Source organism: Rattus norvegicus, chromosome 17 (genome assembly GCF_036323735.1).
Source record: "Rattus norvegicus strain BN/NHsdMcwi chromosome 17, GRCr8, whole genome shotgun sequence".
NCBI lineage: Eukaryota > Metazoa > Chordata > Mammalia > Rodentia > Muridae > Rattus > Rattus norvegicus.
Genome location: NC_086035.1, coordinates 16,135,485 through 16,206,024, shown reverse-complemented (window position 1 = coordinate 16,206,024; position 70,540 = coordinate 16,135,485). Strand labels below are relative to the sequence as shown.

General features: G+C 51.1%; 1 protein-coding gene and 1 long non-coding RNA gene across 3 annotated transcripts; one reads left to right on the top strand and one right to left on the bottom strand.

The window, feature by feature from the left end:
• The first annotated feature begins 5,785 nt into the window (after nucleotides 1–5,785).
• On the top strand, nucleotides 5,786–9,261 carry Barx1 (BARX homeobox 1). The gene is made up of 4 exons (NM_001108880.1): nucleotides 5,786–6,091; nucleotides 7,741–8,032; nucleotides 8,136–8,220; nucleotides 8,573–9,261. The coding sequence occupies exons 1-4, from the start codon at nucleotides 5,869–5,871 to the stop codon at nucleotides 8,735–8,737; spliced, it is 765 nt and encodes a 254-aa protein (NP_001102350.1). The 5' UTR covers nucleotides 5,786–5,868; the 3' UTR covers nucleotides 8,738–9,261.
• A 22,260-nt stretch (nucleotides 9,262–31,521) lies between these two features.
• Nucleotides 31,522–53,095, bottom strand: LOC102552096 (uncharacterized). 2 transcript variants are annotated; one of them, XR_005495715.2, is made up of 5 exons: nucleotides 53,007–53,095; nucleotides 52,463–52,671; nucleotides 44,258–44,413; nucleotides 32,478–32,623; nucleotides 31,522–31,977 (listed from the first exon to the last, which is right to left on the bottom strand). It is a non-coding gene; the product is annotated as an uncharacterized LOC102552096 (long non-coding RNA). The 2 variants fall into 2 exon arrangements; XR_005495716.2 differs by lacking the exons at nucleotides 31,522–31,977; nucleotides 32,478–32,623 and adding exons at nucleotides 41,655–42,060; nucleotides 42,582–42,670.
• Nucleotides 53,096–70,540: the final 17,445 nt, after the last annotated feature.

Here is a 70,540-nt window from a genome sequence, read left to right as displayed (position 1 = left end):
GACCTGAAACAGGCAACACACAACCTAAACAGCATGAGGTTTTCACTTGTCTGACTGGCTTCCTACAGTAAAAGTAAAAAGGTGTTGGGTCTCTGGTGGAGGCTATAAGAGTGGGCGGGAATGTCCTCAAGGGAGAGACACACCCCACCCCATTCCTCATGCCCCATAACCCAGTCCTGGTTGGAGTCAGAGGCCTGGAAGTCAGGAGCCTAGAACCCATCTCAGTAAGTTCGAATTTGAGGCTATCATGGGCAACGTAAGACTATCTCAAGAAACAAAAGTAAACACATGCCTCGTTGTTTTTGTTTGTTCGCTTGCTTGCTTGTGTGGGGTTCGTTTGTTGGTTGTTTTCATTTGGGGAGGACATTGGGGGGTCCTGGGTGCCCACTGAGGTCACCTGTGGGCATCTGTGATCAGTTAAGCCTGGTGTGTAAGACCATTCCTGGCACCACAGTGAATTTGAGAGCTACACAAGACTCAGATATAGAAAAGGGCGATGTGAGGAGAGAGCCTGGGAAAGCACAGGACCTGTGGAGGCAGCAGTAGCCTCTGCTCTCACTACATGCCAGTCCAGAAGAGCATCTTCTCCACATCGCTGCAAGGACCCAAATCCCATCTGAGGCAAAAGCATCGCCAGGGCTGACAATGTCCTCCCAAGGGAGAGCCGCAATGATGCCCCAACCCACCCCTCTCACTGACAAGCCTCATATTGGGAGCAGTGTCCCGGAGGACCAGGGGTCTCCCAGGAATGCAGTGCAGCTAAAAGGCACCTGGGATAGGGTCTGGATTCCAACCTCTCACACCAGGGCTGATTCCTCATGGTGCGGATGCTAGAAAGAGACCCTGCCCCATAAACAAGCCAGGAAACTCCAAGGGCTTTGAGGGTTTAATCCCGTATTAGAAGCATTAAAGACGTGGGTGTTTGCACTGGGTGCCACAGGCTTTTGTGACTGCCTCTACCCTGGCTAATAGTGAGTGTGGGAGGTCTATGACTTAGCGATGATCGGAAAGAAACAGGAGCAAAGGATCGAGTGCCAGAACTGAGGAGTTAAGAGAGGGGGAATTGGGTGGGTGGGAAAGAAAAAAAAACCGAAAGGGACAGAGTAAAAAGCGGGGTGTTTTCCACCTCGCTATTTCCTCCTGTCTTCCACCACTCTGGGTCTCTTTTTTTGCAGCAAAAATTTTTCTGCAAGGTCAGTCTGCGGTTTTTTTTAATCTAACAGCGGCAACCAGAGAGCCTTTAAGGCTTTGGCAGAATTCCGGGTGCGAGCCAGGTGGCACCTGCCCACAGGGGACTTGGAAATTGCCACCAGACTGTCACCACCACGTTATCTCTTTACCCTGAAGGGACAGGAACCTTGCAGTCCCCAGCCTGCACTCCGCGCGAGGGCTCAGACCTCTCCTGGCCTCCCAGGTTCTTCGCTGCCCAATGGAGACAGTGTGAGTTGCTCCGCTCTGACAGGAGCTGCAGTCCGTACCGTGCGAGCCACGGAGCCGCAGTCAGAGACCAGTGACTCCGTCCTGGGAGTGACCTGGTTCTCACCTCTATACTGGGGTCTTACCGGAAGCTGCTAAGCGCAGGGATGGGTGTGAAACAGGACCAGCGAAGGGTCGCCAGGGACTATGGCCATCAACAACCGTTTCCTTGGAGAGCGTTATGGATATATCTTCATACGAATTTCCAAAGGAAATCACACATTCTTAAACCACAAATCCTACAAAAACCACAAAAGAACCAATCTTCAAGATCATATCTGCAAAGGCACTATCACGCAAAATGCATTCGGACTTCCGAGCTCCAGGAAGAGTTAGGAAAGACTCAGAACAAAAGTCCACACGGACATTGAACTACCCATAACGAAACAGTTACAGAGACTGGCTTTCCTACGAAAGGCAACGTAGATGTGATGTGTGAGTGTAGGGGCCGCGCAATTTTATATTCTCGACAGTTTTGTGTATTGAAACCAAACTGATGACCTCTTTCTAGCAAAGTGCAGGGCGCAGACGGCAGCTTGCCCAGATCACAGGTTGCCCTCTGCTCAGCGATGGCTGTCTGAGTTGAAGCAGTACTCCCCGCCAAGGCCACCGCCGTGCACACCACCTCAACCCGGCCTGGAGTCGAGAGGCAGGCTTAAAGAAATAAACCGCCATGAGAATGAAGCCCACTTGGGGCTCTCCAGGGTGTTCCTGGAAAGAAAACTTACCCAGAGAGCTCTGGGAGGGCGGCGAACTTGACGGGGGCTTAGAGCTTACTGTGAACTGGGGATGGGAATCCTCTCAGGTAGTTTTTGGCCCAGAGAAGTTAAGTTTTAAGAAATCTTCCTCCCAGACACCCGCGCTACCAAATTTAATTTGCTGAATAAGATATAGATCGGTTGCAAGTGGAAAAGTAGACAAGAAAAATCTTCAAGGTCCAGGGAGGGAGGGGAACCCAACTTAGAAGCCCCCTGAGGCTGGTCGCTGATCTGGCTTCGGGCTGCTCCTTCTGCTTGGTGGCACAAGGGACTACCGCTTCCCGAGTAGATCGCCTGCGGAATCCCTTCCCTCCTGGAGGCGCTTGGGAAAGAAACTGCAGATGGAGGTGGTGCGGGTCGAAACCTCACAGTCCTGCTCTGGGGTTCGGCTGTGACCCATCCTCCCTCTTACCCGCCACAGCCAACTGAAGCCCTGGGGTCTTCCGGGCTCGCAAGTGGGAAAAGGGACGGACGGGTTCCACGTTCAAGGGTCCCCTCTTGGCGAGGAGACTGCGCTAAGGATCTCCTGCGGCCTGGAGTCCCCCGTTGCTGGGCCACCCGGGAGGGTGGCTAGCCTGGGACGCTGAGGTCACCTTTTCCACCGTGCCTGCCTCTCCCTGAGCGGCCAGTTTCCGGGATTTTAGTTTAGGCGACGGCGGGAGGCCCTGGCGGGTCGAAGGCGGAAGACTCAGCGGCTGCGCCTCTAGTGGGGACTTCCCTTCTTCCCGTGTCCTCCAAGTGGAAAGGGGAACCCCTTTCCATGTGAACCCCTTTCCAGCCAGCCAATGCAGAATTCCTAAACAAAGGATCCCTGACGCCATTTCTTTGCAAATATTTTTTTTCGCCTAAAAGGGGTTTATTCTCAGGTTTGCTTTAGGGTCCCTCGGACTTTGAGAAGAACGTAGCTCGAAAAGGATGAGCCAGGGGCCCAAGCTTGAAGGGAGCATCAGGGAATAGTCTGTCTCTGAGGCCTTTGGGGCTACGTTAAGCTTTTAGCCCTTGGGGGCTTCATTCCCAGCAGGCAGGAATCATTGTAGGCATTCGGCCTGGGCGGCTTGAAACAGCCCTGGCGAGCGTCCAAGGAGCCGGAGGGTGTGTGTGGGAGGGGGAGAGGCACACCTGTGGAATGGAGTGGGGGTGGGTCTCTTTTGCCTTTCTACGTCTAGAATTAAGGCCTTCGTGCCGAAAATGAGCCTCCTCTGTTCAGCTTGACCTTAGGCGACTTCCTGGCAATAAAAGTAGATTTGGTGACTGGATATCGACAATACCAAGTGAGTGGTCTTGGTGTCCCAATCTTGCGTTTGGGAAACCTGGCTGAAATTTGAAAGGGAGGCACATAGTGTTCAGATACGGGTGGCTTCTGTCAGGATCAAAATAAGAGAAGCTAGGATGGGACCTGGCTGGGACTCCTCCCCGATAGAAACCATTCCAGGTATTACGCCCTTCTGAGGCACAAGAGGAAGTGGAGGGGCCTAATGTTGAGCCCTCCAGGGATGGACAGAGTGTAAGCAGAAAGGTCTTGGTTCTGGTATGGACAGGGTGACCTAGAAAACTGTTTCTACTCACGGGAGTGCCTGGACCAGTCCTTGGATTGAGTTGTACTGAGAAAAAAGGTCTTTGGACTCCTAGCCCAGGCAGCAGAGCCATCCAAGATTCCTATGTCCTGAGTAGACACTGATTTTCCTCTCTGTCCAGTGGGCAAAACCATTGCCACTCTGTCTCTGGTATGTGTGTGGCCTCTGGTATGTGTGTGGCCTGTGTACGTGGGTACAATGAGTCTTAGTGGGTCCCATATCACCCTTCTAAAAGTTATTTTGGCTATGCAATCATCCTCTGGGAGTCTGAAACAACTGAGAGCACTAAGACTATTTCCCTTCAGGCCCCGTGGTGGTCTCCTGGCTGAGAAAGTCACTAACACTTAGCTGAGCTGACCAATGGGCTTTCAGCATTTGCATCTCAGCAGAGAATCTGGAAAGATGTCCTTTGTCCCCTTCCTAGGCCTAACGGACAAGGGCTATTGGCCATCTCTTAGTGTCATGGATGCTACAGTCCAGGGCCTGGCTTCTGAGGCCCCCTGTCAGCAGGCAGAAGAAATTATTTCAGCTTGGAGAATTGGGACACGGGTGTGATGAACTCAGTTTCCCAGAGGCGAGGACTTAGGCTCTGTGGAGAGCATTCGTGGGAAGTAGGAAATAGGAGTGGCTTAAAACATGGGGTCCAGTCCAAGAGGCACTGACTGGCAAGGCTGGACAGGGTGGAGACAGAACCCAAGATTCCAGAGAGAGAGGCAGGTAGGAAGGGTAGGAAGTCCTCCCCTTACTTCCCGGGGACACTCCACCCTTTCTTGTTACCCTGAGCAGCCAAGTCTCACCTTCCCTCCCCACAAAGTCCCTGGAGCCAAGAGTCAGTTTCTCTTCCAGGTTTGAGACAGCTCAGAAACTGTCAGTGCCCAGACTCAAAGAGGCATACTCAACTGAGTTTAGCTTGGAGAGAGAAAAAGAGGGAGCTCTAACAGCCTCGTCCTTAGTCTTATGAGAGACTGGGGACTCAGAGGTAGAGCCACCCCCCCCTCCACTCTCGGAGTACTCCATGACCCCTACCCCCAAGTTTACTATCCTTTGCTCTAAGTAAACACAACTCAGTCCACGGAGTCTGGTGGTTACCAGAGAATATGTGACCAGGTATACTTAGATTCGCAATGTAAGTAAATCCTAATTAGAGAATCTTTTCTCTCCCAGCGCAGCTTCGAGAGAATTGAGATCAGAATGGTAAACTGAGGTTGAGGTGGACAGGGAAAGGGGTTGGTACACAGGCGTGGTCACCGCCCGATGAATTACACCCCGGTATATTGCGGCGGCACCACATCCCTACAGAATATTGCGGACTTGGAAAAGCTACTTATGGCTACCCCTTTCCCTGCGTGACTTTTGCCCCTCCTCCTCTTCCTCCTGACCACTCCAGCCCCTCCCCATCCCATCCAATCCACTGGCCTTGCTGCTGTGCCCTCCCTGTGCCCTCCTGCACCCTCGGGGCTCTTTCCTCTCTACGTCGGCACACTCACGTCTAGGAGGCGTCTTGGACACCTTCACATCACTGCCTAGGATCCTGCGCGGTCCTTGCTGTCTGCCTTCAGACTTTTTCTCACCTCTCATTCAAGATCTTCGGTTTGCCCATCTCCACAGTGTTCTATCCTCAGGGCTGTCCTCTTGGGCGAGCTCTCCTCTTTCTCCCTTGGTCCGGGCCTGCGAGCCCCTATCCTGGGCTCTTTCCCTCCTTCCCTCCTCCCAACCTCCTTTCCACCCTCGTGGGTCCCTCCCTCCGGCACGGCCTAGGGGGTGGGGGGCGGCGGCGCGGGGCGGGGCAGGGCGGGCGGGGCAAGGCAGTGACGCGGGACTGGCCGGGCTAGAGGCGCGGTGGCGCGGGGCGGGGGCGCAGTCCCGGGTCCGACTGGCCGAGCCCCGCGCGCCCCGCCCGCGCCCTGCGCCTCCGCCCGGCCAGCCGGCGGGGGAGGGGGCATGAGCCGGCGCCCGCGCGCCGCCGCGAGCTGCGGGCCGGCCTAGAGCCCCGCGCGGGCCCCGCGCCAAAGCTTAGCCGCCGTCGCTGCCTAGCCGTGGTCGCATCCCCGGGAGCCGCGATGCAGCGGCCGGGGGAGCCGGGCTCCGCGCGCTTCGGTCCGCCCGAGGGCTGTGCGGATCATCGACCGCATCGCTACCGCAGCTTCATGATCGAAGAGATCCTCACCGAGCCTCCCGGGCCCAAGGGCGCAGCGCCCGCGGCCGCCGCTGCTGCCGCGGGCGAGCTGCTCAAGTTCGGCGTGCAGGCGCTGCTGGCCGCCCGGCCCTTCCACAGCCACCTGGGTACGTGCAGCGGCCGCCGTGCAGCGGATTGGGTTTGGCAGGAGGGTGGGAGTTGAGCCGTGGGGTTGTCCGCAATTCATCCTCTTTCTCCCTTCGGTTTCTGGAGCGACCTGGGATGTAACTCAGCGCAGGCCCCAGGCATCTCTCTTCGCGCACTCCAAGTGAGAAAAGTAGAGGGTGCGAGCAATGGCTACCAGGCCTTGTGTACTCAAGCCAGGCCAGAAAAGAGTTTGTCCTCTGCTTCAGGATGACTTTTCCAATCGGGTGATAGGCCAGACCCAGGGACCAGAGCTCGCATCCCCAAGGTAGATGCAAAAATCAATCTACCGTGCGCTCTGGACCAAAATGACTTCAAACCAGGGGAAGCCTGAGTTTCTCGGTAGGGTGGACTAGGCATAACAGTAGCTTCCCGCTCTGGGAAAGCTCAGACCTCTGGAAAAGAGGGTTGTGTCTCGAGAGCTGGATGCTAACTGTGGCCCAAGCCAACCATGAGCCTCCCAGAGCCCTGTGCTTTCTAGCCAGCAACCAGCTGAGGCCTCTGCTGCAGCCAGGATCTCCGTGGGCCTGCGGGAAAGAGGCCTGGTTGTGATCCGCTGCTCAGCTGGCCCTTCTACCTCCAGGTCAGCTGGACTTCCATGCGTCTAGAACCACTTGCTCAGACCTTTTCTGATTTGGTCTTGTCTCTTGGGGGGTTGCGAGGCAGTCTGCCCTGTACTGCATCTCTGCCTAGGGCTTTGGTTGACCGCTCTTTGGTTGACCTCCTTCCTAAGCTCTTTGGTAAAGTGGAGCTGTCTCCCTTCTACATCTCTCCCTTTCTCTTCCCATTTCCTAACTGTCCTTCCGAAGTTTACCTCACCCTGATGGTTCTCAGACAGGGAGATCCACTTTTTACGGGATCTCCTTTATGAGAAGCCTACCAGGAAAGGAAGCGTCCTATATAGACTCCAGCTCAGCTAGCAGTCTTCGGGAACGGCCCCAGATCCTTTTCTGTCCTGGTGGCAGCCAGTCCAGCTTGCCGGTTTGAGGTTCATCTGGTTCCCAGCCATTCTGCTGCTGTTCACGATCAACGTTGGCAATTCGTTTGAAGCGGGCACATAGCCGGTTTAGGGCTAAAAAAACAGGGAAAGATCTTCATGGGGGAAGGCCTGAACAGAGAAAACAAGAAAGGCAATTTTCAGGTTCAAAGGATGCTTTTCGTAACCCTTTCCTAGTTGATGTCCAAGCCTCCGCCGGCGGTGTAGGTGCAGCGCAGCGCCCAGAAAAACAAATGCTCACATTCCACAGCGGTTTTTCCCAACACGGAAGCCTCCCCCTTCCAAATTTACCCGTTTCTTCTTGGTTTCTCTTTTTCACGAAAGACTTACTCTATGTCCTCGGAGCTGTGAACTTGCTCCAAAGAATCCTGAAATCTTAGCGCTTGCAGGCTCATGGGATGCCAAAACAGAGCAAGAGCTGGGAGGGATACTCTTCTCTAAGACTCTCGGGATAGCTACGTGAAGGAGGGTCACCCGGGATGCTAGGTTTAAGTCCTCAGGGAGTGGCTGGCTCAGGCTGAGCTCGGGCTCCCAAGCTCAGCAAAGTGCTGGGGCCTCAGAGGCTCGAATCCAGTTCACGCGGCTCTCTCTTTTTTTTTTTCTGTCTCCCTGCAGCGGTGCTGAAGGCTGAGCAGGCCGCAGTGTTCAAGTTCCCACTGGCGCCGCTCGGCTGCTCTGGGCTGGGCTCCGCCTTGTTGGCCGCGGGGCCTGGGATGCCCGGCACCGCAGGCACGTCGCACCTGCCACTGGAGCTGCAACTCCGCGGGAAGCTGGAAGCCGCTGGCTCGGGGGAACCTGGCACGAAAGCCAAGAAAGGACGCCGGAGCCGCACTGTATTCACTGAGCTGCAGCTGATGGGTCTGGAGAAACGCTTCGAGAAGCAGAAGTACCTCTCTACCCCAGACAGGTACTGCGGGGCAAGACTGGCCTGGGAGGCGGGGGCGTGGAGGGTGGGAGGCAGTAGGCAGGTGGTGGCCCGACGTGCTGAGGGTATGCCTTGCTCTTTCCAGAATAGATCTAGCTGAATCCCTGGGCCTGAGCCAGTTACAGGTGAAGACGTGGTATCAAAATCGGAGGATGAAATGGAAGAAAATAGTGAGTGTGACTGGCGGCTTCCTGCGGGCTGGGGCTTCCTGGGCTTTGTCCTCGGTGTCCTCCAAGAAATATCTCCCCGCTCTCCTCACATTAAGATTTCTGCCCAGCCCATCCAGTACATTCGGTCATTTCTGCTTAGGTTTATTAATGGAGCCAACGTACGCCCCTATCCCAGGCACCTCGGGGCAGCCTCTAACTCCTCCATCCCCGGCTCTTTCTCCCCAGCAGCACTTTAAAGGCCACCGTTTCTTTAGGGCTTGGAGTCACTGGTGAAGCCTTGGTTGGACCTTGGGCACCGGGCGTTCCTTGATCTGATTCTTTTCTCATCTGGTACTGTTCATTCACGGAACAGGTGCTGCAGGGTGGAGGCCTGGAGTCCCCCACCAAGCCCAAGGGACGGCCCAAGAAGAACTCCATCCCCACGAGCGAGCAGCTCACGGAGCAGGAGCGCGCCAAGGAGGCAGAGAAGCCAGCGGAGACACCGGGCGAGCCCAGCGATCGAAGCTGCGAGGACTGAGCGTCGCGGAGGGTGCGGCGCCTTCAGCGGCGACCCCAGGAGCTGGCCCTTTCGTGCTCAAGCCGTTTGCTTTCTAAACGTTTCATTACTACTTTGAATGCGGACAGTTACGGGCCAGACAAGGAAGGACACAGGCCCGGAAGCCAATCCCAGGTCTCAGCGAGCTCCTGCCCCCAGTCTGGGAGAGTTGTGTTCAGCGTGGCCGAAGCTTCTGGTCTTTCTCGGACCTCCGCAGTGCCCCGGCGCTCCACGCGCATTCACGTCCCGCTCCTTGCCCACACTTTTCCCCGGCCTCCAGCCGGCCTTCTGGGCCCGGACACCGGCAGGCACACACTCGTTTCTGCGCCTTGGGGACCCGGCCGCCAGGTGCAGGTCCCTACCACCCTGCCCTGCAGAATCGTCTCTAGCAAATCAGCTGACACCTGGTACCCGATGTCGCTGAGGCTTCTAACCCCTCTCTTGCAAAGACGGTGACTTTTTTTTTTCCAATAAAATATTTTATGACACAGTGGGGGGGCTTGATGGTGGGCTTCCCAAATCTGTGAGGGGTAGAAGAGCGGTGAGGTAGGAAAGGCGCTCGAAATTGCAAGCGGTGTCCTTACCTACTGGCCCAAGCACTGCCTCAGCTAGGTTAGTTAGGAATTAACAGAGTGTGAGGGGCCAGTATGGACTCTCCCTAACCAACTGTGGGGAACCTGCGGGAGGTGGGGGGGGGGGAACCATCATAGATATTAGTCAGCCACCAGTTCAGAAGTGTCCCAGAGCTCTGAGCCATACAGGTCGTTGATTAGTCTCCTGAATCTTCCAGATCAACTTTTTTGAGGGGATGCTCAGTGTATGCTAGGCAGTTCTGTTGATTTGGCAGGGAATGCTGACTAGTGCCTCTCCCAACCAGAAAGGTCTCAGTTGTTTGGGGTGGTTGGTGGTCATGTGATGTCCTGCCTCATAGTGACCACCGGATGGGAATGAGGAACAGGTCACTTTACTAACTAAAGCTCAGAAAAGGGGACACAACCTGACCATTCAGTTTCAGACACATTAGCATTTGAAGCCATGGCCTCTCAGAGTCCCCAAAACGCTGTAGGCTTTGTGACTTGGCTTTGGTTTGGATTTTGGTGGTCATTGCTTTAAAACAAGGTCTCACGCTGTTACTCACTGCCCTGGAACTTGCTGTGTAGACTAGGTTAGTCTTGAACTCAGAGTGTTGCCGGCCTCTGCCTCCCAAGTGATGGGATTAAAAAACACACATAGCAAGGCTTTTAAGTTTAAGAATGTGGCAGTCACCTGTGTCGGTGACTATCCTCTTTATTTTTAAAATTTTGCATTTTCCTGTGTGTGTATGTGTGTGTGTGTGTGTGTGTGTGTGTGTGTGTGTGTGTGTGCTCGTGTGCGCTGTGAAGTGTGTATGTGCTCCTGAGTACAGCTGTGGGGCAAGGGCTAGAGGGATCAGAGGCCCTTGGAGCTGGAGTTGGGGCTGCTGTGAGCGGAGGGATATGGATGCTGGGAACGAGAATTTGGGGTTTCTGCAGAAACAGCATTCGAACTGCTACTCTGTTTCTCCAGCCCCAAGCTTTTCATCTGGTTAGACGATCCCTTCCTAGAACCCATTTTAGACTTCTCCCTAGAGTTTCCAGGGTCATAGTCTGGAGAAACTAAAACTCACATTTTGGGAGGGCTTTGTGAGCAGTTTCTTCCGGCACCCCTGCTGTGCTTTGAGAGACCGTCTCTGCTACGGGTTCTTAATTCAACCTCACAAACAGCCCTAGGAAGGCTGCAATGCTGGCCACCTGGAAGGGACAGTCTCTCTCTCTCTCTCTCTCTCTCTCTCTCTCTCTCTCTCTGTCTCTCTCAGTGTGTGTGTGTGTGTGTGTGTGTGTGTGTGTGTGTGTGTGTGTGTGCCCCTCTAATTCCTTCCGGTCCCAGGTTAGCTCAGCCTAGCAGTGTTATTACGAAACATTCTTATAGCAGTCCCTAACAGTCATTTGGGCTAATCCTTACAGCTCGAAAGGAAAGTGACCAGAAGGCTTGGGGAACTAAGGTTCCAGCTTTTTCTCCATCAACTGCGCCAAACTATAGAAGGGTAGAACCCATTAGGTTGCCCCCCAGATGGGTACAGGGGTTCTAACTCAATCATCTATGACTCCTGTAGGGCCCCTTCATTTTGCTAAATTTGAAGAAACCAATCTTATGCAAATTACTTGCTAAGTGCATCTAAGACTTCCCCAGGGACGCTCCTCACTGGGTGACCTCAGCCGAGCCGGAGGGCTACGGGAAGAGTCGAGAATCAAAACAAATTTCAGAGTGCAGCGCCCTCCTTACACAGAGCAGGAATCTGACTCCGATTCTCCAGTTATCAGTGGATCATTGGAGGCAAGCCGGGGTCTCAAAAGGCGATTCTTTATCCCAATGCAGAAGGAGGTGGCAAGGTTTCCGTCGCTGTCTGCAGGACAGTGCTCCGGGCACACATCAGAGTAAGGCAATGCAAACGCAAATAGTCACCGAGGTAGGGAAGAGAGAGAGCAATGTTTTTCTTCGCGGGCAGATAGTTTTCTTGCTTGGGAGAATACCTGAGACTCGATGGAAACTTCGAGGCAAATGGCTCCGGGAGGGGCGAAGTCCGAAGTGTTCTAAAAGCCGGAGTTCACGATAAAGGGCTTCTCTTAACCACCGGGACCCTAAGGCTTGTGTGCCACCCTCTCCGTCCCCCAGAGCCGAGGGCCCCTCCCTGCCTTCATTGACCACGCCCCTCACTCCAGACCCAGGGGGTAGGTAGGAGGGGGAGAAGGTTCCCTCTCATTTCTTCTGGACCCTTGCCACAAAAGTCAATCTTTGGCCCCCAAGGTCCTGGGAAACAAACCTCAGAAATATCGCAGGCGGCTGCGGCCCGGGCGGTGTTTCGCGGAGCCCTCTGAGGGAGGGAGCAGGCTCTGGTGTCCCCGGTTAGCAGTGGCCCTGGGGCAGGGAGGACCTGCGGGACTCCGGGAAGGGAAGAGCAGACGGCTGGGGGAGCGGTGGGAACCCTCAGGTCGGCTGCGCTCGCCAACACTCTAGGTCCGCACTGCACGCACACACGGGGTCGCTGGCGGCTCCGCGATGTGTGGAACTCGGGGATAGGGTGGTGGCAGCGCTCTGCAGGGATTGGGGACGTGTTTCCAAGGGTCCTGAACTCCGAGTCTGGGCGGTTTGAGAGGCGGGAGCCGGGCTCCATTCTAGGAGCTGCTTCTGGGGCCCAGGAAGGGCTGATCGCTGGAAGACCCCGCTTTCTACACTGGGCTGGGAGCCCCACCGCTGGCCACACGCACCACTAGCAGGGTCTCAGCACGAGCCCAATCCCACGCCGGTGACCCGCGTTTTGAGAACAAATAATAAAAGTCGCCGTGCCCCCTTCCTTGTTCTTTATCTCTTGAAGAATGGTCCGTGTGAGCTTACGAAGTGGAAGAAAGACCCTCAGCCCGGGGTCTGGTTAACTATGACTGAGTTTACGATCACCTGAAACGACAGGGCACATCTCTGAGCTCTTACGGGAAAGTGGGGGGCCAGAATCCGCTCATCTGCGGGGGGGGGTGGGCGAAAGGCTGACTCCAGTTTTCCCTTGTCTAGGCATCTCTGAGCCCCTCCCCTTCCCCCCACCGAAGAAATCAGACGCTTTTTCTCTTTATCAGAGTCCCGAGGCCTGGTTTCGTTTTGAACCCCTTATTTTGTTTTTACATCCTGAGAAACCCTGACTTAGAAGCTACAGCAAGGGAGAGGAAACTCAAGGGGGGAAAAAAAAAAGCCTGCTCAGAATCCTGTTTAGGCCAGGAGTTCCTGGGAAGCTTGAAATCTCAGATCTGCCTGGCCTCCGAGAAGCAAGTGAGAGAGCTAGGATACCTCACTCCCTTTAGGGCATCCGCTGCATGCTGGGTGTGCTGGACCTTGGGACGGGGAACGCAACTACTCCCAGGGGGGCAGGTGGGTCAGCACCAGGCACTTGTAAGAAGCTTTCAAGGAGAAGGCCTTCCCTCTTGCTACATCGAAAAGGGACCTATCTGTAAGGCTTCAAAAGCTTCTAGTTCTCTCACAACAACCTCTGGGTTCTTTTGACAGGTGTGTGTGGGGGGTGGTTGTCAGGGTTGACAGTGGTGTCTCTTGGCCAAGAGGAACCACCCAGGACCAGGCTAGGAGGGGAAAAGTCCAAGGACACCAGAAGGGACCCATGGGAATGACATTTTAGCTGATTAGTTTCTCTCTCCCTCCCTCTTTTAAATCTTTTGATCCATTTCTTTTTGTGGTGCTGGGGATCAAGTCCATGCCCCCTGCATGCTGGACAATTGCTCTCCCACCAAGCGACATCCTGGACCTCTCTGTTGTTTTTCAAATGTAAACCCCAAGAATGGTTTGTAATAAAAAAATCTCTGTCCTAATAATAATGCTACTTGCGACTTTTGGATGAGCAGGAAGTAAAATTCTGCAGTAGAAAAACCATGGGCTGCAGCTTCACTGGCATTGTTGAGGTTTTTTTTTTTTTTGTTTTGTTTTGTTTTTTCCTTCGGTGCTTCAAGGAGTCCCTTAGTAGTTCAGGGACTGATATCATGGCAACTCAAACCCTCTAATATTTATTAGGCTCCTACATGAACAGCCCTCCTTTCTTTCCTTCCTTCTGTCTTTCTTCCTTTCCTTCCTTTCTTTCAAAAGATTTGTGTACATGTGCGTGCACATGCAAGTGTGCATTGCACATGTGTGTGCACGTGTGTGAACGCCAGAGGTCAAGCCCAGGGGTCACTCTCCGGGAGCTGCTGTCCTTGTGTTTGAGACAGGGTCTCTCAGTGCAATCTGAGGCTAGACTTGAGCATCTTCCTGTCTCTTCTCCCCAGCAGTGGGATTAGATCAGTGCTTGGGGTTCTAATTGGATCCTCCCATCTGTGAGATAGGCACCTCCTGGCTGAGCTATCTCCTCTCCTAGATTCTTTTCTTTCTTTTAACAACATTCAGCAGTGGAGCTGTACAGCTCTAATCCCAGCAGAGGCAGTTTGATCTTTATGAGTTCAAAGCCAGCCTGGTCTACAAATTGAGTTCCAGGACAGCCAGGGCAGTTACACAGAGAAAGTCCAGACTCAAAAACAAAAACAAACACTAACAAACAAGCAACCACCTAAACCAAACCAATCAAAGAAGCATTGATTGACGTGTGCAGCCTCTAGTACTGAGGATAAACCTGCTTCATGCGCCTGACGTGTCTCCTACATCCATCGATAGCCAAGAAAGAGAGGGGCTCCCATTTGGCAGATGAACATAGAGTTTAGGGAGTTGGCTCAGGAATACAGAGACACCAAGGGTAGAATTTGGATCTGACTTGACTGGAGGGGGGGGGTCACCACAACCCTTTGCCTGGCAGCTTGAAGGTCTAGTATGTGTTTATGGGGGTTCTCAGATGTTTTAGAGTCCCCAATGCCTTGAGCCACCCAGAAGGAATCTTAGCATCCGTTCAATAAGCACTAAGACGCTGCCATGAGCAAACACTGTGCTAGGCACAGAGCCCACGACTGTCAGCTCACACTGCAGGTGGGAACAGGCTAGGCAGAAGGTAACGAAGCCACCATTAAAACCAGAGACAATGGCTCTGAGTGACACAAGTCAGTTGAAAATGAAGCAGGTGTGCTGGGTACAGTGACTCATACCTCTACCTACCAGCAATCTTGAGAGGCAGGGGCTGGCAGATCTCTGTGAGTCTCAGGCCAGTCTGGTCCACATAATGAGTTCAAGCGAAGATAGCCAGGATGGATGACACAACAAGCAAACAAACAAAGCAAGCAAAGAGAAAGAAAGAAAGAAAGAAAGAAAGAAAGAAAGAGAAAGAAAGGAGAAAAAGAAAGAGAAAGCGGGAGAGAAAAAAGAAGGAAAGAAGGAAGAAGAGAAAGAGAAAAAGAGAAAACGAGAAAAGAAAGAAAAAGAAAGAGAAAGAGAAAGAGGGAGAGAAAGGAAGAAGATAAAAAGAAAAAGAAAAAAGAAAAGAAAGAAAAAGTAAGGAAGAAAGGAGGGAAAGAAGGAAGGAAGGAAGGAAGGAAGAAAGGGAGAAAGAAAGAAAAGAAAAGAGAGGAAAAATTAATGGGCCATAGACAAAGAATGGGGCAGTCTTCAGTCAGGGTGGTCATTGAGATTCCGAAGCTTAGAGAGCTTCTATTGAAGCCTCATTGACAAGAAAAAAGTGTCTGTGCTACTCCTGGGGAAAGATCAGGATCAGAGCAAGAGCAAAGGTCCCCGGTGTTTCTTGAGCTGTAAAAGAAATCACAGGTAGAAATGAGGAAGGGAGGAAAAAGCCAGGAGGTGGACCCAGAACTGCCTGGAAGGCAGCCTGAAGGAGGCAACCTTGGGAGGCCATCCCGCTGCCTATTTCTCTGCTGCACACTAAATTTAATAGGTCTGGGAGCTCAACTCCATCCCCTGCCTCTGCCAGGCAATTTTGTGGTGTGTGTGTGTGTGTGTGTGTGTGTGTGTGTGTGTGTGTGCGCACGCGCGCGCAAATGTGTTCATGTGCGTGTTCTTTCTTTTTCATAAGGTTGCAATTTTCTACGTGCTTTAAGGACATTAGAAGGGCATTTGACTGATGCACCATGCGAAAAGCATTAGGCAGGCTGCAGGGGCGCTGCTGGAGGGAAGGGGCAGGTGGAGGCAGGAGCTGGCCCCTACCAGCCCAGCCCGGTGAGGTGGGGGCGAGCACAGAGATGGGGAGGGAAGAAGATGGGAAGGAAGAGGAGAGGAGAGGAGAGGAGGGAGACTGAGCAAAGCCAAAGCGAGATGCAAAAAAAATTGACCCACACTTGTTGAAGAGGTGAGACAATTGGCAGTGGGGACACCCAAGGAGAGGAAGAGAAGGTGGTGGTCACAGATCCAGGAGAAAACAACAGGGAGAGGGACTGTGGAGGAAGGAAGAAAGATGGGGAAACTGCAAAGGAAGGCTGTGAAGTCCAGGGGCTCCCTGTGGTTCAAGTACAGACCTGTGGAAAGCTTCCTTGTCTGCAAGCTCATCCAGTGACACTGGCTTTTGCAGCTCACCTCTAAACCTAGGCCCCCAAGCCCCTGTGACTCTGGCCCAGCGGTGCTCATTACCCTCAAATGCCCTGTATTTGAAGTTTCTCAGTTCTGGACACAGCCCTTAGTCCTTAGCATGCTCCTGTTCCTGTCTACCCAGCATTGACCCACAGGACACCATCTGCACTTGGACCTGCATTAAGAGCTAATGGCGACTGTGAACACATTACCTGGTCTCTCTGTGACTCAGTTTTCCCTTCTTTAAAATGGGAAGATTAACAAAACCTCATGGTCTCACTGAGGTGTCTGAGTATTAAGCAATCAGATTTATTTCCTCCTGAAGTGGGAGGATTGGAGCTACAGAGGTGGTGTGCCTTACAAGTTTGTGGAGTTAATGGACAGGGTTAAAGGAAAATGGAGTGGATATTGTCACAGAAGAAGCCTGGGCTTTACACACACACACACACACACACACACACACACACACACGCAGGCACACACACATGCAGGCACACACATGCACATGCACACACATAGACATACACTCACACACTCATGCACATACACACGTGCATATACACACATGCATACACACATGTACACACTTACACACACACATACAGGCACACACATGCACATGCACACACAGACATACACTCACACACTCATGCACATACACACGTGCATATACACACATGCATACACACATGCACACACTTACACACACATGCAGGCACACACATGCACATGCACATACATGCACACACATACACACTTGCACACACATGCACATGCACATACATGCACATACATGCACACACATACACACTCACACACACATGCACACACATATGCACATGCACACACATACACGCACATACTCACCCACATGCATATACACACATGCAAAAACACATATTCACACATACTCACACACATGCATGCACACACATACACATACACTCTCACACACACACGCATGAACATATACACGCACACACGCACACACACACCTGATTTGGGTTCCCTGAGGACCCCGCCTCCACCAAGGTCTATTGACCACATTTCACTGTCTCCTTGGAGTTAGTGCTGTGTGCCAGGCCTTAGAAGCATATGGCTGCTGCATTCTAGGCTGTCTTTTCCACTGGTGCCGGTGTTGAGGAGTGGGGGAGTGACTGGACTTGGAGGTCCTAGCTTCTATGTATTTTGTGAGGGTTTCAACTAACAATCATAGCCTGGTCTTTGTTTTCACTGGGTCCACAATATAAAATTCCCTCTCCCAGCACTGGCTAGCAATAAACTGAAGTAGGAATGAGGTGATGAGCAGATCTTGGCAGCCTCGGTAGGGAGATCTCTGCTCTGACTGCCTGCTCAGAACCTTGAAGGTCAGGCTGCGACCATGCTTCCTTATCCTTTAGCTGTTCCTTCTCTGCCTTTTAGACCCTGCAAGAAATGGATGGAGAAATGGATGGGTACATAGATAGGTGGGTGAGTGGGTGAGCATGTTGGTGTATGTATGTATGTATGTATGTATGTATGTATGTATGTATGTATGTATATGGGTGTATGTATGCATGTGTGTATGTGTGTATATGTGTGTATGGGTGTATGGGCATATGGGTGTATGTATGTGTGTATGGGTGTATGTGTGTATGAGTGTATGGTTATGTGTGTGTATGTGTGTATGGGTGTATGTGTGTATGTGTGTATGTGTGTATGTGTGTACATGTGTATGTGAGTATAGGCGTATAGGTATATGCATGAGTGGATGGGTAGGTGTATGGATGAATAGGTGGGTGGGTGGAGAGGCAGATGGATGGATGCATGAATGGATGAATGGATGAATGGATGATGGATGAGTGATGGATATATCAGTGCTGAATGGATGGTCACCGTGTGGTCTTCTTGGTGCTTCTGCTGGGATCAGAGCCTGGGAGTGCCTGGGAATTTGCACCCCTCATCCTGGCACTCCTATTAACCAGGGGTAGAGGGGATTGATGGATCAACACCTTCAAACCCAGGGGATGTTGCTGAGTGCTGAGGAGTGGTGACCGCAGTGGGCCCCTCCTACTCAATTAATAATTACGATAATATCCCCAAGGCTGTGAGGGCGCACGGCTTTAATCCCAGCACTCTGGAGGCAGAGGCAAGTAGACCTCTGAGTTCAAGGACAGAGTGGTCTACAGAGTGAGTTCCGGGACAGCCAAGGCTACACACACACACACACACACACACACATTCACACACACAGTCACACATACTCACACACACTCACACACACATTCACACACACACACACACACACACACACACACTCACACAAAACCCTGTCTCAAAAACAAAACAAAACAAAACAAAAAGATAATCCCCCCATAGACATGCCCATAGGCCAATCTGATCTGGGCAATTTCTCAGATGAGGTTTTCTTAGGGTATATCAACCAAGGCAGCCATGTTTGAGGGCAGCCATGTTTGTAACTAGAAGGTGCCCATGACTGGAGATAAACATAACACAATGTGATACACATGATTGAACATTATTTAGCCTCAGAAATAAGGAAATCATGGCCTATGTTTTTCTTTTAAAAAGGTATACACTTAGAGGACAACATATTTAGCAAAATAAGCCAACCTTACGACAGCTCCCATAATGCTGTTGTGCAGAAGGGGTCTGGAGTGAGCAAGAGGTGTAACCGGGATGGCTGGTTTCTCCCTTTTCTTTTTTGTGGTCCTTAAGGATACCTTAGGGGCTGGGCTAGAGCATCCTGAGTCTTTGGGCTGACGATGACATTAACTGGAACAGTTTGCAGGAAACAGATGACCTTTGGCCAGTGAGTCACTTTGACCTGTATTTTTTAAAAAAAGCCCCACATACTACAGAACTTTTCGGGCTCCCTTGGTATGGGTGTAATGGGGGCCTATGTAGACAAGACCCCGCCTCTGGCCCCAGCAGGTTCCCAAGCATCCAGGAGCAACTCACAGTGGCCTCACAGTGGTGCCTCAGCTTCCCTTGCCCCTTGTTCCTGCAGCATGGCACTTACATAATTTGGTGCAGATGCAGGGTGGGATGATCCTACTCTCTCCTGGTGCTGTGTCCAGTGGGCAGAGTTTTGGTCCTGATGCCAGTGACCTCAGCAGGTGGTGATGACTGTACAACAACGTGAATGTCACTGAAACCACGGAACGACACAGGGCCGCTTTTTTAAAAAATGAGGTTCATTTATTTGGTTTTTATTTTAGGTAGACGGGTGTTTTTGCCTGCATGTGTCTGTGTGCCATGTGCATGCAGTGCCTATAGAGGCCAGAAGAGGGCGTCAGATCCTCTGGAGCTGGAGTTACACAGGGTCGTAAGCTGCCCTTTAGTGCTGGAAGTTGAAACTTGGTCATCTGGAAGGGTAGTCGGTGCTCCTACTTGCTAAGCCATTTCTCCAGCCTCGAATGATAATTTTATTTTATGTTTTAGAACAGCTATTGTGTGTATACTACATGAACTCTGGAGCTCTGACACCCTCAGAACGTCCTTTCATGTATCTGCTTCATTCATTAAGTGTGAACTCCTCTCTCCTTTCCTCCTCCCCCTCTTCCTGCCTCACCCCATTTCCCATTCCCTTCCTCTTCCTCCTTCCTGGGACAGAATCTCATGTGTCCCAGGCTGGCCTCAAACTATTTATTTTATTTTAATTTCATGTGCATTGGTGTGTGCCTGCCTGTAGGTCTGTGTGAGGGTGTCAAATCCCGTGGAGCAGAAATAACAGACAGTTGTGAGTTTCCATGTAGGTGCTGCGAAATGAACCTTGGTCCTCTGGAAGAGCATCCAGTGCTCTTAACCACTGAGCTCCTGGTTTCAAACTCTTTATATGGTTGAGGATGACTTTAAGCTTGCAATCCTCCGACCTTTGCCTTCTAAGGACTGAGATTATTATAAACATTCACCGCTACACTTGGTTTGCCTATGCTGGGGATCGAACCAGGGCTTCTTGCTTGCCTGGCAAGCATTCTACCGACTGAGCCAAACGCCAGCCAGCCATGAACACTGCTGGGTGCCTGCAGGTGGGGGCAGACAGTGAGCAAATTGTGAGGAGAGGGTGTGAGGGGAGCTTCGGTGAGGAGAAAGCAGGCAAGCAGGGATGTGTGAGGAATTTGACAGGTACCACCAAGAGGCTGAGAAGATGAAAAGGAGAGGTGAGCTGGAAGGAGCAGAAGCCAAGGCCTGGGCTTCCTTCTTCGAGAGGGTCTGAGGGAAGTCTGAGGGTCCCTTTTCTGCGTGTGATGGTGGGTTCAGACCCAGTCAGGAGTTGTAAGGAGGGATGACACAGTTAAGGAGGGAGGGGCTGGGGCTGGAGAGGTGAAGGGGAGTTTGCTGAGGACAGTCCTGAGATGAGTGTGGGTGGGAAGGTCCCCAGGGGAGTGCAGTTGTCTCACATACTGGAAGTTATGCTCAGCAAGCAGTTTCCAGTCAGGAGGATCCAAGGGGCACTTGAGAAGATACACAGGGTCTCGGGAGCAGGGATAAGCTTGGGGCTCTGATCCACATGATACTCTGGGAAACAGTTCCTGGGGCTGTTCTGGGGGGGCAGCTGGTGTGGATGAAGAGGGGCTGTCTGTCACCGTCAGTCACCAGGGCTGTCTCTCAGACAGTGAGGTCTTCACAAGAGGCATACAGTTCAGGAGTGGACTGGCTTCACCACAGGGGCACTGCCAGGCTTTAGTGTCACTTGATAAACGACAAGCCTGCATTCCAGGTGTTATCAGGTGACATCTGCCGAGTTCTTTCTGCACCTTCCTATATCCAGTGTGCGGGATCATCTCCTGCCCCTGAGGTATCCATGACGGTGGACTAAGTCAGGTACACTCCCTTTCACTAATTCTGTGGGCACAGGGCTGAACTCAGTGTTCCACTCCTGGAACAGCCAGTCTACTGGCATGCGTAGTAGGCATTCCACACACGGTCAGGACCTAACCCCGTTAAGGTCCCCTGAAGGACAAGTCCCTGTTCATAGCTGTCCTTACCACAAAGTGCTGCTTGTGACTTTTAAAAAAGTCTCGGTGAGTGACTCATGCATTTAAAATTATTTTAGTCTATTTTACACTCTGTATAAATGGTGCTGTGTGTTTCTATTAAAGGTGTATTATTTAGGCTGTGGGGAACACGACCAGAAGAGTCTATGCTAAGGTTGGGGTGTTTATGGCGTCAGAGAGTGGTTGGCAGCATGGAGCGCAGCTCACCTGTAACTACGTGGTGTGTCGTTGCTGGGTGGCCCTGACTCAGTCCTTTAGGGCACTGCAAACCCTGTAGCTTGGGCACTTGGCTTTTGAGCTTCCTTCACCTTGTCATATGCTCTAGATTGGTGACAGTCATTTCCAAGGTCCCAGAGAAGGGCTAATTAGGAAGGAGTGCTGTTGGGTCCTGGGTGGTCACATCAGGTTTCAGGTGGCCCTTGTGTGGTAGACTTACTAAGCTGCAAAGTATCCGGACTGTGCTAAGGACGTGCCTACCTCCACAGGGAGTGCACAGGAGAGTGCGTCCTGCTGTCCCTCTCACTCCTGTTCCCTATGTAGCTCCCCTTTCTTTTTGCATGCATGTGTGTGTCTGCAGGAGCATGTTCAAGTACCTGTGTGTGTGTGTGTGTGTGTGTGTGTGTGTGTGTGTGTGTGTGTGGCGCGCGCCTGTATGGGTTTATGTGCACTGCATGTGTACAGATGCCCTCGGAGGCCACAAGGTGGCATTAGAATCAATGAACCTGGAGTTATAGGAGGTTGTGACAGGGGTCTAATAACCAAGTCTGGGTCCTCTGCAAAGGATTACTGATCCATCTCCCGAGTCTTGTTTTTTTCTTTTTTAAGAATGAAAAAAAAAAAAAAACTAATAAAATGACACCAGCCCAGGCAGAAAGACTTGGGGATCCACCTGTCACCACCCCTCCAGGTCTGGGATTACAAATGTGTGTCACTACACTTAGAGCCCACCCTATTTTCACGAGTCCCGGGGGATCAAACTAGGGTGTGCTTTATGGAGATGTCTCCTTGGCCTCTTCCTCCTCTTCTACTGCAGCCCCTCAGCCACACTGGCCACTTGGCTCTCCCTCTTCTACCTAAGGACCTTTGCAGTTGTTCCCTCCACCTGGACGATTTTTCCAGCCCTGCCCCAGGCAATGCCTTGGAGCCTCTCACTGCTGCTTAGACGCTCATGCTTTCTGGGTGCAGGCACTTCCCAGGGTCTCGGGGGCTGTGCCCAGCCCAGCCCTTTAACTCTCATTGGTATGCCTCACAGTTGACATCCCACCCACAAGGAGTCTGCTTTCCGTGGCTCTCTCCAGGCACCTTTGTCTCTTTCATTATTGGCTTCTGTCCACAGAGAGATGAGAGCAAACATAGAATGCTGTTGACAAATGGAGTCACATCATTTGGTGAGCCTATGCTGTCTGTCATTTCCACATGTCCCTTTGGGTGGGATCACTGGGTCAAAGAATACCCCTAGTTCAGCTTTTCTAGATCCTTCCAGTCATTTCTCCAAAGCAGCCACATTGTCTTCTTTTTTCTTTTTTTTTTTTTCAGAGCTGGGGACCGAACCCAGGGCCTTGCGCTTGCTAGGCAAGCGCTCTACCACTGAGCTAAATCCCCAACCCCTCAGCCACATTGTCTTAACCTCCCTCCATGCCCATTCCAGGTAGGCAAAACGCAGCCTGGAGCCAAGGATGACGTTGAACTCCCCAATCTTCTCGCCTCTACCTTGTACATGTTGGGATCACAGGCGTAAGCTGTGCCCACCTCTCTCACTGGGCTTTCTGTCCCTGTCTTAATGTGCTCTGTTCATTTGTTGCCATGTGGAGTGGCAAGATATTTTATAAAAGGACTCAAGATTGTGCTCCATCTTCCTTATTGGACTAAAGAATCCTTCCTACACTCTACGAACACCCTCTGCCACTCCCGCAGTGAGTTCCAATATGCACGCTAGGGGACCTGGCGTGTGCCTACCCTGCATGTGTGTCTGGAGCTGGGGATGGCCTTGGATCAACTCTATGAGCACCCCTGGTCCTTCCTGAAGTGGAAACATGAGGGTTCTTTGGAACGCCTGTTGGATGGTGTTTTGCTGGGGCAAACACGTGAAGGAACATTTGGTTAAAATGGACACAGGTGTGAAAGGCTAAGGCGGACTCGTAAAGAAACGTTTCACTGAGGCAGACACGGGAGAGAGGATGCTCTGCTAAAGCAAGCACACGAAAGGACACATGATGAAGGATTCTTTGTTAATGGCAGGCATGGATTGGTCCACCTTCCATTGCATTTGTTGGGACTCTGTACAGAGAACCTCACCAAAAACCTTCCAGGGGCATGCTGCAGTTTCTTGCTGCTTCCAAAGACTCGGTTGGGCCGATTGGATCCATGGGCTGAGGCAAGGCACGTGGAGGACACGTGATGTTTGGAGGGCAGAGTGGTGAAGACAGAGCTTGGCTTGCTGGTACAGCTGGCTGTGCAACGCTTGTGAGTCTCGAGTCTTTGCTGATCTTCACTTCCCTGAGAGAGGCACAGCTGAGAACGTCTCCTGGTGTTCCTGTTGGTCCCTCCTGCTGACTCGAGCTGAGGTTGAGGCCCGGCTGTCTCTGCTAGGTGGTCACCACAGCTGCTATCCTGACTCTACCAAACTGCTGGTGTATCTGTGAGGTGTTTGCAAGTGGGTCAAGCTTCCTCTGCCTGCTGGCCTGTGAACTGAACTGCCAATTTTCAGACAACCCAGATGGGAGTTGCTCCAAAGAACCTTTCTAACCAGGTCCATTTCTCCCCTCCCCCATGTCCTCCCCCCCCTTACTTCTGGTGAGTGGTGAGTTACAAGGAAGGTTAAAGCATTTAAGAACCATCATTAAAAATAGGATTTAAAAAAATTAAAGTTACACCTTCCTTCTTACCTGGAAACACCACTACAATCCAGTCCAGAACAGTTAGTTCGTTTGGTGCCCAATCCAGGGCCCTACTTCTAAGCTGGGATGAGAGGAGCCTGGGCGGGACTGGTTGGCAGCAGGGAGTATTGTAGAGAGAATATCTTGTGTTTTGTATGGATGCATCGCCTGTCAACTAAAGAGCCTATGGCCTATGGCTTAGGCAAGAAATAGAGGTGGGACATCCAGGAGGCAGGAAGGATTCCGGGAGAGAGCCAGGCATGGGAGACCCGCCAGGGAATATGTAATGAGACAGACACGGGATACCTGAGCACAGGTAACCAGCCATACGGGAAAATGTAGGTTAAAATAAATGGGATGTTTAAGTTAGATCTAGTCAGAGAAGAGCCTAGCTATATGGTCAAGGTATGTGTAAACATATTTTTAATCTGAGTCTTAGTTCTGGGAGCATGGGTCTGGGAGGAAGAAACAGGCTTTAACTTCTAGAGTGTGGCTTTCTTCTACAGCTTCGGTGTCTGTCTTAGCAGACACTACACAGGATATGGCTTCAAAGCAGCCCTCCTGACCAGTGCCTGCCCTGGCTCACCTGATTGTTGACACTTTGCTCCCTGCGTACTGGTCAAGGGGACTCCTGCTTCTTTAAGATTCTGTCTAGAAGGTGTCTCCTCTTTGCTCTCCCTCATGTCTCCACATTAATCATGGTCATCACGTGCTGTGTGCCTGTTTCCCTGAACAGTTGGGAGCCCTGGTGAGCAGGGCTGGCCTTCCTGGCTATCTAGGACATCCTGCTACTTACAACAGACCTGTAGGCACCACCTAAGTGTTCTGGCAATCCTGGGTAGAGACCACAGGGCGAGTCTCACTCTTCAGCTCCCTGGGCGTGCTACCTTTGGGTTGAGCGGTCCACAGTACAACTACGCACATCTCTGCGGGCTCCATACTGCTCAAGGTTGCCCCCTACAGGGGAAAGAAAGGTTCGGATCTCACATTTCACTCAACTTGTGAGTAGCAAGCTAAGAAACTAGGTTTCTCCTATGAGAGGCATCCCATCCCTGCCACAGGCTGCCCTGAGGGCTTTGGACGGAGGCACTCAGAGTGCTGTTGTTTGTCCTTCATGAGTGGCTTCTATGCATGCTAGTCACCTGGGGTTAGTAAGTAAGACAGCCATGTTCTAACTATCATTTCCCACTCTCCCCTACCACCGTTCTGATGTGTTGAATGGCTGGGCTCTCACACCTGTATAGAACGTGTGTTATTCTGGGACTGTGTCTGACACACACAGGCCCCCTGACCTTATTTTTTAATGAAATGAATGACCAAAGGGAGCTTACCATCTAGGTGGGTCAGATCGTGCTGTCACCATGACGCCTTGTGATGTGCTTTTCCTTTCCTGCTGCACTGTGGTTTCTCAGGTCCTATTTGTAGGCTGAGAGCCACGCAGCCTGCTGTTCCCAGGAGGTGCGGGAAGTCCTTACCACGTCTGTCTGATCCCCCTGGTGGTGACCCTCTCTGTTCCATCCCCTGAGTCAGGGAGGATGTCCTTGGAACCTAGACATAAGCCTTCCCATTGTGCCATTCTCTGTCTTGGGTAGGGCCAGCCAGGCTGGATGGCTCCTTATGCAGTATCTCCTGGAGACAGCAGCAGGCAAGGACAGGATCAAATTCGTGTCAGAGCTCTCTATGAGTGAGGCTGAGCAGTGGACCTTTTCTGTGGCTAATTCTGGGAGAGGGTGATATGTCACTAGTTAGGCTCCTTTGGAGGCTGGGGGGTAGGGTGTGGAGGGAAGAAGGGCTGAGAGATAACTATGTGTGGAACCCTGACACTATGCTCCCGGATCCTAAGCACATTTAACACTCAGACACCAAAACCAAGTAAGAAGCCCTTCCACAAAGTAGGATTTGTGGCCATCTTTGAAACTGGCTTTCTCTATCTCCTTTTCTCTCCAGGTCAGCAAACCCCAGGGAACCTCCTGTCTTCACCTCCACGGTGCTAATATACAGGTGTGTGCTGCCTGTCCCGTGTGGCTTTTTACATGATGCTGGGGTCCGAACTCAGGTCTGCACGCATAGCAAACACTGCTGACTGAGCCATCTCCCCAGCCTTGCTCTGGCTACGAGGCACTCACGGGGACAAGATTCCCTCGGGACCTCAGGAAATGCTCACACACGGGCACCACTTCTGTTCACCACAGCCATGGCTACAGCGGTTGACAAGGCAGTTCAGCCCTAGCTCCTTCTACCAAACATGAGAGCTTCTGGCTCTCAAGGCATCAGGAGGTTCCTGGATACCATATCACATATGTCTCGTGACCGTGTCTTGTATATTTGGGACAGGGTATGACCAAGAACTCCAAGAGAAGAAATAGTAACTGAACTCTCTAAGTCAGCTTTCCACAAACGTTCAATTGCTGCCCTTTCCTTGGTTTTCCAACCTAAAACTCCATTTCACTGACAAGGACCCAGTCGCTAAGGAGGTGGACATGGATGTTGGTGGTAAAGCAAGCTGAGGGGCTCCTGAGACCATGTCATAAATATGGGACCAGTTATCATGGGGGCACACGAGGGTTTCTTGTACCCACCTTTCCTAGAAGCCAGAGAACCTGAGTTAAAGGAACCAGTGTCTGGTCTCACGCCACGCCACCCAGAGGGCCTCTGAGCTGGTCAGGGGCAGGCACTGTTTGGAGTCCTGGCCATTTCCCCCCACTCTTCACAGTGATTACATTAAGCCTTATCATATGACTGATGGCGAAAAGTCTCGTTATGCACTCTGTCTCTGCCAATCACAGAATGTGCCCGACCTAAGGTTCTTCCAGCTCTGAGATCACACTCAACAGGGTTGCTCTAGTATTTTGGAGTAGGAGAGGCCTTGTGGAGCAGAGACACAGAGGATGAACCAACACACTGACCAGTCACAGGAATAAGCCGTTCTCTCACAGACCGTGAGCCACGATAGACCATGAGCCACCGGCAACAGCTGAGATTTAAACCACTGTTTTGCAGGGGGGAGGGCTCCTAACACAGTAACAGCTAATTGATACATTGTTACTCTGCCCTCCTACCTCTCTCATCTCCCACCCCCCTCCGCTGAGGAACTCTGATTTTCTTTAGTCAGGACTGTGTGTCTACAGGGCCTGTCTTGCAGAAAGATGCCCTTTCCTGCCGGAAGCCATCTCTGTCTTGGCTTCTGCCTTCGTGTCCGCCTCCTGAACTCTTTCTCCTCTAGGGACTCAGCTTCCTGGAGCAGTACAGACCCAGCGCCCAGACTGCAGGCACTGATTATCTTACAGTCCTGCAGGTCAGAAATCGGAGAGCCAGGTGTGGGCAGGGTTGCTTCCTTCCCAGGCAGAGAGAAGAGTTTGTCCCCTGCCTGCTCCCAAGCTTCTGGGGATTTGTTGGCAAGCTTTGGTGTTCTTTGGCTTGTAGATGCATTGTCCTGATGTCCTGGTGTGTGCCTCCATTGTTTTTCTCTCTGTCTCTATTGTTTTGTTTGTTTTTTTTTTTCTTTTCTTTTTTTCCAGAGTTTTGTTTTTTGTTTTTTGGGTTTTTTTTTAATGACACATTCCCATATAGTTCAGGTTGGCCTCAAACTTGCTATATATCCCAGAATAACTTTGAATTTCTTATTCTCTTATTTCCACCTTCTTAGTATGGGATAGCATAGGCACACTACCACACCTGGTTTTTCCAGTACTGGGAATTAAACCCAGGGCTTTGTGTATTCGAGACAAGCATTCTACCAAACAAGTTATAGTCTTTCTCCTACCTTCCCTTTCCTCTTTGTCTTCAGTACTAGGGATGGGATCTAGAATCATATGCGAGGCCTCTTTCACAGAGCCTTCCCACCTGTCTCTGTCTTTAGACACCATTCCCCTCATGCAGGTCTGAAGTAGAAACTTAAGGGTTCTTTGGAAAGTTGGTTGGAGGTGTTTTGCTGATGCAAACCCATGAAGTGGACACAGGTGAAAGGCTAAGGCAGACTGGTGATTTATTGAATTGACCTGTGCTGAAGCAAGCATGTGAAAGGACACGTGATGAAGGATTCTTTGATAACAACACACATGTATTGGTCCATCTTAAATGCATAGTTGAACCGCATTTGTCAGGAGTCCATAGAGAGAAACAGGTCAGAAAATTTCTGGTGGCGTGCTGCAGTTTCTTGCCAATTTGGAGGACTAGGGCTAATTGGCAGAGCGATGTCGGCTGAGACAGGCACATGCTGAGGCCAGACATGGAGACGGCTGACTGGAGTCAAGGCTGAGGCCTGGCTGTCTCTGCTAGGTAGTGCCACCACTGCTGATTCATGTTTGCTAACCCAACTCTACTGAACTGGACTGCTGGTGTACCATCTGTGAGGTGTTTGCAAGTGAATCGAGCTGCTGCTGCTGACCTGTGAACTGCACTGCTGATTTCCAGCCTGCACAGATGGGAGTTGCTCCAAAGAACGTTTCTAAACAGGTCCACTTCCCCCATGTCCTTTCTTTTCTACTACCTCTGGTGGGTGGTGGGCTACATGTAGGAGAGGTTAAAGCACTTAAGAACCTTAAGAACCTTAAAATTAGGTTTTGAAAAAATTAAAGTTACACAGGTCTCCGTGTATAAATTTCTCCTTTCTCTGGGGATTCAATCATGTATATTCCGGCCTTGACTACACCAGTGTGCTCTCATCTTAGTTCCAATATTTCTGAATAAAGATGAATTTTAAAGTCCTGGGCATCCAGGGCTCGTGAAGACTAATATTGATTTTCAACTTTATAGGATAGAATCACCAAGGAGATGAGCCCCTGGGCCTGCCTGTGATGGATCTTCTGAATTAGGTTAGTCTCTTGGCACACCTATGAGAGGTTACCTACATCAGTTTAATGGAGATAAGAAAATCCACCCAGAACGCTGGCAGCACCCATCTGTGGGTTGGGATCCCAGGCTTTATAAGGGAAGGAAGTGAGCTGAACAAGCCTCCCAGTGCTCTCCCTTTCATAGCTTGTGGATACAGGGATTTGCAGATAGGGCGTAACCAGTGGCCTTAGCAACTGTTGCCATGGTGAGCTGTACCGTGGCACTGTGGGTCAAAACAAGTCCTTCCTTGCTGAAGTTGTTTTCTTCAAGTATTTTTTGTCACAGTGAGGAGAGAAATGACCATGGCAGGACCTCATTCAGCATGAGAATGAGTGTCTGATGGGACAGAGACAACACAGTTCACTATACCCGTGCTTGAAAAGGGTCAGATGCTGTGCTAAGGGACAATGACTTTGAGGTTAGGCACAAGAGGAAGAGTTCTTGCCTGGGACCTCAGCCCTGGGATCCCCGGTGCTATCTGTATGATGGGCTCTTGAATGGAGCATAGGATGTAGGAAGTGCTCAGTAAATTTCTCTGGGTTTTCCACAGCCTCTGTTCAGGCTTTCTTCACCCTCACCCTCTCTAGTGACACTTTCCGTTCTTGACACATAAGCAACTTCAATACATATTCTGAAGCAACCTTGCAGCCCACATGGTGCCTGTCCCGTCCTCCCTGTGGTGTACTGTGGGTAGGCATTCCCCAGGCTGTTGCCATGCGCCATACCTCCCACCCTGACCTTGGGTTTGGCCATGGAAGCAGCCGTAGCCCATGAGACATTAGCAATAAGCAAGTGTTCTACAGACAGAATCTTCATTAGCAACTCAGCCACAGGATGTCTGGTAGGAGGGCTGGGTCTCCACATGGGTCACCATGTTGCCAGGAAGCCCAAGAGGCTTGGGCTTGGCTCCTGCTAGCCCAGTTTGAATCTCCTGAGGCCTGTCACTGCCCTGTAGCCCTTCTTGGGGGCCTTGGGGAGGACGTGCTCCCCCTTAGGTGAGGTGAGACCAGTAAGGAAAATGTGCAGTTATTTCAAGGATTATTTGATGTGTTTCTTTATGTTTTTCACACAGGGTCTTACTCTGTGACTGAGGCTGGCCTAGAACTCTTTATGTAGCCCAACCCAGCAACCAACTTGTTATAATCCTCCTGCCTCATTTTCCTGAAGATTATAAGTGTCTGCTACCACCATGTCCAGCCTCAAGGAAGTCAGCAAACACACTGGATACCTCATTCAGATGGCTAGGGGTGTCTCCTCCATCTGCCCAATGCCCTTTCTCCTTTTGGAATCTTTCTTCATGTTTTTTCCCTCCCTGTGTAGAATGTGTGTTCATGTGTATGCATGTGAGTGTGTATTTGTGTGTGTGTGTGTGTGTAACTCTGTGTGTGTATGAGTGTGAGCATGTGTGCATATGTATGTGTGCATACATGTGTGTGTGTACCAGGTATCTTCCACTACAACTTTCTACCTTATCTTTTGAGACAAGGTCTCCACTATCCTCACTGATTGGCTAGGCCATCTGTTTCTCCCTTCTGTGCTCCTTCTCCCCTCAGTGCTCCTCCTCCCCTCAGTGCTCCTCCTCCCCTCAGTGCTCCTCCTCCCCTCAGTGCTTCTCCTCCTCTCTGTGCTCCTCCTCTCCTCAGTGTTCCTCCTCCCCTCAGTGCTCCTCCCCTCAGTGCTCCTCCTCCCCTCAGTGCTCCTCCTCCCCTCTGTGCTCCTCCTCCCCTCTGTGCTCCTCCTCCCCTCTGTGCTCCTCCTCCCCTCAGTGCTCCTCCTCCCCTCTGTGTTCCTCCTCCCCTCAGTGTTCCTCCCCTCTGTGCTCCTCCTCCCCTCTGTGCTCCTCCTCCCCTCTGTGCTCCTCCTCCCCTCTGTGCTCCTCCTCCCCTCAGTGCTCCTCCTCTGGTGCTGGCCCTTCAGTCAGTGCTCCCAGGGCTGCTTTGCTCCACCTCCGGGACTCCTGGCACAGGCTGTACCTGGTTTTGCACACTGATACTCAGTTTCCTTCCTGACCCCCCAAACTCACCTGCCTTCCACTTCAGCTCCATCCTCAGCTCATGTCACATTGCCACCAGGTTCCACTGTAATCTGATCAGCGAAGCAACATCCGTTATTTCTGCCTTCATCTTTGTCACCTCCCTGCCCCGCCCTCCTAGAGAGTCACCCAGTGCTCTTCTTTTCCCCACAGATTTCTGCTGGTAGAATTTCCCAGAAGATCTTATTGTCTTCCCTGGCTGGGCCACACTCTTCATATCTGTTTACTCACTGGCCTTAGTTTTAACCCCATATCTTTATATTCTTGTACCCCAGGACCTTTGCACAGGCCTCTCCCTTCGCCTGGAAGACGCTCTGAGCCTCCCTCACTTGGTCAACTCCTTTTCTCCTTCAAACTTCTCTCCAGACTTTTCCCTGAACCCAGTCTCTATCCACTTGGGACAACCACAGGTACAGTGCTCTGTCTGCCTCTGAGGTGCCACTCATCTGTAAATACTGTCATGAACCTGCTCTTCATGACCCAAGTGGCCTACTGGCTGTTCCTTTGCATGGAGAAGGACAGGCATGGGAGCAGCCACCTCCTATCCTGCCGTGGCAGTCTCCTGAGCCCAGTACAGTGTTGGCATATGAGAGATGTTCAGCGTGGCCCTGTGGGGAGCGGTAGAAGAAATGCAGCATTAGAGAAGAGGCACTGAGGAGAAAGAACAGGGCCAGCTGGTTGCACACAGGGCAGAATGGTGCTCAGGTGGAGTAAGGATTTTCAGTGCTCTGAGATTTGAGCTGCTGTTGGGAGGGGTCCCCTTGCTCCTCCTCGCTCTCCTCCGGATCTTGCCCTCCCAAACCCCATCCCTTCTGAGCCCAGTTCTTCTCTTTCTCCACCCTTGTAGGAGCCTGTAGGAGACAGAGTGTCCCCCCACACCCCCGCAGAAGATTTGCAGCCTGCAGACCCTCCCCCATCCCCCTGGCTTCGGCCATTGTTCTCACAACCTTGTCAGTATATCGAACAAACACATGTTTATAGTTAATCCCTAATTTTGCCATCAAAAAATATACAATCTTGGGTAGAAACCGAAGAGGAAAGAATTTTTTAATTTACGGTGTCTCCCCACTGCCCCACTCCTGAAATTTGAAATTGCTGAACGGCCTCCAAATTCAATATTGCAAGTCAAACAAATGTATGTGTTCTCCTAAAGGAAGTATTGAATATCTGTCCACGATGGAGCTGGACGAGAAACTCAGTGAAGAGGGCTGAGCTGGGCGGTGTGCAAGCTGCTTCCCGGGCACTGTTTCTGGTGTTTGCTCCTTCTCGGGTGTTGGTGTTGGTGTTGTTGTTGTTGTTGTTGTTGTACATTGGGGTGAAGCACACACAGGCCACAGTATATGTGGAGATCAGAGGACAACTCACAAGAGCTGGTTCTCTCCTTCCACTGCGTGGACACGAAATCAACTTCAAACCTCAGGTCATCACATTTGGGGACAAATGCCTTTACCTACTGCCAAATTGCTGGTCCTTCTGCTTAAAAAAAAAAAAGAAAAAAGAAAAAGAAAGAAAGAAAATTCTCCTCCCTCCAGGAACAGGCTCTAGGTCCAAGAAGTGGTGGACGAGCCCAGAGCCTGGCTTTCTGCTGAGTTCCTGCGTTGCTCTGCCGTTCTAGCATTGTTTACCCAGGTGAGCCTGAGACCTGGCTAAGAAAGGTCTGTGGGGGTGTCTGTGACAAGTGGGTCCCATTAGATGACACCCCACCAGCTCAGGAATCACCTCTTAGAGCCTTTCCTCTCTGTGCTCCCTCTCCAGGTCCCCGGCATGGCCTGGGCTGGACTGTGCCACCAGCAGAACGCAGGATGACACCCTCCAGTTGTGTCTACAGTCTTTCTTCTTCCCTGCTCTTCCTGCTCTTCCAGCCCTTCTCCATCTAGTTCAGCCCCTGCTGGTTGTCCTTGACTTCCTAGCTCCCCAGACCTGGCCTCTCATCTTGGTAAAACTGTCATGGGTTCCGACATGGCATAGCTGACCTGACGGCTGTCTTGGTGAACACGGGGCTGCTCAATCCGTGGATAGGAGAGTATACTTGAGGACTTAGTCAGACTTTGTTGGTTGCCAGTGACGAAACCAACTAGAACTGGTTTAAACCTGGGCAGGAACTTCTTGGCTCTAGAAACTGAAGAGAAAGAAGAGGGGGGGGGGTCTTAGGAAGCTTCAGGAAAGGGAACTAATGATCTGCTGGTGGGCTTCCTTCCATGGCCCTAAGCCTGAGAGGAATGTGACCTCACCACTCTAGGCTCTCCCGGGCCACCAGACACATTTAGGGTTGATGAGGATAAGTTATGACTAGCGTTCTGTGCTCATGGCTGCAACAGTCTCAGAGGTGACACATGCCCAGGCTGCACCTGGAGGGGAATGTCCACGGAAGGGGACACTAATAGGTAACCATAGTCAGTTGCTCCCAGAAAAGGAGCTGGGAGTTGAACTCAGGTTCTAGATGAAACACTACCATGTCTGTGATAGGTGCAGATAACAGCACCGGAGCCCTGAAGGACACACCCCTGGATAACATCTTCTTAAGATGTGGTAGTTTGTGAGCCAAGGTCTGCACCAAGACCACCTCCCCCCTGCCCCCTGACAGGTCTCCTGATACAGGGCAGCCTCATCTCTGCTTCTTAAACACAAGGGACAAACTGATTGCTCTCTACAGCCTCTTTCAGAGGAAGGCATCGCATTCAGAATAAGCTGACACTGTTCGCACCAATAGACCTTCCTCTGGTAAGGCGGGTGGTAAACACCTTGGGCCCCTTTCCCCAGTGACCCTCTTTGTTGACAGAGGCCCCTGGGAATCAGCTGTTTTCTCCCAGCTGGCTGCCCCACAGCAAGGATGCACAAGTTCAGCGGGCATAGTCATCAGGAGAGGGGAAAGTGATTAAAGATACAATGTAACAAGTCTTAGACTTGATGGGAACCGGGTTGCTGGGCCCCTGCTCCAAGGCTGTGGATAGAGACTCAGCAGCCACTCACAAGGGCCTCCCTTTCTAAACCCACTCTCTGCAGCCTCGTGTTTGTGGTTTGCAGTGGGCTATGGAGGCCGTAGAAGGTTTTGGCCACCACAAATCAAGGCCATTATGTTGTTTGTGAACGTCCAAACGAAAGGTTTGCAAACTTCACTGTAAAGGGTTATGCTCTAGGTCCAGCTGGCCACATGCATCACTATGCCCTGATTGATTTCTCTCCCCATTTTATTCTTCCTCTTCAGGCCTCCTCCTCTTTTTCTTCCTTCTTCCCTAGCCATTTGCAAACAATAAAGCCATGCTTAGCTCTAGGCTGAGTAAAAGCAGACCGCAAATTGGATTTGGTTTGGAGGCAGTAGTCTACTGAGCCTTAGTGTGAATATCGGAATATGGTGGAGAAAGGTCAATGACGCAGGTTCAAGTGCACAGGTCTGAGGCTTTTGCTTACACATTACACAAGAGCTAAGGCATTATCTGTCCTGTCAGAATGTGCAAATGTGCATGCAAACACAGATGCATTCGACCACTGAGCTGCAGCCTGCAAGGATGAAGACCAGCTTAATACAAACTTTTTTCCGGCTTGAAGGGATCTGTTGGAACCCTGGGACCCAGGTCTCTGGTGTCACTACAGGGTTCTCAAAGTGGGGTGGCTTTTTCCATTATTGCAGACAAAGGGGTAAACTAGGGCTCAGAGAGACACAGGGGCTGAGATGTAGGGGGTGTTGTACTTAGCTTACCCAGGCCCTAAGTGCCCACCATGGCTTCCAAGGTTTTTACTTGACCATGGATGCCATAGAAACTTGTCCTACAGGCAAGGGCTTTGTGTGTCACCTTTAGGATTGATGTGAGGTAGTAGAAAGGAGAGGGGAAAGAGGAAGATACCCTGAGGCAGAGGGGCATGGAGCAAGAGGTCTGGAAAAGGAAAGGAAGAGGGGAAATTGATGGCTGAGCTGAAGGAACCAGGTCAGCCCAATGGACTGGGACCCCTTTTCCTTTGAGCCATTCCCCCCTCTTTACCCACTTCTGTGGCAGGCCCAAGCTACCTGTCATCTACTAATACCTACTCCCTTCAACTAAGAGTGTGAGAGCCCTGCTCTGGTCCTCAGCAGGGCTCTGCCTCTTGGTCCCCCGAGACTGCCATTCTCTGGCCTTCATTATCCCATCACCCTGCCTCACTCACGGCCCTCAGAACATGCTTTCTTCTCTCTACCTTTGGCCACACTGTCTCAGTCATGTCAAGAGACAATGTCCTACCTGCCCGGCAAGACATAATCACGAGCGCAATAACGGCATGCAGGTTATAGGGGTTACCAACATTTGAGGGGTTGGTTTGAAACCTACAGAGGTTGTTCAAACCTGCTACTGTAAACGTGGTTAAAAGTCCATGTCTTGAGCGGCCTCAGGCTCTAGGGAGAATCTACTACTATTGTTTAGATTATTTCTGCTTACAACCATAGATTGGTGCTGTTTCCAACTTTGTCCAGAGAAGCCTCTCTCTTCCGTGTGCAGCACTTAGGCAGAGACTCGCTCACGGATTGTCAAAGTGTTGAGGATAGGTGACAGTTGAGTGCTCAGCCCTAAATGTGACAGCTCTACCACATGCTAGCCCAAGCCTCAGCAAACACCATGGAAGAGAAGCTGAAAGACTGTAAGAACCTGAGGGTGGGAAGGAATGCTGTGAAACACCGTCTTCAGGACGCGATATGACCACAGTGCCCGTGGACCTGCATAAGATCGAGCTAACAAGAGCGGTCAGCATCCTGTGAGGCGTCACTAATTAGACCCAGTGTGCTATTAACAAAAAGTAGCAGAACATGAAGGAGGGAAGGAGATGTGTTGGGGGTCCCTAGAAGGAAGAGAGGGGAAGAGTTTGGGGTTCCTGAGAAGAGCTGGGAGGGGGGAGTTAGGGGGCCATATGATCCAGGTGCATTCTTTACATACGTGAAACGATCAGAGGATGAATAGAAGACACCACTAAATAAAGGAAGAGAAGGGTCTGCAGGGAGGCTCAGCGATTTAAGAGCATCTCTTGCTGCTCCAGAAGACCTGAGTGCAGTTTCCAGAAGCCATGTTTGGTGGCTCACAATCATTTATTGCTCCAGTTCCAGGGGATCCAATGCCGCCTCTGGCCTCCAAGGGCACCCACATGCATGTACACACACGCGCTCGAGCACACACACACACACACACACCCATCATCATCATCATCATCATCAACAACAACAACAACAAACACAAATTTCAGTGGGTTTTTTTGTTTTTGTTTTTGTTGTTGTTTTGGTTTTTCTTTTTTTTTTCTTTTTTTTTTTTTGTTTGTTTTTTTTTTTTCGGAGCTGGGGACCGAACCCAGGGCCTTGCGCTTCCTAGGCAAGCGCTCTAGCACTGAGCTAAATCCCCAACCCCTTGTTTTGGTTTTTCAAGACAGGGATTCTCTGTGTATCCCTGGCTAACCTGGAACTCAGAGCTCTGCCTGTCTCTGCCTCCTGAGTGCTGGGATTAAAGGTGTGTGCCATCACCACCCAGCTATTTAAAAGTTTTTTTTTTAATGGAAAATGTTTTAATAAAAAGATCTACAATAATAAACATTTAAAAATGATAAAAGAAACAAAGGATTGCGTCAAAGTATTGTTACATCATCATCACTACTGCCACCACCATCATCACCACCACCACCACCATCATCACCATCACCACCATCATTACCACCATCACCACCACCAGCACTACCACCATCATCATCACCATCACCACCACCACCACCATCATCACCATCATCATCACCATTACCATCACCACCACCACCATCTTCATTGCCATCACCACCATCACTATCATCACCATCACCACCATCACCATCACCACCATCATCATCATCCTCATCATCAATCAATCAAGTCAGCATCCTGTTGGGTTGAAACTTTGGTGTAGGCTGAAGGGACATAGTTGCTAGGAAAGGGATTTTTCAAGGTTGCTGCTCTCTCAGCACAAGCGTAGCTCTGTTTCCTGGCTGTCTTCTGACAGCAGGATTTAGGAAAAAGAGAAGTATTGGGGATGGAGGGGAGGTTGCTTCAGGCCCTGAGGAGCCTTGCCCGTCACTTTGTTCAGCAATCCCTCAGCACCTCGGGCTTGGACACAGGTCTCAGCCTCCAGGTGTCGCTGTCATGGTGGGAATTGCTTTCTAGGTAGACGTTGTGTGCCATTTAGGTGCTGAGCAAGCTCCCCTGTCTTCATTTACTAGATTCTAGTAGCATATCTCAAGTTGTCCCAACCACCAATACCTCCAGACAGTTTCAGGAGAGCTCAGCTCTAGCTTCATTCCAAGGAGGTCTCTTCCCTGGCACAACACAGCCTCTGTGGGTACCAGGGGAAGACTTGAGTCAGCTCCATAGTCAGAGGGAGGAGCGAGACCTCTTCCCATGGCTCGCACTGGGGCTGACATGGAGTTTAGATGGGGATGGCTAAAGTCACCAGGTCCCGCAGCCCACCATGGTGCCAAGTGACCCATTCTTCAGAGCCCATGTCAGGATGAGGCTGGCTGGCTCAACCCATGGATAAAGACGTGGGGTAAGTGATTGAGGTGGTGTGGCCAGTCTCCCCAGATGGAAACTTCCAGAGGCATGACATGAGGACCAGTGAGAAAGTGGGCAGGAATTCCTGCTAACTGTGGAACACTGGCCCAACTGTAACGTGCTGGTCCCCAGGGTTCTGTTTTAGGGACGTGCCTGGGAACAACCCCCTTTGTGTACCTCTGTACCTCTGGTTTATGGGACAGAGGTAGGTGTTCTGTAAGGAGATGTGGAAGGCTAATCCTTGAGCACATGCCATTAACATACTTTGCAGAGGAGTTAACCAAACCTCTCTGAGGTGACAGGAAGTCACAAAGTCACAGACTTGCAAAGTGGGAGGTAGAGAGGGGCCTATGGGGAACGGAAGCCAGGAACGTTCTGGCCACTGGGAGTGGAATGAGGAGGGGTGAGTGCTGGGTGTGGCCAGAAGCGGATATGACCCACAGTGGGGGTGATGTGGGCTTATCTCTGGCTTAGTGGGGCCGTGGTGGATTGGACAGTGGGGTAGGCCAGTGTGTGGCAGACTTATCTTCTAGATGATTCTAGATCCTGGCAAATGGGCAATCAAGATTAACAGTCACACGTGGGATGCGCACTTCTTGGGGCACTCGACCTTAAAGGTGTGTGTTTGTACGATAGCTTCTTCTTATACCTTTGATGGGACAGACAAACTGCCCTGCCCCAACAGTTTCTGCCAGCCCAAACTCAGCAAACGGCGGAGCCATGAGCGTTCTAGCTAATTCCCCGCTTCTGCATTACTGCCTATCGAGTGCTTGGGTGTTACTGACATGTTTCAATCAATGGTCAGGCAGCACGTCTGCAGTCCCAGCAGACAAACAAGTCAATAGCCAGCGGTCCAGCATGGATACCAGACTCCCCAGAGGGCTGCTGGCCACAGGAGCCCTGCAGGCTGCTACCGCATTGTTCTTGTGGTGGGCAGACAGGGAGAGCAGCACAGGCTGTAAGAGGCACTAAAGCCAGGGACTTCAGATCAGACTTTTCCAGGCTTCAGCCTCCCTGGTGTCCCTGAGCTCATTCACACACCAGGGTATCTTTCTCAGCTGTACAGCAAAGAGGCCGGGCTGAGACCATGATGGTTGTGTAATGTCTACCTTGCTGTCACTCTATCCCAGAAGCCTTTGGGTTACCTAGCTGTGAGGGATAAGGCGAGGCTTACCATGACAGTAGGTCATTTCTGGTGATGGATTTCAATATGGCTCTGCCTTTAAGCTCTGTCTGGAGAGTGGCCTTCACTGACAGCCCCAGAGGCCCCTGGGAGCCTGGGGCCGTGTTTATCATAGCTGCAGTACCCTCCCTGTTGTTCCATTCTGTGGATGTGGAGCCCAGAGAGGCCATGTGACTGATGGATACTCACCCGCAGGGAGGCGAGACCTATATCTGGCCAATCCCAAAACTTTCCCTCAGTCTACTCCCTCATGTGTGCCTGGAAGTGTGCTGCTGCAAGCCCTCAGTGTCCCTGTAACCTTTCTGGGACTGTGGGACCAAAGCCCGGTGGCCTGGAGAGCTGAGACTGCAGACATTCTGTGTCTCTTCCTTCATGAGATCAAGGTGTTTGGCAGGCTTGTTCCTGTGAACCTGCTTGGGCCTCTCCAGCTTCTGGCTGCCTTCTCCTGGCTTCAGGAGCGAGCAGTAGGCTCCCTCTGCCATGCTTTTTCCTCTGTGCATGAATCCCTATCTGATTTTTTTCTTTTTGTAAGGGCACAGCCATATTGGATTAGGTCCCAGCCAATCTCACCATCGCTTCATCTTAAGTAATACCCTGATCGCCAGCCCTATTGCCAAATAAAGCTTTGCACTGAGGTGTGTAGGGGGTGTGGGGGTGGGACATACCCTATAGCAGCCCTTTGGCTTCTCACATGAATATCTGAATGGCTGCTGACTTGGAGGGGAGTGAGGGGACCTGGTTGGCAGGACACTTGTGACATTTCCTGAGGAGGCTAGGACAGCTCCTACAGTTTTGGGTGGCTAAGTCCAGGCGTGCGTGGCTCCCACAGGAGACCGACCAAGCTCTCTCTGGGATGGGCCAGCAGAGTGGAGGCCCACGCCTACCCCTTGTGCATCTCACGTGGTAAGACATGCAAAGCATTCTTTCTGAATTTGAAAATCCCATTAAACTAGTTTGAAGCCTTCAAAAACAGGACCTACCTGGTGGGCTTCGTGAGGAACAGTGAGCTAAGGGATGGAAACTCTCTAGTCTGGCTGGGCGCTGACAGGCACTGCTATTATTAGCTTCAGCCTCTGAGGTGGCTCCAGACTCAGCCTCAGCTGGCTTGGCTGGGCTTGGATGCATAAGGCCCTTCCAACCAATCTCCAAGGCCAGGGGAGTCGTGGAGTCTACTCAACCAGGCTTAGAAGACTGGCTGTATTAGGGGGCTGGGCACTGGATCGTTGTCCCAGCAGGATGCCTCTGTACCTTGGCACAGGTGGGAACCTTCCTCCCTTCTAAGGTTTCTCCCTTCTGACATAAAGCCTTTTCCACCCCCCACCAGCCCAGCTGCCACACTGCCGAGCAGCCTAGGGGCCTTGGCAGTCCGGGGCTGGAGCCTCTAGCTCCGGTGATGGATGGGACCACGTCACCACCCTCCAGAGAGTGGATTTTGTGTGTGTTTGACATTTATTTACTGTCCGTATAAACACTAACACCTATGAAGCATGCTCGCCGTGTGATAGCTTGGCCGAGGCAGCTCTTAAGTACATAAATTATGTGCACCTCGGTAATGAACGGTCTGACAGGCGGGAAGTTTTATTTACCGCTGGCTGGAGTTTTCGCGTGAAGCCCGGGCATCAGCAGGCTCGGGGCTGTGCACAGCCGTAGACCTGCCCTGTTCAGACTCTGGTTCACGCCCCCTCCCCTCCCCTTAAAGAATTTCTACCCTGTCTTCTCTTTTTATTTCTCCCTCTTAAAGGTTTGACACAAAGCCTATGTGTAACTTCTCTGCCTGGAGCAAGTTGGGGGAGGAGGTGGCCCATCTGGCGGCTGGTTCTTCTGACGGGTGTGGGCTGGAACAATATGCGGTTTGACAAATTTCAAGGCAGGCTTATGAAAAACCAACAGCGGCTCTGAGCCGCCGCCGTGGCCGCCGTCGTGAGTGTCTGTCCACCTGTGGGGGGCGGGGGGTGCCAGGCTGCATGAGTCAGGGTACCTGGCGGGGGATTAGGAGGCCCGTGTAAATCACCTCCCATCCAACATGTGTTGACATAGCAGGGGACCCGCTCCTGAGATCTGTCTCCCTGAGTGGGCGCCTTCCCACGCCAGGTGTCTTCCGCTCGGCTCTGGAGGGATGTGCCCCCTGGCACCTGTCCATCTGCTGGGTCAGCCCCCAAACCCCTAGGGGCTGTTATCAGTCTTACGAGGGAAAAGGATGCTGGGCTCTGCTCACTGGGCTAGACTGTCATCAGAGTCCTCTCTGTGCTCAGCTGTAAGAGGAGGGCATATGGATGAGGTACTTGGGAGTTCTGCCTCCAGGGACTGCCTGTAGACAGCCTCAGGCTGACACACGCTGTTAGGCCCCCTAGGCTACTTCCTTCCCTTTCTATGCCTTGATTTCTCCACCTGAAAAGTAGTGCCAACACCTTCTCTAGAGATCTGGGGAGAAGGAAGCATGCATTGAACTTGGGAGCAGAGCAAGCCACGACCTGGACTTTCCCAGATGGGAGGCCATGGTGTGACTTCCTCTCTGGGACCCCTAATCCCTCTGTTGTAGATGCTGGGGCTCTGTCTCTATGAAGTGGTATCAGCCATCTTGATCATTCTGGGAAGCCGTAAATGGTTCCCACTTTGAAGACTGGGAGATACAAGGAGCTTGGCCAAGCCCACCCATCCCTCATAGATGGAATATATGTGGTCACACCAGATGTACACATCCTTACATTAGGACACAAAGGAAAATAGAAAGCACCCAGGGAGAGAAAGGCACATACAGGAAGGAGTCAGCCTCCACAGAGCATCCCTGGATTACTCCACATTGCCACACTTTGGCCCTGCCCCTTTGAAATGGTCATGTCTCCAACCCTTGCCTGCTCTCTTTCTGACACTTGTTTTCTACGTGGCCCAGGGATGTTTATTGAAGCTCCTGGAGCTCTGCTATATTTTCAAACCAATGGGGTTGAGGTCTTCTGGTCCCAGGAGATGTGTGAGAGGTTGTGGGTTTATAGCCCAGTGCAGCTGGTATATGACTGAGGGCAGCAGGGACACAGCTATGCCAGGAGGCGTTCCAGGAGAGAGGGGCCCTTGGTTGTAGAAGGTTGGAGGACAAGACAGGTGGAAGTTGTGGGGGCGTCCTAGCAAGAGGGACAGCGTGAACAAAATCTCTGTCCCTAATATGATCATGTCATACGGCAGTTTGCTGACTGTGGGGTACACAGAACTTTCAGACAAAGTGGGGGTGCTGGCAGGACTTTGTTGGCTCCCTTTGAGGGTCGGTAGACACAAGTACAGTAAGACACAAGGAACAGTAAGTGGGGGAGTGGTGCCAGTCACTGGGATGCCCACCTCTGCCTTAAGCTGTTGAGACAGCCACTTAGAGCTCCCCTGGAATAGGGCCACGTGCCGCCAGCTTTATTAAATTCGTATTTCCACCTCCATCCCTCCCAAATATCTGTATTTACCACCAAGCACAGCAGTATTTATTTTCTAAAGTAGTTCTGTTTAAACAAGGGGTTTCTCTCTTAAATTCATCCACTCCAATTTCCTGTGGACCCTAGCCCTCCGCGAAGCTGACATTAATCATTTGCACGACTGCAGATCCTGTGGCTGCCCAGGGCCTCCGGCAGGCGGCATCTCTGGCGCCGGGGGCCGTGCTGTGGCTTCACTTGACTCTTCCGGTTAAAGCAGGGGGCACTGGACTCCTTATTCCGAATGAGTGGCCAGAGTACCAGGTGGCATAGGAAGCAGGATCAGCTCAGCAGCTCCCAGATCGTCAGGCCGTCTCTGCTGTGACTTTGGCTAGCTCATTCTCTGGAGTCTAGACTCACATAGCTGAAGCCAGCCTCACCGTAGATGCTATGCCCTGCTTTGTGCATACAGAAAACTAGATTGCTGCAGGCCACCATTGCATGGCCTTGACCTAGCGAGCTAACACACCCGATCCACTGAGGTGGCACATGGGACACCACATCTATTATTGTTGCTGTGGGAATTGGTGACATTGAGTTACAGGCAGGGAAGGCATCTAGCCCAAGGCTGGCAGGTGCCCAACAGGATCTTCTCCAGCCCGGATTCCCGTTGTAGGAAGAGGGGCTTCTCTGGGCCAAGGCCACTCTGTCTACCACAGCTGATGCTATTGGTTGGGCTCCCCCTAGGCATCTCTGTGAACGGTGACAAGGCAAGAAGGGAATTCCACTGGTACCCAGGAAAGGCGAACTGAATGAGGGGCAGAGGAGAGGCTGACCTTTGACTGTGGAAATAAAGCGACTGGCCCAAGCTGGGTTTCTGAGGTAGAGATGCTGACCCTGATGCTGGGAGCCATCACTGGGACAGCTGACTGAGGGCTTATTGCGTGTTTGGTCTGAGTGAGCACTGAGTACCTACCTCTTCCTCCTCAGTAGCACGGCTAGGGTACCATGGGTAGCCACGTGTAGACAGGCAGTCTGTGAGGGACTAGCTAGAGGCTTGGTCTGCTGGGGAGTGAGAAGCAGGTTTTGAGCAGCCTGACCTTGGACCTGGGTCATAACCGTTGGGTCTGCTCCTGTGTGCTGCCCATTGACACGGGCTGGGGAGACGGATACTTGGGAAGATACTTCAGCCGTCTATGTCTGGTTAGGGGAGAGGAGAGCCCAAGCCCTCATCAGAACCAAACAGCCATCTCTAAAGGAAGAGATCATTTTGGACAGAAACCGAGGATGCCTTTTTGTGAACACGTGGTTGGGATTCTGAGAGTGCCCATGTCTAGCAGACATGCTAAAATACAGCTCTAGGTCAGCCAGGGTCTTGGGCTACATCCAATCGACCCTAAGATCAGACTGCTTGTCTTCAGCAGCCATACTCTCTCAGCCCAGCCCAGCAAAATGAGCGTCTAATGCCCAGAGGCATGCAAGCTTGCCCGGTTACCTCAAGTACGTCTTCCTTCGATTGTTTGCTTGGTGCAGGATTTACTGGGGTTTTGAAGGCTTCACCGGGCTCCTGTCCCGGGCCTCTCTGAGTTGTAGCTGTCTTCATCACACTGCGTTTTCCAGGCTCTTACCTGCCCAAACAGGCATCCACCCTCTATCCCCAAGCCGCCGTGAGCTCCCTCATGCGTTCGGTTACCTCTCTATTGATGGACACAGGCGCATTTAGGTGGGCTCGGGGCTTTGCAACAAAAACACTGCTGCAATTAACATTCTTTCTGAGCGCTCCGTTTGTGTTTTCTTGGGGACAACGGCTCAACTGGGGATAACCACTTCCCTTCTCTGAGCCATGGCTTCCCCTTAGGGAGGCGCAGGAAAGCCCAGACTGGATCAGTACCTGATACTCAGTGACAGAGTCAGTCACACGCCTGAAGCCATGTTTTTCTGAGCAAAGGTGAGGTGAGGAATGTTGCTTGGTCCCTGGAGGGCTCTACCAGCTCTGCTCAAACTCAGATTGGTGAGCATCACAAGACACTGGACAGGATCTGTCCTCCAGGCTGCTCAGACTGGGGGCAGGGCAGTGGGGTCCAGCAGTGACAGCAAATGGGGAGCAGTCAGGAGAGCAGGGGAGAGGACTGAGGGAGCAGCCAAAGCAGGGGAGGATCCTACTTCTCCTCCCGTCTACTACTCCAAGATGTGAGTACCAGAGGCACAGCCCTGGCTGGAGAATGCTGTGAGCTGAGGTCTCCACAGGAGAGAAGCTTCACTCTCTGCGACTAAAGGGATGGCCAAGGATCAAGATGGGGAGAGGACTGTTCTCCCCATCTTCTCCTGCACAGACCTGTCACCTCAGGAGTCTCCAAGTGAGGGGCTAGAGGTGGAGGTTCTCTGGTGTGGTCCCAGGGCTCCTTCGTCCTCTGACAGCAAAGGACACCTTTCAGAGTACCATTGGGTGGATGTGGCCATGCCCAAGACTGAAATGGAAACTTAAGGGTTCTTTGGGAAGCCTGTTGGATGGTGTTCTGCTGGGGCAAACACATAAAGGAACGATTCGCTGAAGCAGACACAAGAGAGTGGATGTTCTGCTAAGGCAAGCACATGAAAGGACACACGATGAAGGATTCTTTACTAACTCCAAACATTATCGGTCCGCCTTACCTGGTGTAGTTGAGCTGCATTTGTTGGGACTCCAACAGAGAGAGACAGACCAGTTAAAACTTCTGGCGGTGTGCTGCAGCTTCTCGACACTTCTAAGGACTCAGGCTGTTGGCAGAGTGATGTCAGCTGAGGCAGACGCAGGTGCTGAGGCAAGGCCTGTAGAGGACACGTGATGTTTGGAGGGTATAAATAGGACTCCATGGACAGTGATGGGAGCTGAGCTTGGCAGTCTATGGAGAGGCCTGGCTTCTGTTCTGACCAATAAGAGTGTGAGCCCTGTATTTCCTGATTCCAACTCTGGAATCCAAGAAGGACCATGAGTCTCAGATGGTTCCTGGCCACCAGGTTCTGCACTCAAGTCACTCAACACAAACATCACACGGCTTATTTGTGGGTGTCTGAATGTTTTACCGGAACTGTCTCTGTCATCAACCAGGCAGAGAGTGTCCCTCAAGCAAGCGTGATGGTTTGCATATACTTGGTCAAGGGAGTGGCACTATTAGAAGGTGTGACCTTGTTGGAGGAAATGTGTCACTGTGGGGTGGGCTTGGAGACCCTTCTCCTAGCTGCCTGAGGGTGCCCAGTCTGTTCCTGGTTTCCTTCCAGTGAAGATGTAGAACTCTCAGCTCCTCCTGCACCATGCCTGCCTGGATGCTGCTATGCTCCTGCCTTGATGATAATGGACTCAACCTCTGAACCTGTAAGCCAGCCCCCAATTAAATGTCATTTATAAGACTTGCCTTAGTCATGGTGTCTGGTCACAGCAGCAAAACCCTAACTAGGACAGCAAGCCTGTGAATGTTTCCAGAAGAGCCCCGATCATAGATAGGGTAGGGGTGGGGAGGAGAGAGGCGCACAGGTCTCAGTGCAGGGCATCTTGTCTGCCCTACCCTTCACATTCTCTCCCCCTGACAACACCATGGGGAGGGAGTGGGAGTGGAATCATGGGGGGAGGTGGAAAATGGGTGGGGATTAGGCCTGAGTGACAGGCCTGCCAATACCTGGGTGGATTCTTGACAAAGCTGCCCCAAGCATGAAAGACCTGAGATGCAGTGGTAGCTGGAATCTGCCATCATGGAGTGGCCCTTGGCCCTTGAGTCCTCTAGACTCTTGTTACCCTCATCTTGTTTCCACTGCCAAAGCCCAGCTGCTGGAAGCTGCCAGGTGGGGGTCTGATCCCAAGAACTCTGTGGGGGGGAGTGGATATCTTCCACCCAATCCTGCTGCCCCTTGTGTCTTTTGGAAGCCCTCTAGACAGGTAGGATGGCTCTTTGCTTTGCAGACGAGGGAACTGTAGCCATCACTGGGACTCGTGTCTGATGTCTCCAGTGACCTGGAGATCTCTTCCAGGAGGTACCAGGGGGTACCAGGAGTTAGGCAGAACGTGTTTTTCCTCCTACTTTGCATGTTGGGATCAGCTGCTTTTCTAGGATTCAGGACCCTTGGTCCCTTGATCCCCTCTGGAGTCTGGAACACTAGAGTCAAAGCCCTCAGGTGGGTGTGGCTTCCAAGTTGTGGAGGGGCCCCTGTAGTGCGTCAGCAGCTAATGACCTTCACGAGTCAGGCATTGAACTTGAGTCTGTGGCGGAAGGAGAAGCTGCCAGTCCTGGAGTGGGACACTGTCTCTGAGGACATCACCACATGGGCGCTTCAGAGCTAAGTCCCAAGATATTTTAGCCGTCACCCAACCCAGACTATGAAGTTGGGATCCCATGCAACCCGGAACAGCTGTGGATACAACACAACACAAAGCTGTACACTTACTTAAAAGATTGAGACTTTTTTTTTTTTTTTTTTTTGCAAAATATTGCACAGTTCTTGAGTGCAAACCTTGTAGATGGATATTTTGCAGGTGAGTTGGGGGATTTCGGCCACCGAGGGGTGGGCTAGCTTATTACAGTCAATGCCAGGAGCTGGCTGACATACGTATCAACTAGCATACCTGTGAGGGAAAGCCTTAGGAACGGAAGGCTTTAGGGGTTAGGAGCAACAGGTCGGAGATCAGGATGTTGGGGAGGGGTGCTCAGAGTTAAGGTAGGCAAAAAGGTGGAGAGAGAAAACCCATCCATCTTCCAGACACTTAGAGGCGTTCCAGGAGTCAGGAGAGCAGCAGAGGAGTCTTCAGGAATAAGCAGAGGCAGGACCTCAGGGGCCCTGGGTGGCGCTGTCCTGAGGGCAGTGAAGAGTCACAGTAGACTTGAATATTCTGGGATGTTTGGGCCTGGAGCCTGGGTACTTCCCTTAGGCAGCTAGAGCGGAGAATGGAGGAGAAAGGGAGAACTGGGGAGCAGAGAGAGAAGTAGAAAATGGCGAGTTTTCCTAGAGAGCACGTTCTTCAGACTCCCTGGAGAGCATCTGTGGCAAACTGAGGGACGGTGATAGGGTTGGAAGGGATGAGGGGAGCGGAGGCTATGGCCGTGATAGAGGCTTGTTGGGATGAGTGACAGACCTGGGTGTGCCCTAGGTCTCTGCATGTCCCCTGCCCAGGGTAAACTGAGTTTTATCAAAGGAAGGGACTGCCTCAGGAACCAGGGAAGAGGGAGCCCTGTCTTAGTGGAAGGTCTCTCAGGTGACACAAGTGGCTTTCTGGCCTCTGGAGATATCCACAACCCCCAGAAAGTGTCACTCGGACAAAGGAGCTTTTAGACTATTTTTTTTAAGACTTTTGTTTTGTTTTGTTTTTTAACTCATTTTTCACGTATATGAGTGTTTTGCCCAGATTTATATCTGTGTATCTTGTGGACGCCCCAGTGTCCCAAAAGAAAGCTCTGGATTCGCCGAGCCACCACGTGCATGCTGGGAATCGAACCCTGATCCTCTAAGAGAGCAGCCAGTGCTCTTTACTGCTGAGCCATCTCTCCAGCCCCCTTTAGACCATTTTATACTCCAGTGAGCATGAAACTAAAGAGGACGAGTGGTCTACCCAGGTCGTACAGCGAGCCGGTGGCCTAGAAGGGCTTCATGAAGGCTAAGGGCACATTGCTCCTGTGTCTTGTAAGAGGAAAAGATCTCCAGGCTCATTCTTGTCCTCCATCTTGTCCCACCCCCACCTCAAGAAGAGAGAGCTGGAAGTACTCTTACTGCCTGGAACGCTCCAGACCACACGAGAAACCAATTTTTGCTTCCACTTATGTAAAATAAAATAAAATAAAATAACCCCAAAGTATTTGAAGTCTTGCCTGCCTTGGCTGCCTTCCCTTGGGAGTGGGGCTGGGACAGCCCTAGGATCTGATAGGGGAGGCTGGTCTGCCATGCTCACCCTCCCCAGGGGTCTGGGGAAGACTGGCCACTGGTGCTCTCTACTGTCCAGTTCTCCCAGTGTCAGCTCGGGTCTGTGGCCTAGGAAATCGGGGCCTTCAAATACAAACTCTTCACTCTCAGGATCCTAGACAATAGAAATGCAGACACACGACCTGGGGGGATGTCCTTGTCATTTAGAAGGTCATCTATGATAGGCCAGCACAGGGCTCTGAAAATGAGACCTCAGCCCAGTTCCCCATGCCCTACTTTCAGGGCGTTCCAGGTGGGGAAGCCTTGGGTGGCCCTCTTCGAACTTCTGGTCAAGACTCCTTTAAGGAGTCTGCTGCTTGCTTTGGCTCCTGGTTCTGTTCCCCAGGAGAAGCCCTCTGAGTGGCCCCAGTGGCCTTGGTGGGTCTACCTTTTTATTTTATTTTATTTTATTTTATTTTATTTTATTTTATTTTATTTTATTTGTGTGTGTGTGTGTGTGTGTGTGTGTGTGTGTGTGTGTGTGTGTGTGTGTGTGTGTGTGTATGTGTGTGGATAGGGGAACAAGGAGACAGTGGCCCTGTCAGAGGCTGGCCTGCTAGAGAGGGGAAGATTCTGGCTTGTCCTAGGCCCTGACCATACAGAAAGTCTGTCTCTGAGCGGGCAGCTGTGGCCACATGCTTCTTGAGATAATTTTTACATTTTTGCCTTTTGTCTCTGCTTTCTACCCGAGACTTGTCTTTCTTGATCACCCATCTCTGTGCACCCTTGACCCAGGTTCTTAGATTCTTAGAAGTTCTAAGCATCAGTCCCTGAGGCTGTGCCCTCTTTTGGAGGTCTTTAAAGAGGTGGCTAAGGGTCCCAAGCTTTGAAGGCACCAAGAAGTGTTTGTTCTCTCTCTCTCTCTCTCTCTCTCTCTCTCTCTCTCTCTCTCTCTCTCCTGTCTCTTCTCTCTTTCTCCTGTCTCTTCTCTCTCTGTCTCTTCTCTCTCTCTTCTTTCTGTCTCCTCTCTCTCCCTCTCTGTCTTCTCTCCTCTTTGTCTCTCTCCTTCTCTTCTCTCTATCTCTCTCCTCTCTCTGTATCCCATCTCTGTCTTTCTCCCCTCTCCTCTTCTCTCTCTCTTCTTTCTCTCTCTGTCTCTCTCCTCTCTCTGTCTCTGTCTGTCTGTCTCTCTGTCTCTGTCTGTCTGTTTCTGTCTCTCTCTCTCTCTTCTCTCCTTCCCTTCTTTTAATGAGGGCCACTTTTCTTCCTTCCTCCCTCCCTCCTTCCTCCTTCCTTCCTTCTTTCCTTTTTGAGACAGGGTTTCTCTGTGTACCCCTGGCTGTCCTGAAACTTGCTCTGTATACCAGGCTGGCCTCAAACTCTGAGATCCACCTGCCTCTGCCTCCTGAGTGCTGGGATTAAAGGAGTGTGCCACCACCTCCCAGCATGTCCACAGCAACTCTTATTTAAAAAACAAAAAACAAAAACAAAAAAAACCCATTTATGTGGGGCTGGCTTACAGTTCAGCAGTTTAGTCCATTATCATCATGGCGGGAAGCATGGTGGCATGCAGGCAGACACGGTGCTGGAGAAGGAGCTTTGGATTCTATATCTGGATGAGCAGGCAGCAGGAAGACACTAGGACTGGCTCCGGTGCCCCAGTGACACACTATCTCTGAGAAGGCCTCCTGATCTCTCTCAAGCACTGCTACTCTGTAATGACCAACCATTCAAATCTATGAGTCTGTGGGGACCATTCTTCCTCAAACCGCCAGGACCAGAGACCCACCTGCCTCTGCCTCTGCCTCTGCCTCCGCCTCCCAAGCGCTGAGATTAAAGGCCAGGGTCTGGGCATGGAGGGCAGAGGAACTGATTCTGTAAGGCTCCACCCTGGACTTCCGGCCCCTCCTCAGTCATGCAGGGAAGCCCAACTTTGTTTTACTGAGGTAAAGCCCATCACAAGCTGCTCTCATATGAGGACGCTAGCCTTCTAAGAAGGGCGTACCCTGGACTTAAGACAAGAAGGTGCTGGTGGGCTCCAGCAATGATCTCTGCAGACTCTGCTCTGACCCAGGGAAAGAAGGGGTTCTTCCTCTAGTCTTTTCTCCCCCCGGATTCTACCTTGTGCCGGTGCTTGGGCAGAGTTCCTGAGGTAGGACCATGGCCACTGTGTCACAGATGCCTTGAAAGTAGGAGTGGGGTCTCTGAGTGGGCACCAGGCAGGCAGGGTTCCTGGAGAAGGTGGTGGAAGAGCTCTGGCAGGGAGTCAGGGATAGAAAAAGCTCCCAAAAGGAAGGAGCTCAGGAAGGGGCTTGCTGGCTAGAATCTTGGCTTTGGGGCAGGTAGTGTATTGCATTCAGAGGCTCAAGTGCTAAGTCCCCCCACTATAGCCTCTTAGAATGTGAATGCCAGCTCAAATTGCCTGCCTATAGATCTTTTGCCCACTATCTTCGCTGGGCCTGGAGTCTGCACACTATGCCACTGTGTTGAGCTTCACCCTCTTGCCTCCCTGGGCCCTGGGTTCTCATATCCCTAACCCAGCAGGCACGAGTCCAGCCTGTTCTAACTCCCCTCTCCTGTGGCCCCCCCCACCTGCAAAAGGGAGATGCACCCACCCCCTCCCCAGCCTCCCCAAGGCTGCGGAAACAGCCCATTATACCCGTGCCGATAATGGCCCCACAATTAAATTAAGAGAGTTCACGGGAAGCCCAGGCATGAAATCCGTTTCCGTAAAAGTCCAAATTTGGGACAGTGGTAGGGAATGGAGTGGGGAGAGCAGAGAGTCCACAATAATAATAATAATAGTGTGTGTGTGTGTGTGTGTGTGTGTGTGTGTGTGTGTGTACCTCCTGCATTTGTTTCCAATTCCCCATCCAGAACCACGGCTCCCTCCCGGCTTGCCCAAGGACCTTGGGCTGAGGGCCAGACACTGCATTGCAATTCTCTCTCATTAATGGGTAATTTCCCTTCACGTGAGGGGAGGTGGAAGGACCCCTTTGGAGGAGACAGGCTGCACATGACCCTGGGCCTAGTGCCTCTCTAGTTAGATGGGCACAGACTACCCACTGCCATTAGTAGCAGCCATTGGCACCTCCTCAGGTCTTCACCAGACTGGTGACAGACCCCACACAGAAAGGAAAAGTGAGGCCGGAGCCAGCTGAAACTTGTTCTAAAACAGCAGCAGTTTGCTGCAGTGGGTCCAGGAAAGGGACTCAATAGATAGCAGGTTATTAAATTAATGATTATCCTAGTGGTGTGGGAGGACAGGACAGGGCTGGCTCAGCTGGCCTGGGTGGGAATCTCAACCCATCTCAAGAGGTTTGGGGGCATCTGGCCTCCTTACACTGAGCCTCAGTTTCTCTGTTGCACTTAGAAATGGTTCACAGAGAGGCTCGCCACTTAGCTTGAGTAAAACAGACTACATGGGACATCTCTGCACTTCAGGGGATAGGATTTTATCGGCTCTTCCTAATCTTCCTTCAACGTTGACTGTAAGCAATGGCTTGCAAAAAGTGTCCACGCACTGATCACTGTCCCCTGACGGGTGTCAGCATGAGGTAAAAGGACCCCGCCCAACCCTGGGGAGACAGTCCCTCTCGCTGGGCTGAGCAAAGGATGCTCTGCATCTGCATTGTGAGGCGTAGAAGGATTGAGAGATCCTGTTGGTCCCTGTATAGCATTCTGCTCCTGGGCCTTTCCCATGGCCCCAGAAGAACTGTCTGTCTATGTAGCAGACGGGGTTTCCAACTCAGGGCAGATGAGATTTTCAAGAGAAGTAGATATTGCAACCTCTGTGCAGAATGCCGTGCCATTTCATTGTCTCTTAGACCCACATAGATCTCTGGTACCAGGTCTCCTGGCAGCTACAGGAGAGCAGCTAGTCAGAGCCAGGGCCAGCTCAACTCAGGTCTGCTGTTGGAATGGTTCAGGTATGAGGATGAGATGGAGAAGCAATGGGGCTGGGAGTCCCAGTGATCCCTCAGTGATCCTGGGCAGAATCACTCTGAGTGGGACAGGTGGGACATCAGGTACTCAGAGACCAGCCAAGATGCCCCACAGAAGCAACAGAGAAAGCCTAACCAGCAGCCCATCTAGAGCAGATTCCAAGACCTAGTCCTGGGGGAATGTGGCGGTGGTGTGACTAAAGGGCACAATGTGAGGCTAATAGAAAGCAAACAGGCCTCCATGCTGGGGAGAGCCTAGACTGCGCAGAATTTTCTCAGGAGCTCTGTGTTGGCGGGAGCGCTCAGAGTGGGCTCGGCTGTCAATCACTGCCCGGTTGTTTGTCTAACCTCGCCAAGTGTGTTTTTTCTTTATTAGCAGAACACAGATAGGGAAGCAGATCTGTCCTCAGATGCAAGGCTGCAGGAATTTGTCCTAGCAGCAGAACAGGGAGGAAGGTGGGGAGGGACCCGTCCTCTCCAGCAAGACTGTTCAGAGCTCCCAGCCCTGCCGGAGGAGGGCGGAGTCTACCATGGATAGTCTCTCTGGATGCTTGAAGCCCCCCTTCCCTGGGGCAGCAATTAGGACCATTTTGCACGTGCGGTGCTGAGGCTAGTGGGGGTCTGGCCCACCCAGAACCACATTGTCAGAGTCGGGGCCTGGAGGGTCTTAACCAAATTTCACCCCTCCCCCGCCCCCTCCCCCGCTCCCCCCAGCCTGGTGCCTCTGAAACGATCTGAGCCCATGCAGCCTCCTTGCTTACTGTAGCTGCCTCTGTGCTTTCAGATTCTCTCCTTCTGCAGTTGATTTGGAGGTCAGCAAGTAAATATGGAAAGGATCAGATAATGCACATTGGATCTTGCAGGTCATTTTGTTGAACTTCTGGATTGTGAGGGTTTTTTTTTTTTCTCCCAGTGTTGGAGATGGAAGCCATTGGCAGGTGAGCGTTCTACCTCCGAATCACAGTGCTGTTTAATTTCTTTTGTAGCGTGAAAATATCTATAGGTGATGTAGAAGGGGGAACGGCTGGGTAGCAATAACATTTTTACTTACAAAATAAAGGTCAGATCCCACTGGCCAGTCCTGTGCTACGTTGAACAAGAACTCCTTAGGCCTCTGACTTGATCCAGGCAGCTCTAAAGCTTTAGTGGCTAGGTGGCTTAAATAGTTGTCGTGTATGTCTCAGTATCTGCTGGCTAGAAGTCCAGACCATTAGCAGATCGAAGGGCTGGCCTACAAGAGTTTAGACAGCCTGCTTCTCACTGTGTGAGCAAGAGCAGGGGAAATAGGATTTTAGTTTCTCTCTCTTTTTAATAAGTGTGTGTGTGTGTGTGTGTGTGTGTGTGTGTGTGTGTGTGTGTGTGTGTGCGCGCGCGCCCACTTAGGTATACATGCTATGGTATGCATGTGAAGATCAGGTCGTTAACTAATAGGATTCACTTCTCTCCACGTGGGTCTCAGGGATCAAACTCAGGTCGTCAGGCTTGTCGGCGGCGAGCAACCTTAACCACTGAGCCCTCTAGCCCTCAGTATCCCTCCTTAAAGAAATGCTGAGATGCTCAGTATTGATTGCCAGTATGACAGGATCTGAACTCACCTAGGAGACAAGTTCCTGGGCACGTCTGGAATCGATTTTCTACGTCGCGTTAACTGACGTGAGAAGACCCACCCTGAGTGGGCAGCACTATTACGTACGTACGTAAGTACCCACATAGGTACGTAGGCCGGAACCCTGAGTGGGCGGCACCATTAAGTAGACCGGAGCCCTGAGTGGGCGGCACCGTTAAGTGTGCCATTTTTGATGTTCACCCATGTACTAGCATGACCACCCATTACTTTTAAGACTGAACAGTTTGCCACTGTACATCTGTATCACGGTGAGTCTGTCCACTCTTCTGTTCGTCGATAGCGGAGCTGGTCTCTCTCACCTTTCGACTATTTAACTCCCCAATGAATATTAACATGTAAGCATCACCCTGAGTCCTCCCTTAGTTCCTTGGGATTTTCCAGGATATAGTTAATCCTACGATCTAGGTTTTGAAGCGTTTCTAACTGTTTGCCACAGTGGGAGCACCAACTTACGTCCCCGGATTAATGTAGGAAGGCTCTAAAGTCTCTCTATTCTTGCGGACCTTGCTGTTTCCTGTTTTACTTACTTGATTTTACAATGGCCATCTTAACGGGTATGAGATATCGCTCACCATGGATTCGATGGACATCCCCCTAACACTCATGTGCTTGTTGGTCTTCTGTGTAGAAATGCCTGTTTAAGTCCTTTGCCCATTTTTGGATCGGATTGGTGGTCGTTGTTGAATTTTTGGAGTTCTTTAATCTTCTGGGTATTAATTCCTTATCAGATATGTGATTCTGGGTATTAATTCCTTATCAGATATGTGATTTGCAATTATTTTGTCCCATTATGCATGCAGTTTCTCCCCTGTCCCCAGCCCCACCCCCCACTCTGAGGCAGGTTCTCACTATGTATACTCCAGCATCAAATTCAAGATTCGTCTGCATATCCATGTATTTATTACTGTCTGCCATTGTGATCAAAATACCCACAACACAGACAACTTAATGGGAGGAAGGATTTGCTTTGGATCACGGTTTCAGAGAGATCAGTTCATAGTCACTTGGTCCTGTGTGCCTGGGCAGCCATGCTATGAGACAGAGGAAAGATTATTCCCCCGTAGACAGCTAGGAAGCAGAGAGAAGGGGATGCTTAGTGATGGGGCTCAGTTTGTTTTCATCTTTTTCTCCCATTGTTCTGTCCAGGTCCTAGATCCATAGGATGTGCTGCCCACATCTAAGGTGGGTCCCCAGCCCTCAGTTCATCCTCTCTGGGATGAACTCTCCAGATGTAGCCAGAGCCGTGCCTCTCCGTGTCTGCTGTGAGAGCCTCTGAGCACCCGTGGTGCATAGGCCACCATGCCCGGCTTCTTCTCACTTTCTTTGGTGTATAAGGTCTCCAGTCTGAAGTTCAGACTAGCTCTTTATTTTTCTATCCATCACCCTTTGGTATCTGACCTACAAACCCAGTGCCAACTCTAAGGTCACAAATGTTCACACTCATGTTTTATTCTGAGAGTGTTAGGATTAGAACTCAAGCCATCAATCCAGATTGTGTTGGGTTTGCTGTTGTCGGTGGTTGGGTTTTGTTTGTTTATCTTTTGAGCTAGCCCAGGCAGGCTGACCTCAAACTCCTGGTCCTCCCGTCCAAGCCTCCCAAGAGTTGGGCAACAGGTGTGTTGCCACCTGGCTGTCTTAAGGTTTTGTGTGTTTTTTTTTTTTTTTTTTTTTTTTTGGAGCTGGGACTTAAATCTAGAGCCTTGTACATGCTAGACCACTGGCCTCCATCCACAGCCTTGCTGTAGGGAGCTAGGATCTCTTACTGAATATTCTCACCCATCAGCTAGGCCGATGAGCGCTGCAGAACTGCTTGTCTCCACTCCTTCCCGTACTTGGGTTTCAGGTATGTGTCACCGTGCTTGGCTGTCACGCAGGTACTGGAGATCAGACTAGGTCCTCATGCCTGCACAGCACGAACTTCGCTAATTGAATCATCGTTCCAGTCCCTTGGTTCCATTTTTCCTAATCTTTATTTTTTATGGGTTTCTCTCCAAGACATGGTCCAGCACAGGACAAGAGGGGCCCCAAAGCCACTGCAAGGCTTCTGCTGCTGTTGCAGCTTCTTTCCTTTTAATATACGTGTAAGCTCCTGTATGTGGACACATGGGTGCACACAGAGGCCGAGACAACTGAGGGGCATCTTCAGAAATGCTGTCCATCTCGCCAGACTAACCCAGTTGTGCAGCAAGCCAGGCATCCTCCAGTCTTTGTCTTGTCCAGTAGGCTAGGCTGGCCATCCAGCAAGCCCCAGGGACCCTTTCCTGCACTGGAATTAGAGGTGTCTGTCACCACAGCTTTCAGCGTGTGAATTCTGGAGCTGGAACCCCACCCTTCAAGCTTATGGGGCAAGTGCTTTACCGACTGAGCCATCTCTCTAGCTCCTTCTGGTGCAGTTCTGGGCACCCCGGTGCCTGTCACTGTCCTCTCTCCAGCCCCCATCCAGGACACACTAGCTTGTTCCTGTCTTGGGAAATCGCAGCAGTCTCGTTTCTACAAGTAGCCCTTTACTTCTGCCATCCTACCGAACGCCAGCACCTCTAGCCTTCTGGCTAGCAGGGTGCGGACTCACTTCAGAATGTCCCTCGGGACACAGGTATAAGGACAGTCACAGATGGCAAGCGGAGTCAGTGTAGAAGTGACTCAGGAGAAAGCACAAAAAGCCAAGAAGCCCCTGGCCAATGTGAAGTTGGTCAGTCAATAACCTCGAAGCCTCCTATGGGGCATACCGTGCGCTCATGCAAAGTGAGGACTGACGTGTTTCTGACTGACCCGTCACAGCCAAGGACCAACAAAGCCTGCTGTATAAGTGCTGGGACGTTCTCCATCCTCTGTATATACAGTTCCTGCCATGTTCTGCCAAGGACCCTTAAAGCTCACCCTGAGAACGCGGTGACCCTTGTCACTGGGAGGCAGAGCTGGTAGGATTTTTCATCTCGTGTTTCAGAATATGGTAGTAGTCAAGCACCTTTATGTATTTGGCCAATAAACGCCACTGAGACATGTCTGAATTTGGTGGTTTGGGCACCTCGTACTTGGCTGGGTGTTGGCCACAAGAGAGTCTTTGGACAGAGTCTCATCTCAGAGCACCTGTCTGGAAGGATGGAGCTCTGGGATTCTAGCATCTCAGGGCACTGGGGGACAGGGCCTGAGGGTATCGGTGTGGAGGAGCAGTGAGTGAAAACAGCTAAGGAAGCCAGGAATGTTGGCACGGACCTGTGATCTCGGCACATGGGAAGCTGAGGTGGGGGAATTGCAAGTTCGAGATCATACTGGGCTACTTGGTAAGACTCCATCTCTAAACACCTAAAGTCTGCTGCTGCAGACTTGGTCAAGCTAGAAAGCCCAGCAAGGGAGCCCTGCAGTGAGGCCTGGGTTGGAGCTCCTCCCTCCCCCACTGCCTGTCTCTGCATTTGTGTTCGCCCCTGGGAAAGAGTGGGTAGGAGAGCTGGCTTCCAAAGCTGTCAGAGGCTCAGCAGTGGGGTAGCTCAGTGAGCAACCACGGGCTCCACTACCCAGACTCATTCTCCAGACGCCGAACCCAGGGCTGTGTCAGTGCTAAGGACCAGCCAGTGGGCCCAAGACAGCGTGAGAGCCCAATACTGTATGCATGTCAGAAGTGCTGTATATATACGGTATAGCATGTTTGTGTGACACATGTCGTGTGTAGTACATACGTGTTATGGAATATTGGTGTCTGTGGTGGTTTGAATGTGCTTAGCCCAGGGAATGGCACTATTAGGAGGTGTCACTGTGGGGGCCGGCTTTGAGTCCTTCTTTCTAGCTGCCTAGAAGCCAGTCTTCTCCTAGTGGCCTTCGGGTGAAGATGAAGAACTCTCAGCTCCTTCAGCATCTTGTCTGCCTGGATGCTGCCCTGCTCCCCACCATGATGATACTGGACTGAACCTCAGAACCAGTAAGGCAGCCCCGATGAAATGACGTTCTTTATAAGAGTTGCCTTGGTTATGGTGTCTGCTCACAGCAACAAAAACCTTCACGAAGTCAGTATATGAGCGTTATATGTGCTTAGGTGACATGTACAGTGTGTGAGATGTGTGCATGTAATTTTGTGTGGTGTGTACATATGTGTTAGAGTGGTGTGTGTGTGTGTGTGTGTGCGCGCGCGCGCGCGTGCGCGTGCGCGTGCGCACTATGAGATTTTTGTTACCCTCCTATGTCTTAAGATTAATCCTCCAGCCTTACTTAGTTGCTGACATGGCCATGAGTCCTGGACCTCGTCACCTTGGACTGTGACTTCCTTCTGACCTTGGCTTCCTGGGCAGGGAGGACACAGGTAGGGGTGTCATGGTGTCTGAGTCCCAGATGCTCCTTTGTCCAGAGTTGGGTGGTAATGGGCAGTGGGGCGTGGGAATGGGGGTAGGAAATGTGAACAAAGGCCCTGCTGCCAGTCCTGCAGCTGATACTACCTGTCGTCCAGGCCACTCCAGTGGACAAGGCTCCCACAGTCATCTCTGACTACTTCCGGAGCAGTAATAGAGGGGGAACTTATTATGCAAAGGGGGCCTTGTTCCCACGGCTCTCCAGGAGTTCCTGCTGACCACACATGGGACACAAGCAGCCTCGGATAGAGTTGGCAGTGCCCAGTTCTCATTCCTATGAATTCTTTGTTTGAACAATGTTGCTCATAGGTGACAGTTCCAAGAGTTCTAGGCGTCTGATTGCACCTACTGTACAAGTGTGTGGTGTGCCCTTACATAGTGGAAACTTCTGGAAGCTTCAGGAAATGGGTGCCATTGTGTCACCTTCATGCCCTTGGTGACAGTGTTTCACAGGTTTGACGTCTTTCATGCATTCAATTGCAGGCAGGGTGTTCATCTGCATGCTTGCCCTACCCATTGTCCCTATTTGGAACACTACATATACATGAGCGTAACCTGCCCCACACACGTACACACAGATGCAAGGCATACACACTCACACATACACATGCATATCAACACACAGCACATGTATGTCACACAATACATACTTCCCACAATATACACAGGCACACAATTTTCACATGCATATGCATATTGCATATTGTATGAACATATACATAAAACATATGCATACATATATATAATTTATACATATCACATATGTTTATATGCCTTCATTCATGTACAGGTAAGTATACAAATGCACATGCATATACACATGCACATACATATACATTATATATACATGTGCATGTGCATATACATTATGCATGTGCATGTGCATATACATATTCATTATACACATGCATATACACATATACACATGCCCTCCATATAACCGACACAGAGAAACACAGCATACATACAATACACATCTTTACACTCACAATTCCTACTCACAAAGTAGGAAATGGCCTTTTACACATGTGTACATACATATTCATAGATGTACAACCTAGATGCATACATAACAGACACACAGATGCAGTTGCACAAGCTGCACCTTCATCCATGTGCACACGGCATACACAAATGCAATGCACATGCCTGTGCACTACATAATATGTGTGGCACGAGCACATATGAACACATTTGTTTCTGTCACCTTTATCTCCCTCACCCCATCACTGCGTGGCTCACCCATGTGGAGCCTCCACCTTCATCCCCCAAGTCCCCTGGACAGCCTAGGGTCAATCAATCGCCATCCTACAGAAGGACACCAAGGATCTTTGGGAAAAGATGGCCTCTTCTCAGAGGACTCAATATCTGGAAGATGATCTCTGGATCCAGAATTCCAGGGGTGCACATGGGCTGGCAGAGATCGGCAGTGGATGGATTTGTTGCCAAAACCATCTCAGACTTGCCTGAGGGTTTGGGATACCCACCTCAACCTCCCCATGCCCACCCCAGCATGTAGAGGGGGATGCAGGATTGGGGGGGGTTGGAGACCAGAGCTAGTGGGAACCTCTGAGGCAGTGGTCTCCACAGGAGGAGAGGTTCTTGCTGGTGTAGGGGTGGGGCTCCAGGAATTGGGGAGGCTGTGGAAATGGTGGTCCCTCTCTGGGCCTGACCCCCAGGAAGTCATTGTTCAGCTTCGCTTTGGTCTCACCAAAGTGACTGCTGAAGGAAACAGCCTTTTACAATTAATGGCTTCAATTTTCAATTTTCTCAATATTAGAACAGTACTGGGCCATACGTGCTCAGTGTGTGTGTGTTTGTGTGTGTGTGGGGGGGGTCTCAGGTGTGGTCACTGCACAGGATGGGCTCCAGGAGAGATCAGCTCTGTCAATTCCAGGAGGATGGGAGAGATTCAGAGGTCTGTAGCCTTGACCTAGCCCCCAGCCTGTGGGTATTCCTCCCCGAGTGTGGCTACCCTTGCCACAGAGGCTGGCTTCTGAGGCTTCTGTGTGCCGTACCTGCTCATAGCTTCCGACCTCCTAACCATTCATCACCCAACCCCTCCCCGTGTGAAGGTCCCAGAAGGGTCTGAGGAATGAAGGGGTTACCTGGTGACCAGGAGCTCTCCCCACTCACAGTATCCCAGAGATAGGGTAGGGCAAGCAATGTCCAGTTCGGAAGCACACTCAGGTGTAGAGGAAGAGTGGGGGCTGATTAGAAAGCTCAGGATCATGGGACATGAGATCCCAGAGAGGCGATGCTGGGCAGGTCTGCAAACAGTGACCAGGGAGTGTCTCGGAGCTGGAGTGAAAGTCAGGCTCTGGGTGAGGGGGTCCTGAAGGGCTGGCTACTTCTACTACCCAGGGTTGGCTGAGGGCTTGCTGGACAGACAGACAGGACAGATGGACAGAAGGCTATCTTGGATAAAGGCAGGAAAGGGGAAGGAGTGGATCTTTCTGTGGCCTGGGAGTGGGGTGGACATTGGCAGCCGGACCTACTTGTTCCCCAAAAGCAAGCTTTTCGGGTCGCTGGGCCTTCGGGGAGCCGCTCCTTCTGTGCCCTGTGTGGTTCATCTAGAACATAAAGAAAATGCTCCTGAAGCCCTGCCTTAGCCTCCCTCTTCCACAGCACTGCTCCCTCTGCCCGTCCCTGTCTCCTGCAGCTAATACTGTTCACTCCATGGTATGTCTGAGCCTCACTGATACACCAAGGAGCTTCTGACAAGACTCAGCCTGTCACTTCCCTGAGTCTCTCTGGAACCAGGCAGAGCAGGGCAGCCTGTCTGGACCCAGGAGGTCAGGCATGCCCCTGGCCCTGCATACTCCTGCTGCCTGAAACTTGCTGCCTCAGTTTCCCCAGTTGCTAGGTATCTTTAGGAAGTGAGACTCTTACGTGCCAGGGAGGGCACCTAGTATCTGTCAACATTCCTTGTCATCGTGGCCACACCCATAGGACATGGGAAACCTGGTCTGGCTTTGGAAGTTATCCCCAGGAGGCCCACAGGCAGCCTTGTGGACAGGACAAGGACCCGCTTTTTAGGCCCTGGGGTGATGCTTGACCCAGCATTCTTGGCCTAGCCACTTGTCCATCCTTCCATCTCCAGCCACTAACAAATCTGTTCCCAAAGCAAATGTCTGTACCAGGCCTTGCTTCTAGCACCAGCACCAGGCCCTGGGGAGCCTCCATCAGCTCTTCCCAGCTACCTGATCCTGCTCTCTCAGGGACTCTCTGCCTAGCCTGGAACCCATACTCATGCCTAATGTTTCAGTTCCTACTGCTCCTCTCTCAGTGCTCCTAAGCCACTGCTGCCGTGCAGCCCACTGTGACTTCTCCCATCCCCCCCTGAACCTGGTACTCCTCTCTTTCCTGGATGCCTTTGCTCATTTTCCAGTGCTGTACCCCAGGCTGGGCGGGCTGGGCCTCAGATACCAACCGGCTTGAGGCAGAAGGAAAGAAGCAGGGTTGGGCACAGGCCTTTGGTTGGCCTGTGTCTGAGGAGAACTGGAGGGTGAGATGATATGCAGGAGGAGAAGCAGAAAGAGACACAGAGAGAGGCAGAGACAGCCGGAATCGACCAGGAGAGAAACGGCAGAGACGGAAACTGAGTCAAGGTAACAAAGGAGAAGAAAAACAGGTCCAGAGGGTAAAAGAAAGAAGGAAAGAGGGAGAGGGAGGGAGGGAGGGAGGGAGAAACAAAGGGAGCCAGTGCAAGAAGGCGTGGGGAGAAAGAGAGCAGGCCAGGGAGGGGGAGGAGCAGCATGGTCCGGGTTGGGGGGACCCTGACCCCAGCACGGGGGCCCAGCCGGCTCACCGCCTCACTGAGCTCAGGTTTCAGGGCTTGGAGAGCCCAGATTCGGTAACAAATGCATGTGTAACGTATTATGAAGAAAGCCTTAAAAAGCCCTCGTTTATCGCTGTTTACGTTATGTGATTGAGGGGAGAATTTGCCAAGACCAAAGGTTACTGCTGGTGTTTCTGTGACGAATATTACCTCAAACTAAGGCAATTAGCTTCAAGGAAGCGTGCGCTGCCTCGGGAGGGTTCTCCGGGGCGAGAGGCCTGATGGATTCTGAGGGTACCAAGGTCTTCACGGGGAGCTCGGCCTTCTGGGTTGCACACCGGCCCTCTGCGTGTGTGAGGTCTGACACCCGGCCTGGCGGGCCTCAGTTTCCCTTTCTGTGGGCTGGGGAGGGGGGTAGGCAGGATGCAGACATTCCAGGGCTCCCGAGGGTAGCCACATGCTCCGTTGGCTTGGCTTCCTGGTGCTGTTTTCGCTCACGACTTAGCTCATCGCATTTTCCCCCCTTGAGACAATTATGGAAATTGCCTGAGCAGTAATTAGTGAGTGGTAATTAGTAACTGTTCCTTTTCTAAGAAGGACAGAGGTGAGAAACCCACCACTAGGCCCCTCTTCTTAGCTTCCCAAGCTTGGAAGGCAAGCCCTGTGCATCTGACCTGACTTAGTGTGCCTCAGTTTCCCCATCTGAATTCAAGGTGATGACAGCACTTTCATCATGAGGTGGGCGACCGTGCCTTCAACCCACAACCCTCAAGCCCCAACCTCGAGGGTGGCTCATTACTAGCTCAGCCAACCAGGCAGGTTCCCAGAGTTTGAGAGTCTGAGGCAGAGATCTGAGAGGGAGCAGAAAAGAGTCAGGAACCTGCTTGCCTGCCTCTTGCCTCCTGCTCCAGACTCATAAAAGCCAGAGGCACAAAGGCAACACTGCTGTGCCCCATTATAGCATGTAAACTGAAGGCCTTGCAAAGGCTGGAGAGGCAAGTGACCAGGGGAGCCAGGAACCTGGTGCACAGCACATGCTTGCTTGTATCAGCCCCGGGGTCACCCTGCTCTGCTCCTCTCTCTTTCATAGATGCACGGGTAAATGTGTGTCCACAGTATGTGTGTCCACAGTATGTGGGTACACAGAGGTTAATATCAGGTGTCTTCCTCTGTCAGCTCCATCTCACTTGTTGTGTGTGTGTGTGTGTGTGTGTGTGTGTGTGGGTGTAGGTGTGTGTGTATGTGTGTGTATGTGTGTGTAGGTGTGTGTAGGTGTGTGTATGTATGTGTGTGTGCATGTGTGTGTATGTGTGTGTATGTGTGTGTATGTGTGTGTAGGTGTGTGTATGTATGTGTGTGCATGTGTGTGTAGGTGTGTGTATGTGTGTGCATGTGTGTGTGTAGGTGTGTGTGTATGTGTGTGCATGTGTGTGTGTAAGTATGTGTGTGTGTGTATGTATGTGTAGGTGTGTATATAGGTGTGTGTGTATGTATGTGTGTGTATGTGTGTGTAGGTGTGTGTGTGTATGTATGTGTGTGTATGTGTGTGTGTGGGTGTGTGTGTGTATGTGTGTGTCTGTGTGTGTGTGTGGGTGTGTGTGGGTGTGTGTGTATGTGTGTGTGTGGTGGGGGGGAGACTGGAAGAGTCAGAGGACAGTTTGTAGGAATCCGTTTTTTTCTCCCCTTTGGCTACCTAGGACCCTGGGACTCAAGTCATCAGGCTTGGTGGCAATCTTTACCTGCTGAGCTATCTTGCTGGCCCTCCACCTTAAGACACTTTAAGACCGGGTCTGTCTCTCACTGAGCCTGAAACTTGCTGTCTCAGCTGCACCGAGTGTTCAGCAAGTCCCCTGGATCCTCCTGTCTCTGGCCCTGGCCAGCTTTGGGGTTGGAGGCTCATACTTCCATGGATGCCCGAGATCACTGGGAACTCGGGTTGTCACGTCTATGCAGCCAGCAGTTTATCGGCTGGGTCCTTTGTCCTCTACTGGCATTCAGAGGGGCTTTTGGGTTCCTCATGGGAAGTAGTGATGGCCCAGGGTGTGCAGTCTCCTCAGCCTGCTTCTCAGAGTATGTGCTCTGCGAGGCTGGCGGGGCCCCTTAAGTCTACTTGAGTGCCCAGTGCCGGGAGGGGCCCCAGAATGTCTGCACTACTCTGGTATCCCTATCTCAGGGTCTGTATCTTCAGCCATTCCTGTAATTCAAGGACTCCCTGAGAACCCAGCAAGTACTCTTCCGGCCCGAGGTGCTCCCATATTCCTCATAGGGTGCTCCTCTTTGCATAAAGTACACATTCCCCTCAGCGTGGGAACCGGGTGGGAAAATAATTTCCAAAGGCCAGCTTGCCCGTTGTACCTAGGCTTTGAAAGCTTATTTATTTGTTTATTCGTTTATCTTTGCCACCCTTCATTGAGGCCAAGCTCGCTGACCTCATAAAGATACCATTTAGCTGAGGTAGGTGGCAGTCTGCGCCTTGAGCAGAATTTCTCAGTGTCAACAGCTGCCCATAACCAGAACTACTGACTTCCTATCACTCCTGTGGTGGGGAACATTTCTCTCCCCTTAAAATTATGGCCTGCAGGAACCAGACAGCATCCCCATTGCCCAGCAGGAAATTACAGAGATTTTCTTATGGACTTAACATTAAACCCAAGTTTATAAAGTCTTGCTTGGTTTTAATGGTGCACTTGTGAATGATGTCGGTGGCTGTGCGTGAGCGGTGTTGAAGACCGTCGCTTCAGTGTTGAGCGATGTGGATGAGTCCCTAACTCGTGGGATGATAGTCACGAGGAGTCAAGGCTGACTGGAGAGATGTGGAATCTCCAGATTCTCCAAAGGGAAAGAGGGCAAGGTAGAATGCAGGCCTCCACTCAGGGGCTCAGAAATACATCATGGGGGCAGATAAAGCCAGTGCTCCTCTCTGTAAGATGAGGGTCCCAAAGCACAGCCTTTAAGTGGCAAGGAGGGTAGATCGCAGGAGTGCAATGGAGACCAGTTCCAGTAGCTGGGTGCTGAATGCAGGTGAGGTGTACTAAGGGCTGGATCCTTTAAGAACAGGGCTACAGGTTCAGTGAGAGGTCTTGCCTCAAAAGAGAGAACCGGGCATGGTGGTGAATACCTTTAATCCCAGGACTCAGGAGGCAGAAGACAGAAGAGGGTGGATATTTACAGGTTCAAGGCCAACCTGATCTACCTACTGAGTTCCTGGCCATGTAGAGTTATGTGGTAAGACCATCTCTCTCTCTCTCTCTCTCTCTCTCTCTCTCTCTCTCTCTCTCTCCCCCCTCCCTCTCCCTCTCCCTCTCCCCCTCCCCTCCCCCTCCTCTCCCCCTTCTCTATATATTTACATATACATATACAAAACGGTTTAAGTTAATTACCCTATAACAGGGTGACAAACGCCCATAATAGACATACCAGGTTAACTAATAAAATGCTCTGTGCTAGAATGGGTTATTGATTCTTGTAGCTGTTGGTTCGTGGGATTCCACAGATCCCTGGACATGATACCTTTGTTACCCTCCAGAACTTGGACCCTATTGCTGAAGGCATGACAGACCTGAGTTACAGAACACAGAAATCAAGTCATTACTGACCTGGAAGCTTCACCCCTACCGCCTAGTTTTCATGGTGCTAGACGCTGCTATGCACATTGCCAAAGAAAGGAAAATAATTACCAGTCATACCCAGCTGTGAGCTCTGCAAGGCACAGTAATCACTGGCCTGGTAAAACATGCCCACTGCATGTGTGCAATGGTGGTACAGATGTCATGGACGTAACCAACCAATCTCTGATTGAATGCAAGGCCTGCTCCACAAGATGGAAACCTTCCCTAGCCTCACTACTATCAGACCAAGGTCCTGGGATTAGACAGGTCATAGGCCCTAGGGGACAACCAACTACTATTATTCTGCTAAATAGACACGGTATTAAAATGACTCCTAAGGACTTATCACTATACCCATAGATTAGTGTACCACTGAACCCTCATCAAAGAGGTTAACACTGAGATCCACAATGGGTCAACACACAGTGATTGTGGAGTGGTCAGCTCTACGTGGGACATCTATATCACAGCCTTGCTATCAAGGGTTGGAGACCATAATGGAAAAGAGAATGTAGAGGTTATAACAGCCGGATGGGGTAGATGACTACAATGTGAGCACTGTTTTCTGGACCCAATGGGGCAGTTGCCCACAGTTCCTCACAATGGATGTGGTAGCTTGCATGAGATCTGCATCAGCTCAAGCCAGACAACATTTTAGCATGGAAAGGGGCGGGGTGGGCATAAAGTGTCACCCATAGCTGAGAAGTGTTAGCAAGTGACAGTGGCTGGGAGAGGAGAGTCAGTTTTGCTTACAAGTGTAACCCCTGGTGGGTCAACCATATTCTAGGGGATTGCCCACACCCAAGAGAATTTGAGCAGCACAGATTGGACACAAGGAACTGTGACGTAGACGTCCCACTTAGACCAAGCATTCAATGGTCTCTCATTCTCTGTTCTTTGACCTGTCCTGGGTCTCTGTGTCAATCACTATCTACCGGAAGAAGATGCTTCTCTATCAAGGGTTCAGAATTTCACTAATCTATGTGTGTGGTGGTGTCATTAGAAGTCAGCTTAATACAGCGTCCATAAAACTCAAAGGATTCAAAAAGAGAGAGAGAGAGAGAGAGAGAGAGAGAGAGAGAGAGAGGGAGGGAGAGAGAGAGGGAGAGAGAACAAAATTGGGTAGGTATGGAGGTGGAGAGAATCTGTGGGGGCGGGACTTGGAGGGAGGGGAAACAAATATAATAAAAATAATCCATATAAAATTGTCCAAGAATTAATAAAAATATTTGAGAAAACAAGGTAGTGAGAAATTGAGGGCACCTCTGGTCTCCACACACATGCGTACAAATACGCTCCCCTACCTGCGTGCACATCCACGTGAACAGGAGCATTAGACATGCACACATGCACATACTCACAGCGCCCCCCCCATGAATGAGCACATGTGTGGCCTTCCCACAGCTGCAGCTTGATTGACAGCACCTACACTTCCTGTTGCTCCTCATTGTGCCCAGCACCATCTCTAGCACTGTGTTCTGATCATCATCGCAGATGAGGCTTCTACCCTGGAGAATGGGGGAAGCCCCTGTGCCCCATTGTTTTGTTTGGCTTGCAGGATTAGTTATGGAACGGAATGAGTTTTGTCATAGGAAGAGTCGTACATGTTTGAGGTGCTGTGTAACACCGCGATCACCCACCCAGCCTAGGCCTTTCCCAAATGTCTGGGCATCATCATGAGGAGGTCAGACGGCTGGTAGGGATGACTGTGGATCGGGAGTGGCTAAACGGGGTGCTAGGTCCCATTACACTATTATGTTCAGTGGTGCTCTCTTGACAGGATAATGGATCCCATGATGGGTTATTTACGTGCTGTATTGGACTTTGCCAACTTCTTTTAACAGGAAAAAATTCTTGAGATGCTGCATCCTAAGGTCATTCTGCACTGACTGGGAAGGATGACAGGTGGCCTTTGGAGGACAGGTTGCCAGCCGAGGAAGCTCCTACCATGTGCCCACGTCCTCATACAAAACCAGTTACCGAAACCACTGTTGGCTGCATGGCCCAGCTAGAGAGTATGCCTTTATTGCTGGGGCAAAAACATCACATATTCTAGTTGCAGGACATGAGAAATCAGGCTGGGGCCAAGCTGATAGCTCTCTCCGTACTAGTGGTGTCTGAAGTATCCCGAGGCGCTTTACAGGTTGCTAGGAGAGAACTGTCAGCAATGACCCTTCCCAGCCAACGAGTCTGCAAGTAGCACTAAGTATACCCCAGAAGTCACGTGTGCCTGCTGCTGTAGGGATGGCTCAGCTGTTATTATCGAAACCAACTACTTCCTGTTTGCCTTTAAACTGCTGGGGGGGGGTATCGTAATGATGTAGCTGCCACTCTGCCCCCCGAAAGAAACAAAAACTATAACACAGGACATGTCTAGAAGACATGCCTTCTTCTAGACAAGACAAAAAGACCTTGCAATTCTGACTTGGGCACCGTTTAACCAGCTCCAGTACTTAAAGTATCGGCAATACCATAACAAACTGATGAGTTTAACGACACGATTAGAAGCTTCTACGTTGCAGCAAGCCTTATTAATAAAACATAAACACAAACCACAGACAGGAGAAAAGTGTTTATAGGACATCCCTCAAAACTCACGGGTGCAGGAATCTAATTTGAGAATGGGCATGGGCTGGTAAGACGGCTGAGCAGACGAAAGGGCTCGCTTGTCCCCATGCCTGATCGAGTTCAGTCCCTGAGATACACTCAGTGGGAGAGAAGAACCAGTCCCTGCAACTGGAGCTGTTTTCCACATACACGTTGTACAGCATGTATGCACCCAAAATGAAAAAAAAAATAGAATATGAACATATGTATAATTTAAAAGTATTAAGACGGGCTATGTTTCGAACAAGCCCTTCACCGATGAACGCGTATAGATGGCAACAGGCACAGGAGGAGACACCGACCACCACTGAGTCATCGGGGCACAGAAATTAAAAGCACAACACTATATCCTTATTGGCCCTGCTAAAGTGGAAGCAGAAGCTTGTGGGGGTGTGGAGAAGCCAGACCTGGAGGGAATGTAGCCAGTTGGTACAAAGACCTCAGAAGACAATTCAGCCCTTTGATAAGATGTACAGAGGTATGTCAGTCAGAGGATCTTTGCAGACCTACTGGGGGGGGGTTGGGGGGGGGGAGAGCAGAGCTGGCAACTGCTATTAAAATCTCGACAATGAGAAGCCTCTGGAAATTGTCCTCAGGGTATACACTAAGTGGGAAATCTATTCAAAGAAGCATAATACAACTACAGCATAGTAAGAATGACAAGAACCAGTAGATTCACGCAGGCTCTCCCCCGCCCCTGGAGCTGGCAGAAGCTTTAAGAGATGGGGCTTAGTGGGGAGTGATTAGGTCTTTAAGGGGGATTAGTGATTTCTTAACAGGACATTCTTATTCTTGTGGGAAGTCTAAATGCAGTTGTGATAAGTGCCTAGGGCTGCCTCCCTCGTGTCTCTTGCGTCCTGTCTTTCCTTGTGACCTCTGCCCCTCTTTCTCACAAACTCTCGCCATTTCACAATGCCATGCATGGGTCCCTAGCCCCGGAACTGAGAAGATGCCCTTGACCTTCTAGATCCATGAGCAAAAAAATTTTTATTTAATTAAAAAAAAATTACCTACTTTGCCAAATACCTAGCCTAGGACAGCAACATAAAATGAACTAAAGATGATGGACCAAATAGTGATTCTCTCTTTTTTTTCTACTCTGGGTCAGGGAGGCAAACTGTGAGAACAGGTTACCAGCAGGTCGGGCATATTCTATTAAGTCCAGGTTCTGCCAACCCCACAGGACAGACGCTCTGCTCCAGGGCACTGTACCAATACTGATATCACAATCAGTCTGAGGGAGATTCTCTGTACCCCAAAAGGTAAAGACATGAAGACCAGAGACTCTGCTCCATGCATAGAGACTTTTTCCAAGGGGACAAAAACAAACAAAAACAACAAACGAAACATAAGAAGAGAACCCCAGGACTAGGGAGAGGGCTCAGTGCACAAAGCACTTGCTTTGCAAGGTTGAGGGCTAGCGTTTGGGTCTGCAGAGCCCGTGTAAGAGCTGAGTGGGTATGACAGTCCATCTGTAAGCCCAGGCTGTGGGAAGCAGAAATAAGGTATTCCTGAAGCAAGACAGCTAGCCCCACTAGCTGGAACAGTGAGCTCCAGGGTCAGCGAGAGACCCAGACTCAATGTCTAAAATAATGCGGATTTGAGGAAGGGCTGAGATCAGCCTCAGGTCCCTAACTAGACCATGTCCACTGACCTCATCCACATAGAAAGCACAGACACATTCAACGAGAGGAGGGTAGGCAGCACTCAACAGAAAAACAGACATCTTTTGTGAGACGATGGAGAAGGTTAAATCGGCAGGTGCTTTGAAAAGCAGTTTCCTTTTAATTAAGAAAAAGAAGCCAACACATAGGCCCTCCAGTTTGCCCGAAAGAACCAAGGAAAGGGATCGCGTAGACGTACTCCCCCTCCCCCTGGACCCAGAGCAAAACTCACAAACTGGCCTCAAAAATTTATCCCTTTCCCAATTTAATGGGATAAGACTGCTCAGAAATTTCAGTTCCAGGGCATTGTCAGAAACAATAAAACAATCAGTTGATAATGAATGAAGCCTGCAGGATGGGGAGTGGTAGGTGAATATGAAGGACGGCTTACCAGAGAGATCAAGGAAAGCACAGTCAAGACAGCCCCGATGAACAAGTGTCACTCCAGCATGGCTGTGTGTGCCCAGGGTGACGACACCCTGTCAGGACAGGAGTTACACACGGTCTGTAACTCCAGTTTCAGGGGATCCCAGGCGCTCTTCTGGCTTTGTTGGGCACTGCACACACGGTAGAGAGAGGCATGCAGGCAAAACACACACACACACACACACATCACACACGCACACACGCACACACACGGACACACAATTAAAATCTTTTGAAATTTAAGGAGTTATCCAAGTGTATTTTGTTTAAAAACACAATAAATGACATGAATTTTCTTTTTCTTTCTCTTATGTTTAAAGAGAAAACAACATGTATGTGCAGATGTTTTACTGGGCCCAAGAGTGTGATGTACTAGACACTACGAGTACAAAAGGGGCATGGGTGGGAACTGAGGAAATGACACTGTGTGGGAGCTCCAACACAAAGCAGTGACTAGAGTCAGGAATAGTAAATTAGAAGATCAGTTGTGTGTGTGTGTGTGTGTGTGTGTGTGTGTGTGTGTGCGTGCACGCTCACGATGTGTAGAACAAAAGTTAATGTTGGTCTCGCTGAACCTGTAGCTCACCATCTTGGCTATGCTGTCTGGACAGATTTACAATCCACTGCTTTATGACAAAACTAATGAGATGATTCAAATGTTTTTCTTTACAAGTGATGCTGAGCTGTACACGTGCTGATGGATGAGGATGTGCCTGACGCCACACACAAAAAGTTTTTTTTTTCTTTTTTTTTCGGAGCTGGGGACCGAACCCAGGGCCTTGCGCTTGCTAGGCAAGCGCTCTACCACTGAGCTAAATCCCCAACCCCCACAAAAAGTTTTTTTAAAAGTCGATTTGGGATGGAGAGATGGCTCGTCAGTTAAGAGCACTTGCTGCCTTTCCAGAGGTGAGGGTTAGATGTGGTGCAGGCCTATGATCTTAGAACTTGAGAGGTGGAGGCAGGAGGATTACGAGTTCAAGCTTTGAATATGTAATGAGTTTGAGGCCAACCTGGGCTCTATGAGATCTTGTCTCAAGCAAACAAAGAGAAAGAACTGAAGAGAGAAATTCAAACTAGAA

Excerpts from the sequence above, each read along its gene's own strand:
- Barx1 (NM_001108880.1), top strand. The coding sequence starts at position 5,869 with ATGCAGCGGCCGGGGGAGCCGGGCTCCGCGCGCTTCGGTCCGCCCGAG. Across the intron at positions 6,092-7,740 it reads GCCCTTCCACAGCCACCTGG|CGGTGCTGAAGGCTGAGCAG; the intron begins GTACGTGCAGCG and ends GTCTCCCTGCAG. Across the intron at positions 8,221-8,572 it reads GGATGAAATGGAAGAAAATA|GTGCTGCAGGGTGGAGGCCT; the intron begins GTGAGTGTGACT and ends TTCACGGAACAG.